The 53,234-nt window shown below is 39.7% G+C and overlaps 2 protein-coding genes across 2 annotated transcripts; one reads left to right on the forward strand and one right to left on the reverse strand.

The window, feature by feature from the left end:
- The first annotated feature begins 6,978 nt into the window (after positions 1-6,978).
- Positions 6,979-10,151, forward strand: DEFB127 (defensin beta 127). Its single transcript, XM_036419827.1, has 2 exons — positions 6,979-7,027; positions 9,898-10,151. The coding sequence occupies exons 1-2, from the start codon at positions 6,979-6,981 to the stop codon at positions 10,149-10,151; spliced, it is 303 nt and encodes a 100-aa protein (XP_036275720.1).
- A 5,347-nt stretch (positions 10,152-15,498) lies between these two features.
- Positions 15,499-17,239, reverse strand: DEFB128 (defensin beta 128). Its single transcript, XM_036419477.2, has 2 exons — positions 17,191-17,239; positions 15,499-15,859 (listed from the first exon to the last, which is right to left on the reverse strand). Exons 1-2 carry the CDS (start codon positions 17,237-17,239, stop codon positions 15,621-15,623), a joined length of 288 nt encoding a protein of 95 aa, XP_036275370.1. The 3' UTR covers positions 15,499-15,620.
- Between the last annotated feature and the right edge of the window lie 35,995 nt (positions 17,240-53,234).

The raw sequence follows: 53,234 nt of genomic DNA on the forward strand, positions 1-53,234 counted from the left end.
TTCTTCCATTCTGTAGATTGCCTTTCATTTAGTTGACTGTTTCTTTTGTTATGTTGGAGCCTTTTAGCTTGACGTAAGCCCACTTGCTGATTTTTCCTTTTGTTGCTTGTGCTTTTGGTGTTATGTCCAAAAAATCATTGCTCAGATCAATGATGAGAAGCTTCTTACCTAAACTATCAGATTTAATAAATGAATTCAGCAAATTAGCAGGATACAAAATTAATATCCAGAAATTAATGGCATCTTTATACACCAATAATAAACTGTCAGGAAGAAAAACTAAAAAATAAAAAACAAAAATCCCATTTACTATTGCAACAACCAAAAAAAGATAAGATACCTAGGAATAAACTTAACCAAGGAGGTAAAAGACCTGTGTTTAAGAAAACTACAGGACATTGAAAAAAGAAACAGAGGAAGTTACAAACAAATGGAAGAATGTACGGTGTTCATGGATTGGAAGAATTAATATCATCCAAATATCCCTACTACCCAAAACAACCTATAAATTCAATGAAATCCCTATAAAAACACCAATGGCACATTTCACAACTCTAGAACGAATAATCCAAAACTTTATAGGGCACCAAAAAAGACCCTGAAAACTGCAGCAATCTTGAGAAAGAAGAACAAAGTAGGAGGGATCACAACAACAGATATCAAATTATACTCAAAGCCATTGTAATCAAAACAGCCTGGTACTGGCACAAGAATAGGCATATAGATCAATGGAACAGAACAGAAAGTGCAGAAATTGACCATTACACTCAATTAATATTTGACAAAGGAGGCAAGAACATATAATGGAGTACAGACAGTCTCTTCAATAAATGGTGTTGGGAAAATTGGAGAGATACATGCAAAAAGTGAAACTACACCAACAACTTACACCATACACAAGAATAAACTCAAAATGGATCAAGTACTTAAACATAAGATGGGAAACCATAAAAATCTTAGAAGAATCCATAGGCAACAAAATTTCAGACATCTCCTTAGCAATATGTTTGTGACACATCTCCTGGAGCAAGGGAAACAAAGGACAAAATAAGCAAATGGGACTACATCAAATTAAAAAGATTCTGCACAGCAAAAGAAACCATCAACAAAACAACAAGAGACCCCACTGCATGGGAGAACATATTTGCCAATGGTACATCTGATAAGGGTTTAAGCTCCAAAATTTATAGGGAACTCATACAACTTAACAAAAGGAAGATAAAAAATCCAATCAAAAATGGGCAACTTACCTAAATAGATACTTTTTGAAAGTGGATATAAAGAAGGCCAAAAGGCACATGAAAACATGCTCAAGTCACTAATCATCTGAAAGATGCAAATCAAAATGACAATGCGGAACCATCTCACACCTGTCAGAATGGCTATCATCAACAAATCAACAAACGACAGCTGCTGGAGAGGATTCGGAGAAAAAGGAACCCTCGTGCACTGCTGGTGGGAATGCAGACTGGTGCAGCCACTCTGGAAGATAGTACGGAGTTTCCACAAAAAACTAAAAATGGAACTCCCATTTAATCCAGTGATCCCATTTCTAGGAATATATCCCAAGAAACTAGAAACACCAATCAGAAAAAATATATACACCCATATGTTCATAGCAACACAATTCAACATAACTAGATTTGGAAACAGCCTAAGTGCCCATCAGCAGATGAATGGATTAAAAAACTGTAGTACATCTACAAGATGGAATACTATGCTTCTGTTAAAAAAAAAAAAAAAAAAAAAAAAAAAAAAAGGAATTCTTACCATTTGCAACAGCATGGATGGAACTGGAGAGCATTATGCTAAATGAAATAAGCCAGTCAGAGAAAGATAAATATCACATGATCTCACTCATGTCCTATCTAATAAAAGAGTAATATGCAGATTAACCATCATTCCAACTCACATGTTGGCTGCCTCCAGGTGGTCAAAGATAGTTGCCCCCATGTGGACACAAGATGGCCACCACAAGATGGCCAGCAGGGAGGGCAGTTGGGAGGGACTAGGCCTGCAAGGGAGGGCAGTTGGGGGCGATCAAACCTACAGAAGAGGGCAGTTAGGGGTGACCAGGCCTGCAGTGGAAGGCAGCTAGGGGCAATCAGGCTGGCAAGGGAGTGGTTAGAGGGTGATCAGGCTGGCCAGCAAAAGCAGTTAGGGGCAATCAGAAGGCAGGCAGGTGAACAGTTGGAAGCCAGCAGTACTGGATTGTGAAAGAGATCCCAGATTGAAGAAGGTGCAGGCTGGGCTGAGGGACACACAGCCCATGCACGAATTTCATGCAGTGGGCCTCTAGTATGGAATATAATGATCAACATAAACTGATTAACAAAAACAGATCCAGAGACAGAGAAGCATCGATCAGATTGTCAAACCTCAGGGGGAAGGTAGGGGAGGGTGGGGGGAAGGTGAGAGATCAACCAACGGGCTTGTATGCATGCATATAAGCCTAACCAATGGACACAGACACCAGGGGGGTGAGGGCATAAGTGGGGGGGTTGGGGGGTGTTATACATATGTAATCTTAATCAATAAAGATTTTTTTTTTTTAAACAAGGCTACAGACAGTTTGGGTATGGATTCTGGGTCCCAGTTACCCAGAGCACAGTCTAGAAAGATGAAGCGGTGAAATCGGTTTCTAGATTAGCATATTCCTTTGGCCACAGTGTCGTTTTGCATTACAGGACGGGATGCAGCCAGATGAAGGCCAGATAGGGCTCTCTAGAGCATAAGGCCCAGGGCAGGGACTCTCATTGCTCAGGCATAAGTATGTGCTTGCCTAAGCTAAGAGAAAATGCATTTATCTGGTGAAAGGAGCAGCACTTATGGTTCTTTGTAATTAGCCCTAATCCATACGAATACCTTACCTAGGTTTGAAAAATCACTCCATTAAATTCATTCGAGTTCTTTTTTTTTTTTTAAAGAATATTCTTTTTTTAATATGTTTTTATTTATTTTAGAGAGAGATGAGGGGAAAGGATAGAGAGAGAGACATCAATCAGCTGCCTCCTACACACCCCCCTATTGGGGATTGAGCCCTCAACCCAGGTATGTGCCCTAACAGCAACCTGAACCAGTCACCTCTTGGTTCACAAGTCAACACTCAACCACTAAGCCTCACCAGCAGGCTCAGTCTAGTTCTTAAAGTTGCTGCCTCAGAACTGGATTGGACGTATGTAAAATTGTTGTTAGGAAAAATCAGTGAGGTTGAGACACACTAATATCCTTTGGCAGGAGGCCTCCTTCTGAATTATCTGAACCAATTTAGCCATTAAAACCTTCCCTAGAAAAGTCTATAGGGAACAGGAAATTATAATGTTGAGTGCTGACAAGAACACATACTCTCCTCAACTACAGATAGATTGTAAAATCTGTACAACCAAATTGACAATATTCACTAAAAGTCTTGGGAAAGTCCTGTCCACTAATCCACCTAATCACCTCTAGGAATTAATGCCAAGGAAATACTCATGTGGCCACAAGATACTAAAAACTATTCCACAATACAGTATATAAAAGAGTTGGGGGCAATTTTTAAAAGAAAGCTTGAGTGAAGGAGATGAAACAGGAAAAAATAATTTTAAAAGCCAGTGAGCGAATGAGAAGCTAATGTCAGGTGAAGCCAAAAGAATTCACCATTACTGGGATGAAGAAATTTCATTTAAGATCACTGAAGTCTTCCTGTCATTTTGAAATTTGATTGTGTTATTCCAAATAATCCTCCTTCCCAAACTCTTGTGTAAATTCTGTTAAACTCCTAAATGCTTTGTATGTGTAATTTTATTTTTGTTGGAAAGTTAGGAGAGGTTTGCACCAGGAATGATAAATATGGTGGAATGATAAATATGGTACAAGTCAGAGTTAGCACCTCAAGACAGAATTCTGAAGACAGGTGGATCCCTGAGAGTGTAAACATCTCTGGAGTTAGCAGAGGGCTGAGGACCCTAGATTTCCAAAAGCCATGCAGTTGGTGGAAGTGTGAGACAGTTTTACTACACTTTCCTACTAATCAGGAAAATTCCATAAGCAAATATTCATTCTATTAAAGAAAAATTTTAGAATGTTTCCCGATGTTTTCTGCTGCTGTTGTTGCCTTTTTTCTCTTTGTTTTTATATTTCCTGGTTCTTCTCAATAAAGCACATTACACAATAAAACTATTTTTAGATATTGTTTTTAATTGACATTAAAAATTAAACAAAATCTTCCAAACAAACACAACTTCCCTGAATGGCTCATTTGAATAATCAAATACCTAGCTGTAGGTGGATTTTCACCTGTGTGGGAGTTGGAGCTCCTAATTTCCACATTGTTCGGCTGTTATTTGATCTCCTACTGTGTCCTTTTATAAGTGGTACATTAAAACAATTTGTACTTTCAAAGTCCCAAATTTTTGAGGTCCTGAGATTTAACAGTAAGTACTGACTGGTGATTTCTTCTTCATTAAGAAACATCCTGTTCTTTATTCATCCCATCTTGCTGTGGAAACACCTATTGTTTAAGCTCTAAAAAAGATTTTTCAAGAAAAGAAGACTCAGCACTAACCGGTTTGGCTCAGTGGATAGAGTGTTGGCCTGCGGACGGCTCAGTGGATAGAGCATCAGCCTGCAGACTCAAGGGTCCCGGGTTTGATTCTGGTCAAGGGCATGTACCTTGGCTGCGGGCACAGCCCCAGTAGGGGATATTCAGGAGGCAGCTGATCAATGTTTCTCTCGTTGATGTTTCTAACTCTCTATCCTTCTCCCTTCCTCTCTGTAAAAATATCAATAAAATATATATTTAGAAAAACAAAAAGATGCAATGGGATTGCAACTCCCTAAAAAAAAAAAAAAAGTAGAAGAAGACAGTGCAGGTTAGATACAGAATGTTCTCTCCATTGCACAAGCAATGTGTTTTGTTAGTATAAATCTTCAAAACCCAAAGACCAATTTGTCAGCCCTTCCCTGTTTATATTTCTCTTCTTATCAAGAATAGAGTCCATGATCTACTTCACTAACTCTCTAGCCAATAACCAGGACTCCTTGTTCCTCTTCTTTAAGTCATTTGATTCCTTGGGCATACCATAGCTGTGTATTAACCCAACTATCTGTTGCATGCATTTCTGCATGTAGATAGGTGAGTGTTGCTATTGGCATTACACAAGAGCATACATTAATACCACTATAAATTCATGGTGATGAATCTCGATTAGTTCACCTACACCAGTGGTCCACAAACCGCAGCTCACGAGTCACCTGCGGCTCTTTGGCCTCTTGAGTATTCTAATGCCACTTCTTCAAAATAGACTCACCCAGGCCAAACACCGACTTCTGCACGTGAGCCACAAAATTTCAATCACAGTGTACTTGTGCGCCCGCACATGATATTTTATGGAAGAGCCACACTCAAGGGGACAAAGGCTATTTTATATATATTGATTTCAGAGAGAAAGGGAGAGGGAGGGAGAGATAGAAACATCAATGATGAGAGAGAATCATTGATTGGCTGCCTCACACCTAGAATCGAGCCCTCAAAGGGCATGTGCCATGTGCCTGACCGGGAATTGAACCTGTGATCTCCTGGTTCATAGGTTGAGGTTCAGCCACTGAGCAACACTAGCCAGGCCGTCCAGAGACTATTGTATTGAACTGCATACAATCAGAGCCTGAGTGAGAGGTTGTTAAGCTAAGAGCTATAGAGATGGTATAATCTCCAAAAGCTTGTTTTATTGATACCAGTGCCCTGGTTGGAATCTAAAATGAATTGTCATGATTCAAAAGAATTTCTGGATGGGTCTTAGACATTAAAATGACTAAGAACAATTCAAAATAAAGTCTACAGATCTTTCTAAAAGAGTTATAATGCCATAGAAATCAGAGTCTGGGTAACAAAATAATTCATACAGTTCCCTAAACCTGCACTAACAGGATACATGTTGCTAAAGTAAATTTCCCAGAAGAATCCCTACACCCGAGTCCCCTCCAAGGGATGGCCACTGAGAAGAAGGGAAACCTTCATAGAGATCAGAACAGAAAAAATACAAAAGAATTCTCTACACTAGTAATTTTCAACTGTGGCAGGCACACTGGTATACCACAAGAATTTTTTAGATATGCAACATCTGACTATTTAGTCAGAGGCACTGACCTCTTGTCCCTTAGATTGTAAAAAAAAGAAAAGAGAAAAAAAGACAAGAGCCAACATAAAAATAGCCATCTGGGTGTGAATGGATCAAAATTATAACTATTTTTTGTCAGATTGGCAAAAAATATAATGTACTTTTTGGTGGGACAAATAATTTTAGTAATTAATTTATGTGTGCCATGAGATGCAAAAGGTTGACAATTGCCATTCCACAATGTCAGGACAAACAAAAACTTTGCTGTTCTTATCCATCGGGACGATGCTTTATGTTGTTATCTCTGACTTTTCTCCCCTTTTTGCTGTTCCTAAGTGAAATTTTTATTATAATCATATGATTATCCTCCATTATATATTGCTTGTCTGTGCATAATTAAATTAATCTAGGATGTAAAAATAAAAGTTGGCTTCCATTTGGATTAATTAAAGTGATAGATACAACACCCTGGGATCCTAGACTTAGGTGAATGCAATAAATGGAATAGGTTTCATTATTTATATTAACTCATTCATTCTTAGAAGTGAGTACATGTCTACTTTGGTCTATCTGGCAGACAAAGTAGAGAAAGCACAGATTCTTCTCCCCAGCAGTCCACAGCCCACAGAATGGCATCAGGGGTGATGAAATAGAACATGCTGCATCTGATTCCATGTAGGGGTAAAGTGGGTGACCTCAAATTTCCGGTGCCTGCCCACATGGTGCAAAATCCATAGATGGGAAGTTTGGGGACACATTTCGTACCATACCATTTATTCTGGTTCAGTGCATAAGAATCCAAGTCGCTGAGGAAGGTGACATGGTGTGCAACTCACTGGACCAAGAACTTTGGCTGCCACCTCCCTTGGGAAGCCTAACTATGAAGCTCTTCCTGATCATTGTAATTCTGCTTTCCCAGAAGCCCACAGGTAATCTAGAGTTTTCCGGGGGTTCACACAAATCAACATGGGATAGAGTATTTCTAAGAACCCAAGATAATTTTATAATTCATAGTATTAGGAAATAGGTACCCTACGGATGACTGAAGTCTACCCAATGTCATTAGAGATTCCCTCTTCCTAAGACCTTCTACCATGGCACTATTCTTAAAAAGGAGTATTCAGAGTTGAAAAGAAGCCCTGGTTTCCTCTGAGAAAGTCTCATTGTAGAAAGTAATGCACCCAATATCTAAGGATGCACTTATTTCTTTGGATATAGTTTTTACTCTGACATCCAATCATATTGTCTTCCATTGTATGAGTGTGAATAGTGGAGAAAGAGTGGAAATAGATATATATATTAGTCTATTTTACTACAGAGGGTGAATATTCACAAACTTTGGAGTCAGGTTTAAGAAACAGGCCTTTGATGTCTACTTCTGGTCTGTCAGTTTTGGATAAATGGTGAAGACTCTCACTGGTGGAGATAATGACACCGGACTCATGTGGACCTTATTAAATGATATAACATTTGTGAAATACCTAGCACAGGGGTTGGCACATACTAAGAACTTGAAATTTCTCTTTCAAAACCATATCTATTACATTTGCCTCTCATTATAGTAATGGTGATGGCATGTCCCTGGGTCCCTAAATTCCTAACAATCAAAGGGGTTCTAAAACCTGAGGTTGGAGGAATCTTTGTTCTCAATCTTCCTCTGGGGCCTATTCTAGAAGGTTGTAACAGCCCAGAAACCAATATTTGAACTTCCAAACCCTTAGATCATAGTAAGTATTTAGGATAACTAAAGGAAAAAATATATCTCAAGGTGAGCAAAGGTCTGGGACTAAATATTGGAGGAATTCTTGCAACTGGAGGTAGAGGAAGAATGAGAAGTCAAATCCAAGATTATTGTAATAACTTAGAAGCCAAAGGAAGATAGGCATTGACAAAAATGGACAATGCTAAAAAAAAAAAAAAAAAAGAAGAAGAAGAAGAAGAAGAAGAAGAAGAAGAAGAAGAAGAAGAAAGAAATGGACAATGCTAAGAATTAACAGGGGAGGGAGGAAGATTATTTAGGGAGAAAAATAACCTGACTGGATAAGAAAGTCATTCTTGACCATGACAGTGAGTATGAACCCAAGAACAGAATTTAACCCAGAAATACACAGTAAAGAATTATTATACTCTGGGTAATAAAGGTGGAGCAGTTATTTAAAAAAAATGAGTGACCTGGGAACATTCAAACAGAGTAAGATTTGCTGTGGTACCCTGATAGAGTATAGTGCCATGCCCTGAAATCAAGGAACCAACTTTTTTGTTTTCCTATATATTAGGTCTAGTAATAATTAATGTCGTTTTCTAATACTTTTTTAAATTGAATTTATTTAAACAATACAACAAAATTTAATCAACAATATAGTTGCTGTTGTTTTCTACTACTTGTGCCCAACACTCAGGAAGCATTTTAATCCCTCTGTTGTAAAATTCTTGTTATTTTGATGCAGAAAATTCGGTCAATGCATTTTTGAGGCATTCTTCATTATTAAATTTTTTTCCAAGAAGAAAGTTTTGCAAAGTATGAAACAAATGGTAATCGGAAGGGGCAATATCAGGAAAATATGCAGGTTGAGGGAGAACTTCCCATTCCAACTGGCGCAGTTTTTCAGCAGTGATTCTTGCAGTATGCGGTCTAGCGTTATCGTGGTGAAGAATTACGCCCTTCCGATTAATCAGCGCGGGTTCTTTTTCTCTTAAAGCTTGGGCTAACCTTTCCAATTGGGCACTATACACTGCACTTGTAATGGTTTGGTTAGATGGTAAAAGTTCATAATGAAGAATTCCTTTAAAATTCCACCAAACACACAACATCACTTTTTTCGCTTGCAAGTCAGGTTTTGGCGTGGGCTGCGGAGCCTCATTTTTGTCCAACCATTGAGGCCGCCTTTTCAAATTAACATACAGCACTTATTGTTCATTTCCGGTAACAATTTGCTCTAAAAACGGCAAACGGTTTTGACGAGAGAGGAGCGAACTGCAAATTGTGACTCTTTGATTACGGTTGTTGTCAGTCAACTCATGAGGAACCCATTTTCCAAACTTTTGGACTTTGCCAAGTGCACGCAATTGATTGGAAATTGTTTTTTGTGAACAATTTAAAGTTGTCGCAAGCTCTTGTTGGGTAATTTGAGGATTTTGCACCAAAAGAGCTTGAAGAGCTTCTTGATCAAAATTGGACACACGGCCTCGACCACTCTTGTCATCTAACGAAAAATTTCCCTCGCGAAATTTCTCAAACCAACGCTGGCATTTTCTGGCGCTAACTGCATCTTGACCAAGAGCACTACACTTGCTTTTCTTCCTAATTGGAACTCGTAAAGCATGCAGTGCCAAATATGCTCTTCATCCGCCATCTTCTTAGCCCTAGTTTTGCAACAAAAACCAAACCAAACACAAACTTTTTCAAGCAAAACTTGTTACTGTAATTGCACTTCACACGTTCTGTAGATACCACGTGTTTGAAGGTTATGTCAATACAGTCAACGCCAAGCAAGATTTTAAATGAATGTTTAAAAACGACATTAATTATTACTAGACCGTATGACCTAATGCTCTTGATGGAGTCCATCAGATGTTGACTGGAAGCCCAAAACCTTAGAGGAACTAAATATGAGTAATCAGATAGATATAAACACTGAGGTTTGCCTTCTTGGGGCATCCTCTGTGGGATATGACGGGCATCTGCCTTGTGAATCTCTCATACACCTAATCCCTACAAATTTCCTCTATACTTTCCATGTCCAAAGTTGCCTTTCAATCTCAAACACTGACCTTGATCAATTGTTTTTTATGTACACAGTAACTGAACAACTTAAGAAATGCTGGGATCAATATATACAAGGAAAGTGCAGAAAAATATGCAAAGTAACTGAAATACGTGAAGTACTATGTGAAAATGGGAGATATTGTTGCCTCAATATCATGGAACTGGAAGCACGTAAAAGAATACCAAAGCCAACTCGTCCAAAGCCAGTGACTTTTGCAATAACTTTACCTCAAGATTATGATGGCTATGAAAGAAATTATATAAGCCACAAGACAAATTCTCCATAAATCAAGTACAATTCTCCAATCATTTATTTCTTAACCTATTCTAATAAACTAAGGTGAAGTAATCCACATCTTTTCCTATCTGGTTCTTTAATTCTCAGTAGACCGTGAAGCAGATTCTAATAAAGTTCATTGCCAGTTTTCTGACTTATTTCTTCTTTAACCAGTAATTGGACACTCAGTATACCAAGTGATAAGAACTCAGAACATCCCCTTGAAAAGGGGATATAACCAGTACACTACAAAAAAAAAAAATCTATGTGGTAAATTGAAACAAGAAGCTCAGGAAAGTAGACATGTAATTCTGGAGAGAGACTGGTGAAGCCAAGTATGCAGGGGAAATTCGCCAGTGAGTTAAAAGTGGTACCATGTGAACTGTGTCAGATATCAACAGGTGACTGATAGTAAAGAAAGTGATTTGAGTAAACAGACTGAAATCAACAAATGGAAGGAAATTAGAAAAGACAGGACAATTCAGAAGGATATACGTGCACTTTGATCTAAGAATAGAACAACCACAGTTGAACTATGGAAAGTCCAATTTCTTCAGTTCCTTTGTAAAATCAGTGAACTGGGGAGAGATGAAGAGGTTCCCACTATGGTGGCACTCACTATATAAGGTGGAGGCAGACATAAATATATAATTCCAAGATGGAGGAGTTTCTTTGTTGTTTATTTTTTTAACTTTATTTTTATTGTTGACACTATTACAGATGTCCCCATCCCTGCCTCTTTGCCCACCTTCACCTGTCCCCCGCTACCCCTTCCCTCTGGCCACCACCACACTGTTGCCTATATCTGTAGGTTATGCATGTATGTTCTTTGGCTAATCCCTTCACCTTCTTTCACCCCGTCACCTCCTCCCCACTCCTCTCTGACAGCTGTCAGTCTCCTCCATGTATCCAGGCCTCTGTTGTTGTTGTGTGTGTTAACCACTAATAACAGCATTCTTTTGGTGCTTGGGGCCCTTTGGAGTTTAGAGAAAATGCAAAGGACCTAGGAATTGGTCCGAATTGCAGTATTAGGCCCAAAATCCAAAACAATGACAACACACAATGCTGGACTGAAACTCTCATTCATTAAAAGATGGGACACGCCACTTTGAAAGATAGTTTGGCAGTTTCTTAAACACTTTTACTATACAATCCAGCAGTTGCAGTCCTTGGTGTTTACCCAAGTGAGTTGAATGTCTACACAAAACCTGCACACCAGTATTTATAGCAGCTTTATTCAGAATTACCAAAACCTAGAAGAAACTGAGATGCCCTGCAGTAAGTGAATAGATAAATAAGCTGTGATACGTTCAGACAATGGAATATTTATTCAGTGCTAAAGAGAAATGAGTTGTCAGGTCATGAAAAGACAGGAAGGAACAGTAAATGCATATTACTAAGTGAAAGAAGCCAATGTAAAAAGGTTACTTTCTGTATGATTCCAACTCTAGGACACTCTGGAAAGGACAAAACTATGGAGACAGTACAAAGATCAGGAGACCGTGCACATATTCAGTGATACACACTCCCACCACAGATCCCTATCCTTCATTTCAGGATCTTCTGAGGTCAATTTTCATTCCTTCACGGTTTTTCTATGGCTTCATACCCAACATCCCCTCCAGACTTGGGATGTAATGTGATTGCCTGCACCTTTAAATCACTCTATATTGAACGCAAAAAAAAATGCATTGAAACTGGGAGTAGATATGAAAAGAGAGATTAAATGGTTATTACAATTGGCCAGGTGAGAGGTGGTTTGGACCAGAGTGAGGGAATAAAGTGGGTAAATTAGAGAATTATTTGGCAGCTATAATTTATAATGGTTATTCGTCAGATGTGGTGGGAATGAGAGTGATGCCCAGGTTTCAGCCTACAGCAACATGAGAAATTGAGTGATGTGATGGTAATGTCACTCAGTGAAGTGTCCCCATGCACAGATTCATGCATATTGAAAGGAAATTAACTAGAAGAAATATTTTAATATTGCTATTCGCCCTTTCTCTATAATAGAAATGTCAACCAAATCCACAATCGACAATGACAGATTGAAACACATGCATGTGATTGGCACCAGCGAGAGCTTTATCTATAAACTTGCTTAATTAGACCTGCTTTCTGATTTAGCTAAATTTTTTCCAGCCCAGTGAAGCACTCCAACTTCTCTTTCAAGTAATTGTCAGCAACACAGCAGTAAATATCAACATGAAGCAGATTATTATTGTATTATAGATCATGCAGGGAGAAAAAAAAAAAGGGTAAAATATTTAACTGTAGCAGTGTTTGACTATATTCTGCACAGTGAGAAAACCTGAAGTCATTTTCAAGTTCCACCGTTTCTTACTTCTTTTCAGTCGGGTCAAGTTTCTAAACTTTCTAAATCTCCATTTTCAGGCTAATGAAAAGAAAATAATATTCTACGAGTTGCCTATCTACCTAGTCCAGGACTTCTGTGAAAATCAAATGAGATGAGGAATGTGAAAATGCTTTACAGACATTTGGTTAAACTGTAAACTATTTACACCTGGCTATAAAACAAGTCATGTTCCCAGACTGAAGAAACTCCAGGCATTGCTAAATGACATCATTCCGAGCTGGGCTGGGCTGTGGGCCGCATTTTGCACCATGGGGGCTTGGAAGCATTGGCTGCGATTAGGTTGGGTATCACTCCAGGGCCTGTGTCCCACTTGGGGGAAGATAAGTGTTGGTTTGTCGGCACCAGGTCCGCGGTGCCATTTCTTTTTAAATGACCAGTGTGTGTCATGGCAGTTCCTGTATTGAGTGTCTGCCCCCTGGTGGTCAGTGTGTTCAACCAATCAAAGCGTAATATGCTAATGATATGCTAAGGCTGTTCAACTGCTCACTATGATGTGCACTGACCACCACGGGGCAGATAGTCGACTGGTTGACCAGTTGCTATGACGTGCACTGGCCCCAATCTTGCACCAGTGGGGTCCCTCTGCCTGACCTGCATCCTCTCCTAATCTGGGACCCCTCAGGGGATTTCGGAGAGCCAGTTTCCGCCTGATCCTGCAGGCTACTCCCCTTGGGAAGGTGCCAGATACAGGGCTCACAGCTGGTGAGTGCTGCTGCAGTGGCACAAGCCTCTTTTGATCAGGACTGATTGGGCGCAGGCCCAGTGGGTCCGGGATGCATGAGAGCAGCAGGTAGGAGCTGCAGGCAGCACTGGACTGCGGATTTCGGCCCTATTCCTGCAGGCCACCCAGAGGGGGCCCACCCATGCACGAATTCATGCACCAGGCCTCTAGTATCTATAATAATAAAAGAGTAATATTCTAATTAGACTGGATGTTCTTCAAGATGTCATTCTGGACGTCCTTCCGGACAAAGTCAGGGCCGAAGGGAAGACCAGGTCCCAGGTGCCAGAGGGAAGCCAGTGCCCGCAGCCGGGGGAAGAAAGGCCTACTCTTGTATGAATTTCATGCATCGGGCCTCTAATATATTACACACACACACACACACACACACACCCTTATCTTGCTTCATAATCACAATTCCAGCTGCTGATTTAAATGCCCTGAATGAATTCTGGGAGCCATGGATTGAACCAGGGTACATTTTTAATAGTTATGGTACATTTTTAATAGTTATAAATAAATCTTCCTTTACCTAAGTGACTGTAGAATGATGCTGATTCTTCCTTCAATATAGTCATCCAAGGTTCTACTCCGTCTTCCCAGATTCCACTGACCTTACTGTCACTTCATGCCCCTATTCACTCTTTCCCCTCACCTAGTCCACTGTCGTTGGAAAGGAGACTGTGTCTTCTCTATGTTTGGGAATATGGTGTGATCCAAGCTGAGGTAGGTCTTTGAACAGATACAATGCCCTGAGAAAATATAGGCTTTTTTCCTCAAACAGTGACCTAAGATAAGGGTCTCCTTTTTTTCCTCTCAAAAAGCAAGCACTATAGGTTGTAGTGCAGTGTCTCCTCACAATAAACCTGAAAGTGCAATCAGAACAAAGCCACAACCATGAATGCTGGTGAAGCAATGCAATAAAAGGGATTCTATATGGGACCAAAGTGTTTTTCTCCAGGTGCCGATTTGTGACCTTGTTTAGTACAAATATAAATTTTAGAAGCAGCTATCCTCAATTTTGACCCAAAGTATTTTACTTTTATCAGAGTGAATGCTGTGTTCCCTCACTATCCTCAACCAGCAGTTTACTCTAACCCCTAGTCCAAATTTCAAAAGAAACCACCTTGATGGTCTCAGCTGAGTAACATTTTCTATATCCGGCCACTATTAGGACAACCTTTGGATAAGCTGCATTGAGTCAGTTGCACACCCTTGTGCAGGGTATAGCCTAATGCTGCGTCCCAGAGGAGAGGGTATGAACAGGGCAGTTACAGCAGCAAGGGCTATTAAGATGACAGGCACTGTATTAGCATGCACACCCTTGAGAATCCCCCATTTCTTGACATAAACAAGCATTCACCCTGTGTCCCAAGACATAAACCTAAGAGGAACACTTAAGCCCTCTCTCTCCCATCCTCTACTTTCAGGTAATCAACAAATTTGGTTAATTCTATCTTCTAATTAGGTAGGAATGGTTTCCATAGGGGAGGGAGTTGTAGGAGTGGGTGAAAAAAGTGAAGGGGAACCTATGTATGGTATCAAATGAGTACTAGCTTTATTGGGGTGATCAAGTCTTAAGTTAGATAAATATCTAACCACTATGTTGTATACCTGAAACTAATATACTATTGTTTGTCTGCTATAATTGAAAAAAAAAATTAATTACTTAAAAAGTAATCCTATATAATAAAACCTTAATATGCAAATTGACCCAACAGTGGAATGACTGGTTGCTATGATGTGCTCTGACCACCAGGGATGCTCGATGGAGGAGCTGCCCCTGGGTGGTCAGTGCATTCCCACAGAGGTAGCACTGCTCAGCCAAAAGCCAAGCTCACAGCTGGTGAGCCCAGCAGTAGGAGTGGGAGCCACAGCACTAAGGATGTCCAGCTGACCACTTAGGAGCAGGCCTAAGCGGGCAGTCAGACTTCCCCCAAGGGTACCATCTCACACCTGTCAGAACGGCCAGCATCAACAAATCAACAAACAACAAGTTGCCGAAACCGGTTTGGCTCAGTGGATAGAGTGTCGGTCTGTGGACTGAAAGGTCCCAGGTTCAATTCCGTTCAATGGCATGTGCATTGGTTGCGGGCACATCCCCGGCAGAGGGGTGTGCAGGAGGCAGCTGGTCAATGTTTCTCTCTCATCGACGTTTCTAGCTCTCTGCCCTCTTCTTTCCTCTCTGTGAAAAATCAATAAAATTTTTTTTAAATAATAGATAGATAAATAGATAGATAGATCCAGGGAAAAGCATAGGACTTTATTATGTGGAGAATCAAGTTTACAGAAAGAAGTAAAAATCTCTTGCCCCAGCCTATTGTATTAGGTGGCATTTTTTATTTTAGAAAGAGGAGAGACCAGTGGAACAAGCGCTTGATTTATAGTTGGATTGTGAAAATTGTGATGGTGGGTAAAATGGAATAGTCCAGCTTCTCATCAGACTGCAGTGCAGATAGAATTAACTCTTGCTCTCTCTGGTATTTTTTGTTTTCAGCTTCATTAATACAACAAACTTTCCTGTTTAGACATGATTGTTCTTGTATTTCTCCCACTCCGCATTTCTTCCTGCAGTAGCCTGCTAAGTTACTACCAAAGCATTTTTGGGGTCGTGCGGCATCTGTGCACAGGAAACAACATTAAACCCGGATTAGATCCTGAGGTAAAGCAGAAGAGGTCTGTGGTTCCCCACAAGCTATGGCCTCTCGGGGTCCCAAAGTGAACCTCAGACTCATACAAGAAATCTCAGAGCCTCCTCCTTGAAAACCATCCCAAATTAAGGACATCCAAAACCCCAATCCAAGCCAATACTCAATTGTCTCTGAGAACATTAGAACTTATGTGACAAAATAGAAGAGAGAACTCAATTTATGGCTCTTAAGTGAGGCTAGTCCCACGCCTAGGACTTTAGCAAATCTTACTCTGTCTTCCTAAGTCAGAGCCTATCCCAATCCAGTGTCTCCAGAGAGTACCCAGCTTGTCACCACGGCACAATTCAGAGCCATATTAACTTTTCAAAGAGTATCAAAAATGGGACTTTCTGTGTTAACAATATAATTGGGTGTCACACTCATTGATGTGGGCAGTAGAAATCGCCCTCTGCCAAGACCACATGGGCCTTAGCAATAAATGCCATTGAAAATGCCTTCCCTTGATTTCTACGGCCTCTCCTTTTCGTCTCAGATAAATGTGTGGCCCAGGGATCAAACTCAATACATGTATTCTAGAAATCCAAATTAGCACCCATTCAGAGCATTGCATTGAGGTCCTAAGTTTCTTGTTTCCAGATCTTTATTTGCCCTTGTACACAACTTTGGACAAACCCATGGAATAAAGGTGGAGAACAAAGAAACAAAAAGTATTTTTAAATATAATTTAAAAATATAATTTTTAAATATTTTTTTAAATACAAAAAGACCATATGCCTTTCTACAGCAGCAAGGGAGAACTTGGTGCTTCACATTTGTAAGAACATGAAATACGATTATCATGAAATTGAGTCATTCTACTCATTTAACAGGTGAGAAAACTAGGTTCAAAGTGAGTATTAGCTCAATGAATACAATAGTCAATGATGAAGACACATTTTAACTCATATCTACATGACTCCAAAGCTTGTCCTGTTCTCTTTACTGTTGTAGTATAGGACAAACATGAATTTGAATTTAAAAAGAGATAGCCAGGCTCCTGGGTGGAAAAGTTTTGTACATGATAAAGGTAATTCTAGATGATGAGCTCATTCCCACCTCTGGAGAGGACTTCTGAGAGCATGGCCTTGACATCCTGTTCCCTGGCCAGATGCTCTCTTCTAAGCACAGACTCAAGTTAGGCACCCAGAACAGTGGGTACTTTTAATTAATTGGCAAGACACCAGTAATTCCAAAGGCCCTGACTCCACTCGTATGGATAGGAGCATCTCCTAGGATTTCATGGTACATTTGGACAAGTTACCTGTGGGTGCTTCAAAGAGCAGAATAATGAGAATCAGAAACGGCTTCATGATTATAGATTTCCCAAGAGAAACAGGCCGCAGGATCTTTTTGTTCAGCAATCTCAGGGTCTTTCAAAATGAGCCAGCGTTTTTGGGTGCTATCAACTTTCTGAGCTCTCGTTTTAACCCACATGGATTAACAGGAAATCCAAGTCCACCTCCACCTACATTCCCAAATATAGAATTCTCGGTCACAGAACGTTCCATCACATGACACCCACTTCTCCTTCCTCAGGATGTGAGCTCCCGGAGAGCAGGAGTAAAGATTTCTTCACCCGGGTCATCAGTCCATTTGGGTCAACGTTAGTTGGTCCTATGTCTGGTTCGTGTGGGACATTCCCTCTTTATTCCTATTAATCCAATGTCCCATCTAGCTACTTCCACCTTTCCCTCACAAAAGTAATCCAGTTTAAGAGATTAATAAAATCATTAGCTAATCAAGGTAGATGCACAAGCACATACAGTAATAATTTTTAATGTATGAAACTTCCAAAAAATCTTCTAGGAGAAAGGTTGCTTTTAGCTTTGGCTAGGTAAATTATCTCAAAATTTCCCCATAAAGTTTTGCCTATTCAGTACAACTCAATTCTACAACTGAAGCCTTTTAGAAGATCACATCTCTTTAGCACAGTGTTCAAGTCATGAACTGGTGGTCCCTGCTCACCTCTCCCAGAGCATTTTATGGAACCACTTAGGTTTCTGCCAAATTAGTATGTGTGCCCCTATTTAACTTGCAACTTACATAACCTGTTTCTTTGCACATTTAAATCCCTCTTCACATATTATATTATGTTCACCTATCCCATCCAGCTAACTGGTCCTGTATCTTGTACATTTTTTGTTGGTAATCACACATGTCATGTTCCAATTATTTGTTTATTTGTGATAATCAATGAGCCCCTCAAGGCAGACCAATGGTTTTGTTCAATTTGGAGTTCTTAATGCATAACAGAAAACTCCTTAGTACATAATTATAAAATGAATGATTGCAAAATACTGAATAAATTATTGCTAAATAAAGTACCCCAAAACAGCAATAAAGTTATTTAAAGCATAGCTTCAAGAATTCTATTTACTGCATTTTACAATTTCTAGACACAGAACCTTGAATTTATAGTAATTAGGGCCCATCCAAATATCTTTCTGTGACAGTACCTAGAAGAAAATAGAATCTGTGGAGGCTGTATAAATATCTGTTGATGATTAAACTCATATCACAGCATAGAGATGGGGTTAGGGTTAGGATTAGAAATGAGTATTGTGCATAAACTATTGTTTTCCCAGTAACTAGACTGAATTAAGTTTGTCAAGGAGAAGGGAATGTGAAATGCTGCTGATTTGCCAAGATGAGGAATAAGTCTTAACCAGTAGCCCCACCAGATATGCACTAGCTCTACCAGTATCCTACTTGGTTACAGCTCATTTCTCATCTTCATGACCTCTTCATGTATGACCACTAGATGACAAATGTATTATATATTTTTATGTTTATATTACTTACTTAAGCCCTCATGAGAGCACTATGAAGTAGAAGTTAATACCACTCTTTTTCAAATTGGAAAACCACAATTTAAGGAACTGGTCATGTGCCCAATGCAAAGAATGAGCTAGGATCACCTGGCTGGTGTGGCTCAGCTGGTTGGGTCGTACCATGCATCAAAAGGTCACAGGTTCAATTCTCAGTCAGGGCACATGGACAGGTTTTGGGCTCTATCTCCAGTAGGGGACAGCTGATGAGGTTTCTCTCTCTCCCTCTCCCTTCCTCTCTAAAATCAATAAAAACATAAAAAAATGTTTAAAGAATGAGCTAGGATCAACAGAGATCTGCATGAATCTAAAAGTAAAGGCCTTAGCCATTGTTCTAATCTGCCTATCTGGCTACGTTCTTTGGGTCAATCGTTGGGACACTGAAGACAAAATAATCAAATACATAATATTGTTTTTTTAATTTTGTTCACAAAATTTATTGGTCATGAACTTGGCTGAACATCTTCCCCCTACCCACCTGCTTACGGCCTACTCTCCACTCAGAGAGCAACCTATATTGAGAGCAGCATGTATTGAGAGAATTCGTATTTCTGATTTCCACAGATGGCATTATTACATCCTGGAAGCAATATTGCCTGCCTACTTCAATAGATTCCTAAGTGTGATTGTTTATCTGTTTATCTGTATCCATTCAGAGAGTCTTTATGCAATCCTGAACAGGTACAAGTAAGCACACAATGTTCTCATTTTCAAAGCTCTCTGACTACGGTTTCCCCTGAGTAGGCTGGGATGGATAATAAAATGTTTCTTTTTAGTCATGGTCAGTTTAAAAAAAATCACCCATGAACATTTGTTACTACAACTCCCACCTGTGGCCCATGATAGTACAAACTGTTTTTAATGGCTTAGTTATAAATGAATTTTAAATGTTTCACTTCTTAGAAATGTCATCTGAATTCTACTTAAGATGTTATCTTTCCAGACTGTTGGACAGACTGAATCTAAGCCAGAGATAGGATTACTAATTCCCTTTTACAAAGATTGAGGAAATCAAGGCAAGATTATTTCATTGTTCTTTGTTCAGGAAATGAGAAATAATTGAATTAATATTTCATGCTAGAAAAAAATCAGACTCATAGATAAACAAAAATGAGAAAATAGAAGCCACCTATAATCTCATTTCTTTCTGGTAACATTTTGCTGTTTAGCCTTCTAAATATTTTGCTCCCAAAGTCATTTATTTTGACAATCAGGTAAGATAAAGCAACAAGAGCTTGCTTGCGTTTCATAAACTCAGTTTAAAATAAAGTATGTTAGTCAACAAATATTCCCTGAGTACACACACACACACACTCATACACACAAAAGTCTACACTCATCCCTCCAATTCAAGAAATAGGCCCATTGGCAAACAGGCATGTGCCAATACAGAGGAGCCCCATATTAGCTGCCTTTATTGACCTACTTTTTATGCCTAAATATACCGGGTATTCCCAAAAAAGTATACCCACTTTAACAGCTGATAGCTCAATTTTGAAAATGAAATGTATTTTAATAAACACTGCCTTTATATTGTTCAAAGTCTACATATGCATTTTTTTGAGAATTTATAATAATAAAAGTATAATATGCAAATCAACCAAAAGCTGAAGAGTGGAACGACCGACCAGTGGAACAACTGTCCGGGCGAGCTTCTGGACGAAGACACAGCTGTGAGGGCCAACACAGCGGGGGCAGTGAAGGCCTACTCTTGCACGAACTGAATTTCATGCATCAAGTCTCTAGTATATATATATATATAAAACCAGATAGTTTTAGGAAAGTAAACAATGTAAAAGAGAACTTAAATGAACAATAAGAAAAAATTACCTCAAAGGAAATAAGCTAATACTGATGACAAACGAGGATTATTAAATTTTACAAAAGTGACAGATTTAACAATATAAAATGCAAAACATCTTCATAAGAAAATTCATTCAGGAGAAGGTGTGAGCCAGTATATAATTAAAAAGACAATCAGAGTAGAATAAAATTTGTAAATGTTTTATATATCATAAAATAATTTATATCCATGATATATAAAGAATGTTTGCAAATCAATAAGAAAATGAAAGATGACCTTATCAGAAAATAGGTAAATGATATCATAACAAAACATGTAAGCACCTCTTTCAGAAGGTCAATATAAATTCAGAAATATAATGTTCCCTCTGAAAGAATCTGCTTTTAATCCAATTAGGGTTGCAATTTACTATATATCACTATTCCTTCTTAATCCATTGCATTCCAGAAACCCAAATATACTAGGAATATGTCTTACATTTTAGGAAACACACAATGAACCTCTATTTAGGTTTAATATATTTTTATTGATTTCAGAGAGGAAGAAAGAGGGAGAGATTAAAACATCAATAACAAGATAGAATCATTGATTGGCTGCCTCCTGCATGTCCCCCATTGGGAATGGAGAAGAAGAGAGAGAGCAAGATATTGAAAATCTATTTGAAGAAATAATGACCCAAAACTTGCCCACCTGGTGAAAGAAATAGACTTACAAGTCCAGGAAGTGCACAGAATCCAAACAAAAGGAATCCAAAGAGGACCACACCAAGACACATCATAATTAAAATGCCAAGAGCAAAAGACAAAAAGAGAATTTTACAAGCAGCAAGAAAAAAACAGTTACCTACAAGGGAGCACCCCATACAACTATCAGCTGATTTCTCAACAGAAACTTTGCAGACCAGGCGGAAATGGCAAGAAATATTCAAAATTATGAATAGCAAGAAACTACAACCAAGATTACTCTACATTTGAAGGTCAGATAAAGAGCTTCACAGATAAAAAAAAGCTAAAGGAGTTCATCACCACCAAACCAGAATTATATGAAATGCTGAAAGATTTTCTTTTTTTTTCTTTTTCTTTTTTTTAATATATTTTATTAATTTTGTACAGAGAGGAAGGGAGAGAGATAGAGAGTTAGAAACATCGATGAGAGATAGTCATCGATCAGCTGCCTCTTGCACACCCCCTACTGGGGATATGCCCACAACCAAGGTACATGCCCTTGACCGGAATCGAACCTGGGACCCTTCAGTCCCCAAGCCAACGCTCTATCCATTGAGCCAAACCGGTTTTGGCTGAAAGGTATTCTTTAAGAAGAAGAAAAAGATAAAGATAAAAATTATGAACAACAAATACATATCTATCAACAAGTGAATCTAAAAACTAAGGGAATAAAAAAATCTGATGAACAGTATTAACTGGTGAATATAATAGAATCAGGGGCATAGAAAGGGAGTGGACTGACAATTCTCGGGAGAAAAGGGGAGTAGGGGGTTCGGGAAGAGACGGGACAAAAAGCGTACAGCTATGGATGAGGACAGTGAGGGGAGGAAGGTAAGGGCAGAGGGTGGGGTAGGAACCTGGTGGAGGGGAGCTATGGGGGGGAAAAAGAAGAACAACTGTAATAATCTGAACAATAAAGCTTATTAAATTTTAAAAAAAGATAAAGGGGAAAGAGCATATGTTAGTAATGAGAAATAAATGGTTAATTCATAATTAGTGAATCTAGTTTCAGCAGATTGGCCTTATCAGTGGTTGGAACAGGTCTCCAGAAATAATTAAAGATTGAAAAAAAGTAAAGTGGTTTTTTTAAAAGTTAAACTCAAAGCATCTTAGGTGACTCAGAGTGACTTAAGGGAAAATCATGTTCGGGTCCATGATGGGTGGACTGTGCTGAGGGCTAGAAGGCAAAGTCTCCTTGTACTTTGGACTCCAGTTAGAAATAACTATGAAGGAACCCCGCTGACAATCAGCAAGTGATATGCCAGAGTGTTTCAGTCTCTGCATATCTAAACCCAAGTTGACCTCAACTAAATATTTCTTTTCTACTCCCTCAACAATAAAAAAAATATATACATCAGTCACAACAAATGTTATATGTACAATGTTGAGCCAGTTCTAAAGGTAGAAAATATAAAGGGTGCTAATAATATTTAGGGTAGACAGAATAATGGGTCTCCTGAAGGTATCCACATTCTAATCCCCAGAGCCTGCTAATGTGTTATATTATATAACAAGGGAGAATCGAGGTGATAGATGGAATTAAAGTTGCTAATCAGATTACCTTAAAATAAGAAGATTGTTTGGGATTATCTGGGTGTGCCCAATGTAACAACATGGATCGTTGTAATGTGTAGGAGAGTCGGTGTCAGAGGAAAATGTGAGAGTGGTACATGGCTAGCTTTAAAGATGGAGGCAAGGGCCATGAACCAAAGAACTCACTCCTCTAGAAGCTGGGAAAAACAAGGAAAGATGTTCCCTCACAGCATGCGGCACCTTTTTAGCCAGTAAAGTCATTCCAGATTTATACACTTCAGAAGTATAAGGTGGTAAACTTGTGTTGTTTTAAGCCACTAAATCTGTTGTCATTTGTAATAGCATCAATAAGAAACTAGTACAGGATTCAGCCTCATGTCAAGAGGCTGTACTCCTTACAGTGATCCAGGACAGTTCTGTGACTGAGCCGCATGATCATAATAAAGCATGTATAGTCAGGGAGGATAGACTTTGCCAATAAGCCTCCCAACCTGAACTGAGGCCTCCTTCACACAGGACAACTGGTATCCTCTAGCCCAGAAAATAAACCCTGTGATGACTCAGCTGCAGGATTTTCCTCTGAGGGTTTTCCAAGGTTTTAAAATCTAAACCAGAGACACATTTCACCTTTAATAGAACATCACAGAAAGATCAGAGGTATCTCTAGGCTAACATACTGAAGCCCGTTACCAAGTGAGGAAAGCTCATGCTCCTGGAAGGACTCCACATACACCTTTAGATATTCAGAAAAATGAAGAAAAAAATTTTTATCATCATAATTTTGGTGTAAAAGTATGAGCTTGAAAACACTTCTATGTATTGAGAGAAAATTGTGTATGAAGCTGAAGGCTAAACAAAATACCAGTTAAGTTACCTCTGATTATTTTAGATCTAAACAATAGTTATATATAACTGTAAAATTGTTGTAGCAATAACACTGATACACCTCAGAAAGTATGGATAAACTTTCAAGTTAGACAAAATTGTCTTCTTAATTCATTCCCTTCCTATCAGACCAAGAGACAACAGAACATGGCAAGAATTGTTTTCTCAGTTGAATATTCTGTTCCAAATTCCTGCAGCCCTTGCAAAACCATTACAGTTATGCTTATTTTCCCTTTTCTTCGATCATAAACCCCTTGAATGGCTAGCCCTAGTTTTCACTGTCTTCCATTCATGTGTCAAATTCAGCTTTTCTGGATTTCAAGCACCACCTAGTGGCCATAGCAACTCCAAACATTCCAAAACTTTAAGCTAGCTCCCCAGAAATTATTAATATCACACTTCTGTAATTGCTCTGCATGGTCCATGGACACCATGGAAACCTAGAGGTTTCAAAATATTCACAAAAGAGTTCTAGAATACAGAGAAACCTTTAAAAATTCACAAGGACTGAGACTATTATAATTTTTATCTTTGTAGGTAACCCAACAAATTATATTCCGAAATTAAAAATCACTTTAATGGATCTGGAAGTTGTACCAACCACATCCTTAGCACATCCATGTCAAGCAAATGTTATATTAAGAGAAAATTCTAAATTGACCAGTCCTGGAATGAATCTTAGTTTGGACAAGCCAATGGTAAAAAAAAAAAAAAAAAAAAAAAAAAAAAAAAAAAAAAAAAAAAAAAAAAGAAAGAAACAACAACAACAAAAAAAAAACACTTTGGGACAATTGATATTTGAAAATGGACTTAGTAATAAATGTTATTTAAAAAATGTTATTAATTTTGCTATGTGATCATGTTGAGTTGGTTATGTTAAAAAATACTCTTTTTTTTTTTTAATAAAAATGCTTACTGGGATATATAGGAATGAAATATCACGATGTTTGTAATTTACCTTAAAATGTTTCAGAAAAAAATATGAGGCAAGTTCCAAAAATAAGGGGGAGAAGGAGAAGGAAAGAAAATATTCCAAATAACTGAATCCTTTTAAAATACTAGAGGCCTGGTGCACGGACTTGTGCAGCAGTGGCGCCCATCGGCCTGGCCTGTGGGGATCAGATCGGGCTGAGACCAGCTCTCCGGCGTCCCCCGAGGGGTCCTGGAGCCAGAGGGCCTCTGTCACTTGGCATCTCCCACACTGAGCATCTGCCCCTTGGTGGTCAGGGCACATTTTAGTTACTGGCCAGTTGGCCGGTCACTTAGGCTTTTATATATATAAATTGGGCCACTGTCCGGCCAGTGTGGCTCAGTGATTTAGCTCTGACCCAGGAACCAGAAGGTCACTGTTCTATTCCCAGTCAGGGAACATGCCTAGGTTGTGGGCTCAGTCCCCAGTAGGGGGTGTGCAGGAGACAGTTGATCAATGATTCCCTCTCTCTTCACTGATGTTTCTATCTCTCTCTCCCTCACCCTTCCTCTTTTAAAAATCAATAAAAACATAATAAATAAATAAATAAATAATAAATAAATAAAATACTGGGCCACCATTTATTAAGAATGCTATTCTTTTACTGAAATTTTATTTAGAAGTGTTACAAATAATAGAATATTTATTGGATATCATGTATGTACCACGAGTTATATTAGACATTATATGTTTATATTAGAAACATTTTACTTGAAAGTAATAAATACATATCTTATAACAAATAAAGCCAAGCAGCTGAAATTCACAACAAAAAAATACTTTAAAAGCACTGGTTGAAATAGAGGACTGGATAAAGAAAATGTGGCATATCCACACAATGAAATACAGACAGTCCTTGGGTTACGTCGGACTCAACATACATCATTTCATGGTTATATCGCCATCTCCCATTTATATATATAAAAAAAAGTTCCATCATTTTGACATATGTACATACGTGCTTTATGTTTTTTGTTATTTATTTACCACAAGTAAAGATCAGGAATTGTTATCTTTATTTCAATTTTTTTTTTCTGTTTCATTTCATTACTGCTGTATATGTGCTCCATGTGAGTGACGTAGATGGGTTCCAACTTACAATGAAAACCGCATTACGTCGAGCCATAGGAATGGATCTCCAATGTAACCCAAGGACCTACTGTACTGCTCAGCCACAAGAAAGGATGAAATAACGCCATTCGCAACAACATGGATGGAACTTGAAAACATAATGCTAGGTGAAATAAGTCAGTCAGAAAAAGCTAAGAACTATATAATTTCACTCATATGTGGGATATAAAACTGAAACTCATGAACACAAAGAGCAGTGTGGTGATTGCCAGAAGGCAAGGGGTCAGGGGGAGAAGAGGATCTTAAAATAAGGTGACAGAAGAAGATTTGACTTTGGATGGTAGGCACATGGTACAATATACAGAATTTATAATCAGAAACCAAAACTTCAAACCTATTATGTTCATGTTGACCAATGTCACCCTAATCAATTTAATAAATAAATATTTTTAAAATAAAAAAGCAAAAAATATAAACATCTACCAGTATATATATAAAAGCCTAAGCGACTGTTCAACCAATTGCTATGACACGCACTGACCACCAGGAGACAGATGCTCAACACACAGGATTGGACTCCCTCATGTCTGGATTGGGCATTCAGGGATTGGGCTCCCTCCTGCCTGGATCGGGCCTGCGGGGATTGGGCTGAAATCAGCGCTCCGACATCCCCTAAGAGGTCCCGAATTGTGAGAGGGTGCAGGCCAGGCCAAGGGACCCACCAGTGCACGTGCACCGGGCCTCTAGTATATATGCCTGAGCGACCAAACAACAGGTCAACCAGTCACTATGACACGCCCTGATCACCAGGGGGCAAACACTCAACGCAGGAGCTGCCCCTTGGTGGTCAGTGTGCTCCCACAGCCAACCTCCTCACCCCCCAGCCCGCCAATCTCCCACGGGCCCTCCCCTCCACTGATCGGCCCAATTGGTCCCAATTGCCAGCCAGGCCAAGGGATCCCACCTGTGCATGAATTCGTGCACCAGACCTCTAGTAAAATATAATAAAAACAAAAGGATTGGTTGGAGGGAAATTAATAAATGGAAACAAAATAAAGAATAAAGTTGACCTGACTGCACAATAATGTAAATCTTTTAAAAAACAAACAAACATTTCGCCGAAACCAGTTTGGCTCAGTGGTAGAGCATTGGTCTGCAGATTGAGGGGTCCCGGGTTCAATTCCGGTCAAGGGCATGTACATTGGTTGCAGGCACATCCCCAGTAGGGGGTATGCAAGAGGCAGCTGGTCAATGTTTCTCTCTCATTGATGTTTCTAGCTCTCTATCCCTCTCTCCTCCTCTCTGTAAAAAATCAATAAAATATTTTTTTAAAAAAAAACAAAAAAAAACACATTGAAATGCCTCTAAGAAAATTTTAGTGCACTCAAATTTTGTTTATTGTTGCTGCTGGTAATGCTAGTAGTCTCTCTCTCTCTCTCTCTCTCTCTCTCTCTCTCTCTCTCTCTCTCTTGTTTAATACTTTGTTAAAATACAACTAACATGCAATAAACTGCACTTATTTGAAATATATAAAGTTACGACACAGGTATACATCCATAAACTATCACCACAATCAAGGTAATGAACATATCTATCATCCTTAAACAATTCCCTCTGCCGCTTTGTAATTCCTCTTTCCTGACCTTCCCCACCTCCCATCACTCATCCATTGATCTTCTTGTCATTGTAGTTTACTTTTTATAGAATTTTATATAAATAAAACTGTACAATATATTTCTTTTTTAGTATGGTTTATTTAACTCTAATGTTTTATTCATCCTTTTTTTTAAACATTTTTTGTTTTTAAATTACTGTTGACATACAAATTGTATTTGTTCCAGGTGTACACCCCAGAGATTAGACATTATATAATTTACTAGATTGTCATCCCGATAATTCTGGTACCCATTTGATATCATACATAGTTATTAGAGTATTATTGACTATATTCCCTATGCTATACTTTTACATCCCCATGACAATTCTGTACACATACCCCACTCTCCACCTTCACCTCTCTAGTTTGTCTTTCATCTCCTCCTCCCTATTTGCAGACCTCTCTTCCCTGGCCTCCCTGTCACCAGTAGTATACTCCAACAACCAGAGTGGTATTTTTTATAGTTTTATGTATAATCTATTTTGTTTTTTAAATAGCAAAGTACTCTATAATTTTATACAAAAAATTAAACTAAACTAATCTAGAAGTATACAACTAGGAAAGTGAAAGCCAAACACGCTGCCCATAGCACTTAGGAAAATAAGATCTATAGTAAAGAGATGGTGGATTTATCCTACAAGAAACAGGGTAAAACAGCCTGTGGCTCCTCTTGACATCCATGTGCTCCCTAATGTGCTGGCAGATTACTGCAAAGCATTATGTTCCTGTAAAATGCATATGCCATTCTATTACCTAATGCAAGAGTCTCTGCTAATCTGTCCTAACAAGGATGATTATCATGTGCAGCAGCACAGGGACTGGGTTCACCTGAGCTACACTGCAGAGAGGCATTTTGAGAATCTCACTTTGAAGAGGCCACCATCATATACATCAAAGCCCTCCTTACCTGGATCCGCATCTCCCAGTGCAAGGAGACCTTAATCCTGATCATTCGACAACTTCACACACGTGCTTTATGTTTTTCTCATAAGCAGATCAATGAGGTTCAGACTATTGGTGCAAATATCTGGAAATGAAAAGAAATCATACCATTATTAAAAGCCTCTTCCTAAAAGTGACAGTCACTTCACTTCACCTCACATTCCATTGGTGAGAATAAATCATATACCACATGTAGACACAAAGGGAATGGGACGTGACAATTGTATGCTATGGAAGGAGAGCATGTGTTTGAGGGGAAAGGTTCCATAGTCGCCACAAGTGCAGAATTCTGAAAACAGAGAGGGAGTTGGAAAGTACGCGGCAGCTAAAAGAAAGTGTCAGTGTCTATTACAGAAGGGAATGGGCACCAAAAGGTATGTGAGAGCACTCCGGCTAGTATGGCTCAATGAGTGACCATTAACACATGAACCAGATCACGGTTCATTTCCCAGTCAGGCACATGCTTGGGCTGTGGGCTTCATCCCCAGCAGGAGGAGCATAGGAGGCAGCCTATCAATGATTCTCTCTCATTCCCATCCTCTCTGAAATCAATAAAAATATTTTATTTTTTATTTTTTTTAAAAACCTGCACAGAAGTTTAAAGCAGGTTTATTTGTAATTGTCAAAATGTGGGAACAACTAAGATGTCCTTCAGCAGGAAGATGAATGACATGGCGGTGGTACATCCAGACAATGGAATATTATTTAGTGCTAGAAGTTAATGAGCTATCAAGCCATTAAAACTGTGGTCGACAAACTGCGGCTTGTGAGCCACATGCGGCTCTTTGGCCCCTTGAGTGTGGCTCTTCCACAAAATACCATTATACGGCCTAGGCAAGTCTATTTTGAAGAAGTGGTGTTAGAAGAAGTTTAAGTTTTAAAAACTTGGCTCTCAAAAGAAATTTCAATAGTTGTACTGTTGATATTATATTTGGCTCTGTTGACTAATGAGTTTGCTGACCACTGCATTAAAAGATGTGAAGAAAATGTAAATGCATATTAGAGTGGAAGAAGCCCATCTCAAAAAAATACAAACTGTATGAAGACAATAAAAATATTAGGGTTGTCTGGGACTGGAGTGCAGGGATGGATGAATATGTGGAGGACAGTGAGTATTTCTATGGTAACATAACAATGGAGCCATGTCATAATACATTTGTCCAAACCCACAGACAGTACAACACCAAAAAGGAACCATTATGCAAACTATGAACTTTGGGCGATTATAATATGTCAATGTAAATTCTTCAATCGTTGCAAGTGAACTACTTTGTGGAGTAAATCAATAAAAGTGAAGGATATGCATGCGTAGGGGCAGGGAGAATATGGCAAATCTTTACATCTCCTCCCATAATTTTGTTGTGAACTTAAAACTTCATTTAAAAAATAAAGTCTTAATTTTTTTAAATGACTAAACTGAAAAATTCAGTACACAGCTTTAACAGCAGATTTTATCAAGAAGAGGAAAGATTTAGCAAACTCAGATACAGATATTTGAAATTATCCACTCAGAGAAATAAAAAAAAATTTTAATCATCCAAAAGATGAAAATCAAAACAACAATGCGGTACCATCTCACACCTGTCAGAATGGCTATCATCAACAAATAAACAAATGACAATCTGGTGAGGATGTAGAGAAAAAGGAACCCTCGTGCACTGCTGGTGGGAATGCAGACTGGTGCAATCACTGTGGAGAACAGTATGGAGTTTCCTCAAAAAACTAAAAATGGAACTCCCATTTGACCCAGTGATCCCACTCCTACGAATATATCCAAAGAAACTAGAAACACCAATCAGAAATATATGCACCCCTAATTCATAAGAGCACAATTTACAATAGCTAGGATTTGGAAACAGCCTAGGTGCCCATCATCAGATGACTGGATCAGAAAATTATGGTACATCTACACAATGGAATACTATGCTGCCATAAAAAAGAAGGAATTCTCATCATTTGCAGCAACCTGGATGGAATTGGAGAACATCATGCTGAGTGAAATAAGCCAGTCAATGAAAGAGAAACACCACATGACCTCACTCATTTATGGATAATAATACATTATAAACTGATGAACCAAAAGATAGATATAGAGACGATAAAGCAACAAGCAGACTGTTAAATTACAGCGGGGAGGGGAGGGAGACCTGAGGGAGATAATAGATCAACCGAAGGACTTATATACATGCAAATAAGTACAACCAATGGACACAAAACTCTGGGGAGGAAGGGCATGTATGGGGCGGGGGGCAATGGTAAGATATATACACAGATAATAATTTAATTAAAAAATTAAAAAGAAAATAAATATAAGGCATTCATTTCAGAAAGGAAGACAGGAATATTTGCAGATAACATGATACTATATGTAGAAAACCCTAAAGACTCTGCCAAAACACTGACAGAACTTATAAATAAATTCAATAAAGTTATAAGACAAAGTCAATATACAAATATTAGTTGCATTTCTATACACTAATAATGAACTGTTGGGAATAGGAATTAAGAAAATAACCCAATTTTAAATTGCATTTCAAAAAGAATTAAATACCCAGGAATAAATTTGATTAAAGAAGTAACCTATACATTCATGACCTATACTGAAAACTATTAGAAACTGATGATTTAATGCAATCCTTATCAAAATTGCAATGCCATTTTTCTTAGAAATAGATAAAACAATCCTAAAACTTGTATGGAAACATAAAAGAAAGACCCCTGAGTAACCAAAGAGATCCTGGAAAAAAATAAAAAAGCTGGAGGCATCATGCTTTCTGATTTTAAACTAATTTACAAAGTTATAGTAAATAAAACAATATAATTTAGGCATAAAAGCAGGCACACAGATTAGTAAAACAGAATAGAGAGCTTAGAAATAAACCCAGGCATAAATGGTCAATTAATGTAAGACAAAAGAGCCAAGGATATACAATGTAGAAAGGACAGTATGCTGGGAAAACTGCACAGCCACATGCAAAAGAATAAAACTGGGTCACTATCTTACGGTGTACACGAAAATCAACTCAAATGGATTAAAGGATTAAACATAAGACCTGAAATCATAAGACTTCTAGAAGAAAACAGGTGGTAAGCACTTTGTCATCTGTGTTGGCAATGATTTTTCTGGATTTGACACCAAAAGCAAAGACAATAAAAATAAATAAACAAGTGGAACTACATCAAACTAAAAAGCTTCTACACAGCAAAGGAAGCCATCAACAAAATGAAAAAGCAACCTATTAAATGAGACAAAATATTTGCAAATCATATATCTGATAAGATGTTAATATCTAAAATTTATAAGGAACTCATATATCTAAGTAGCAAAAAGAATTTCTGATTAAAAATGGGCAGAAGAGCCAGACTCTCGTGGCTCAGTGGTTGGGCAGCGACCAGAAGATGATGGTTCAGTCCCTGGTCATCGCACAAGCCTGGATTCCAGACTCGATCCCCAATAGGGGGTGTGTAAGAGACAATCAATCAACACTTCTCTCTCATCATTGATGTTTCTATCTCTCTCTCCCTTTCCCTTTCTCACTAAAATCAATAGAAATATATTTTTAAAATGAACAGAAGATCTAAATAGACATTTTTTCAAAAAAAGACATACAGATGGCCAAGAGGTACATGAAAATGTGCTCAAAATCACAAATTATCAAGGAAAGGCAAGTCAAAAACACAGTGAAATAGTACCTCACACCTGTTAAAATAGCTGTATTTAAAAAGACAGAAAGTAACAAGTGTTCGTGAGGGTGTGGAGAAAAGGGAACCCCGTGCACTGTTGTTGGGAATGCTATTAGTGCAGCCACTTACAAAATTGTATGGTGGTTCCTCAAAATATTACAAATAAAACTACCATATAATTCAGAAATTCCACTTTTGGGTATTTTTCTGAACAGAACAAAAACACTATGTCAAAAAAATATATGCAATCCCACGTTCATTGCATCATTGCTTACAATAGCCAAACATCAAAGCGGCCTAGTGCCCATTGACAGATGAATGGATAAAGACAATGTGATATATATATTTTTCTCCCAGACATAAAGGAAAGAAATCACATCTTCTGCAACCACAGGGATGGACCTTAAGAGTGTTATGCTAAATTATGTAAGTCAAACAGAGAAAGACAAAAATCGTATGATCTCACTTATATATAGAACCTAAAAACAAAACAGAAAAATTGGTGGTTGCCAGAGGTGAGGGGCAAAGTGGATGAAAGTGGTCAGGAGGCACAAATGGCCAGTTATAAGATGAATAAATTCTGTGAACGTAATGTACAGCAGGGCGGCTGGAATTGATAATTCATATTACTTATTTGAAAGTTGCTAAGAGAGTATATCTTGAAAGTTCTCATCACAGGAAAGAAACAATTGTAACTGAGTGGTGATGGGTGTTAACTGGGCATTGTGATCATTCTATAATTTATACAAATATTGAATCACTGTGTACACTTGAAACTAATATAATGTTAGATGTCAATAATATCACAATAAAAAATAAGTTAAAATTATGCCAAGAGATGCTTCTCACAAATTCATTTAACAAACACATACTGAGTTCTTATGTTGATTTAGTAGCCATACTGGCCATTGGAGACATCAGTACAAAAAAGGCAGTCTCTATCCTCCAGGAGTCCATGCTGATAGCAATTTCTGCTCTTCTGATTCTTACACACTGAGTGCCTTAGGCATAATTACCTGACAAATAGGGAAGCAAATACAATATTCACCCCCTGCTCAAACTTTAAGAAAGAGAGATGCAAAGAGCCTGCACTTCTTTCACATCTTATGCCTTGTATTCCCCCCAGGATCAAGAGCAGGAAATATGTTGCCTGAAGTGTTCAGAGAAGGCTGTTCTCAACCAGAATCAGAGAAAACACAACTTCTGTGAGCTTTGGTGCACTTCACTGCTCATGGCCCAACGCCATGAAGAGGCCGATAAAGACTGGAACTCAACCCAGTGCCAAGCTCCTCTGATACCCAGCCATGAAGCTCCTTTTCCCTATCTTTGCCAGCCTCGTGCTACACTTACAGTGAACACAGGTAACGTGGAATCCCAGGTTTTAAAGGGGTTGGTGTGAGGAAGCAGGGACTTAGCTGTCCATGACAATGGGAACCCCAAGAGATGCTGAAAAATGAGTTGCCCAAAGAGATGGTGCAACAGTTATGTGGCATCCCCCATGCATTCCCTTAGGCTCCAACCCCAGACTGTGTCTAATGGGGACACATCGGGAGCTCCCTAAAGCAAAAGCAGGGTGTGTTTTTTGGGGGTACTCAGATGCTATTCAGCAGCCCAGCTGGTGTGGCTCAGTGGTTGAGTATAAATCTATGAACCAGTAGGTCACTGTTCAATTCCTGGTCAGGGCATATGCCTGGATTGTGAGCTTGATCCCCAGTGTGGGGCGTACAAGAGGCAGCTGATCAATGATTCTCTCTCATCATTGATGTTTCTCTCACTCTCACTCTCCATTTCTCTCTGAATCAACAACAACAACAAAAATTTTTTTTTAAAGAAACTATCCAAAATACAAAGCTGCCTTCCTACCCCCTACAGAGCAATTAACTGGGACTCAGCCCAGTCTCCCTCACCTCTGCTCTATTTCTAATTTAAACCACCTCTTGAAGCAAAGATTCCTATCAATTTGTACTTTGGCATAATAAGGAAGAGACCCTTACCCTTATGCTTAAATAAATAAATAAATAAATAAATAAAATATCCTTTAGGATCCAGTAAATAAATCTATGTTCTCCAGCTCAACTTTTTCAGATTTTCACAGTTTTATCCCTTCTCTCAGTCTTTTTTTGTCTTGGAAACCCATAAGAGCATCTAGGAATACACTGTGGCAAAAGGCTGAAACAGGATTGGCCATTGTCACTTGACAAGAAAAGCAAAGCATTGAGACATGTTTCAAAATACAAGAATCGTCCAGATATCTGGAATGACTGGCAATGGGTCAGGGAAAGGAAAGTAAGAGTCCCAGATGTTTCTGATGTTTTCATCTCAGGATCCTTAGAGAAGGGGGGTAGCACAAGCAAGTACGACTGTGTCATCTTGGGTAACACAGCTTAGCCACTTTGGGCCTCAAATTCCATGTGAGTGTAATTGGGCTAGTCAATGTAGCTGCTTGAAATACACGAATTTTATTGTCTTGTCTTTGATGATAAACAATGTTGGGATGTATGTGAACATTATGAGTTGAATTGTTAAGATGAATGAGAAAGAACTTACTTGATTCATAAATAAAAAGGTGAGACACCGGGATGGAAAAAAAGATCATCCAACAGATGAAGATGAGGTATGAAACTGAGGAGGGAATTTAGAGCTACAGGTAACAATGTGGGAATTATCTTGATAGTGGCGAGGTTATGATAATAACTAATATCTCTGAGGAACAGAGTGTCCAGAGAGGCTGAAAATGGTAGAACTCCATGCCCCAAGAAACACAGGTCAAGCCGTTGTCAAGGAGGGTAAGGTCATAAACCACTGCATTTGGCAAGATGCCAGCACTCCTGAAAGTGCTATTGATTCTTTTTTTAAAATTCTTTCCTGGACTAGTTTTATGACAGATTTTACTCCTGTTGGTATTTCCTAGGGATCATGCGAAGAGATAGTGATGCCCTCCCTACAAGTGTTTATCTAAGATACTAAGTTGGTGGTCCAGAAGCAAATAATTGGATTCCTTTTCTTCTCTCTTGTGTGAGCCCTAGATTTGTATAGTAACTCAGTGAGGGAGACTAGAGAGATTTATTTTGGGTTTCATAGGTGTACAGAGACTCTCTAGGTCTTCCAGGGGCCTTCATCAATGTTCCTAAACACTGTGCTTAAGGCTTAGCATTGACAAACTCCCTCTTCCTCTATTTCTCTCCCTCCAGCAGCTTTAAGATGATCTCTAGTTATTAACTTAACACAGTTTTTTTTTCTTTGTGCAGAACCCTTTGGCTGAAAAAAATGTTTAATGGGTTTGGGGAAATGCACCATGGATGAAAAAGAGGTACAGAAATGCAAGAAGAAAAAATGTTGTATTGGACTAAAAACACTTGAACAGATAAAAAAAAAACTACCTGCAAAATGAAATGGCCCATGGACATAAAGAGGACTCCGCACAACAGCCAAAACCTATCAAGAATTCTAGGGCTATGATACAAACAAAATATATTTTATCTCTCTCTCTCAAACTCAAAAGCCCTTTTGCCAATATTAACACTACCATTATCTCAAACACCAATGCTGTGAACCCTGCCATCATCAATGCCATGATCTCAGGAAAGATTACAGACCCTGTTACTTCTACCAAGAGTGATACCAAAAAAAAAGCAGAGGTTCAGCCATGACTTCTCCCCACCATCACCACCACCATAGACACTGCTGATACCACAAATGGAGCTGGAAGAAACAAATGAGCAAGGGATGTAGGTCTTTCCCTTAAAACACTAAGTTCCTCTCTATCTTTGCTATCTATTAAATAAGACATAGAACGGTTTCCTCTATCATGAGTCATTCAATAGATACTGTTTAAGTACCTATAGTTTACACAATCTTATTCTCGCAGAGCCTCACAGAAGAGACAGAGCTGGAGGGGATGGCATTTTCATTTACATGCCCCGGAGAAAGCAAGCACCCGGAGTGGTGACTACTGCATTGAATTTGGCCCATGGATGACCCAGAGTAGGCCTCCGTAACAAGGATTTATGGTTCTCACATGGTGTTGTTTTCTTAGAACAATGGGAAGGAAACTATCAAGAGACACATTTTCTTTTTTCATACATTTTGGGAGACAAAGGCCCATATGCAAAATGGAATATGGGAGCGTTAGATCTATTCCCACAAAAGACCATAACCTAATTTATGAAGCCATTTAAGATAAGAATATGGAGGAATGGAGGGAAGAAGAGAGGATATGAGAGAAGGCACAGTAGAATAGTGCTTCCAACAGAATGCAGACTATAATGAAAACCAACTTTGCATTTCCTAGTAGTCACATGATAAAAAGTAAAAAGACAGAGGTAGAATTCCTATTAATAATATTTTTTATTTGATGTGATAAATCCAAAACATTGTCATTTCCACACGTACTCAATATAAAAAAATATTTGGGTTTTTTTGCATTCTTTTTTTTTTCTTTTTTTTCACTAAGGCTTTGAAATATCAGTATGTCTACAGCACATTTCAATTCATACTAGCCACATTTCACGGGCTCAATGGTCCCATGTGGCTAGTGGCTACCATATTGGACAGCACCTGGTTGGAGAGTTCTGGGGCACATGTAGCCACAGCACTGGTAGGTAAAGGGGATGATCTAACCCAGAGAAGGCAGCCATATTTCTGAGGGCTGTAGTATAGAATTAAGAATATAGAAATCCTTGCTGAAACCAGTTTGGCTCTGTGGATAGAGCATCAGCCTGCGGACTGAAGGGTCCCAGGTTCCATTCCGATCAAGGGCATGAACCTTGGTCGCGGACACATCCTCAGTGGGGTGAGTGCAGGAGGCAGCTGGTCGATGTATCTCTCTCATCAATGTTTCTAGCTCTCTATCCCTCTCCCTTCTTCTCTGTAAAAAATCAATAAATATATATATTTTTTAAAAAGAATATAGAAATCCAGTCTGATGTGCCTGGGCTAGCATTCTGGTTCTGGTAACTTTTTATCTATGTGGGCCTTGAACATATCACTTATCCATATATGAGCATCCATTTATTCATTTATAAAATAGAAATGTAAAGATATTGTACCCCAGAATCCATTTCCTTATATCTCAGGTCACACTCACTTCCTTTTATTGCCCAAATTATAATGGCATGGGCCCCTATTCCAGTTTTTAACATATTATTCTCTCTACATATTACTTCCATCAATTTAAAGACCATCTTTCCTTAATCTACTGGATCTTAACTATAGCGTCACCCCAAGAAAAGCAAAGATTTTCCCACAATGCCCTACGGTGATATCAGAGTGCAACTTTTTAAATTATGTCCCTGGAAGTTTTTGTACAATAGGAAAAAAGTTGCTATGCAGAGAATAAGTTCAATTCCAGCTACATATGTGTTCCCTGAAGAACCCAAGTATATATTATAGGCATTAGGTTTCCTCCCTGCTATAGCTACTTGCCACACTCCTTTTTTATTTTAATCCTCACTGAGGATATGTTTTTATTGATTTCACACAGAGGGAGAAAAAGGGAGAGAGAGAGAGAGAAGAATATCAATGTGAGAGACAAACATCCATCAGTTGCCTTCCATATGCACCCAAACCAGGGATCGGACCAGCAACTTAGATTTGATGAGAATTGAACCTGCAACCTTTAAGTGCAGGCATGATGCTCCAACCAACTGAGCCAAACTCTTGAAAGTCCAGCCTACCTTCCCAGAGTTGGAGTGCTTTCTTCATGGTCTACCTACAGAAAGAAGAGAAAGTGCCATTCTCACCTAAGTTTAAGGCCTCCTTTTGAATCCTCATTTCCTGTCAGAGAACTCACCCACCATCTCTTCTCAGGATGACTGATACTGAAGAATATCCTTTTCCTTCAGGGAAATTTCACATAACAAATATGATAAGGCTCCAATATCTGTTCTCTCCTTTCAGTACAGTAGTAGAATCCTCCTAATGTCAGCTTGGACCAAGACCAGCCAGTAATACATTTGTCAGATGGAACAGTCATACTTTTATGCAGAGAGTCCAGAACTGGCCACTCTCAAAATTATCCTATCTAATAAAGAGGGAATATGCTAATTGACTGCCCCACCCGCAAAGATGGCGGCATGCACAGCCACAAGATGGTGGCACCCAGTCACTTCAGCCCTGCTGGGGTGGCAGGCAGGCAGGCACACACAGCAAGGCCGGGCCCACGGGGGCAGCCGCTCCATGCGCCTGCCTCCAGAGTCCCCCAGTCCTCTCAGTCCCCAGCTGCCCAGGGCCAGCCCAAAGCATAGGCAAGCCCAGGGCCACAAAAGCTCAGGTAACCAGAGCCAGCCAAGGCTTACACTGCCAGCAGTGGCAGCAGCAGAGGTGTGATGGGTCAACTCCTGCCCTTGAGGGCTCCCGGACTGTGAGAGGGGACAGGCCAGGCTGAGAGAATTTTCATGCACCAGGCCTCTAGTGCATTAATATTGGTGAACACAAAGTTTCCTCTTTTTTTTTTCCCAAAGAGTCTTATTTTATTTTATTCTTAATGTTTATTTTTGAAAGTATTACATATGTCCACTTATTTTCCTCACTGGCCCTTTTAGCCAGCCCTCACCCCTCACCCCAGGCCTTCACCACCCTATTGTCTGTGTCCATGGGTTATGTATATATGCATACAAGGTCTTAAGTTGATCTCTTCCCACCCACCACTCACTCCTGCCTTCCCTCTGAGGGACAAAGAGGGGCCTTTTTCTAAGTGTTGAGAGCCCCACAGTGACTGTAAGTTCTCACTTGGGATTCTCCCTAGCACATCCTAGTGCAACCCCCAGACTCTGCTGCTCAGGGTCTATGAGATTGGGATTCACGCTGGCACATGCAGTGTTGCCCCCACACAGCACCATTCAAAACCTTAGTGACTCTGAATTTTTCAAATTTCAGAGCCAATATTCGAAACCAGAATAATAAAATTACATACCCATGAACATCTCACTATCACTGCCTCTACAGCAAGCATGTCAAACTGAACTGAAAGGCTAATAGGCGCCAAATAAACAAGATTTAAGTTTATGTAGGCTGCAAAAAAACAAAAGCTTCAATTTTCATAGAAATGTGTGCTTATTTTGATAGAGACATGCTGAATACAAAGGGCTGAAATAAAAGAGTCATTGTTAACATAAAATAATAGAACATTTTAATAAAAATTAATATTATTTGAGCATTAACTTACCAGACACTGAATAACTACACAAATTAATAAACAAAATGCAAATAAACCTCTTTTTCTTCTTCTCCAAAAGTGAAGTATTTCCTGTTGCATACACCAAACAAGTCAGTACAAGACTAATGACATGGTAATCAGCTGCTAAAATATTCTATGTTAGTATTAGTGGAGAGAAGTGGTGCACCTGTGTGTAAGGTGTGTAAGGAAAATGAATGCAACACAATTATAGTAATCAGGCAATAGTGAACATTGTAGTTCCTTATTAAAAACTAGAGGCAGCCGGGACCGGTTTGGCTCAATGGATAGAGCGTCGGCTTGGGGACTGAAGGGTCCCGGGTTCGATTCTGGTCAAGGGCATGTACCTTGGTTGCGGGCATATACGCAGTAGGGGGTGTGCAAGAGGCAGCTGATCAATGACTCTTTCTCATCGATGTTTCTAACTCTCTCTCTCTATCTCTCTTCCTTCCCCTCTGTATAAAAATCAATAAAATATATTTAAAAAATAAAAACTAGAGTCAAAAATAAAAAATAAAAAATCTTTGCCTGAAGATTCGTGCAAGAATAGGCTTTCCTTCCCCTGGCTTCATTCCTGGCTGCCTGGGAGCCGCCAAGTCCTCACTCCCGGCTGGAGCACCATTCCTACAGCTCCCTCCGCCTCCCCTCCCCCTCATAGCAAATATCCCGCCCCACCTGGCTGCTCCGTGCCTGCATATGCAAATTAACCCTCCATCTTTGTTGGGTTAAATTGCATACTCACTCTTGGTTGGCTGTGAATGTAGTGGAGGTATGGTCAATTTACATGTTTGTCTATTATTAAGTAATATTACATAATATTATGTATAGTAATATTATGTATAACAGGATATTGTAAAAATTAAGTTACAAAATTTTTATTAAAACATTTCTTGGAGGAGGAAAAAGATGGCGGCTGGCAGGATGGAGCTGAGAGAGAGGAAGTGAGTGAGTGAGGGTATGAAAGGAGTGTGTGGATGTGCGTGGGGTGTGTGTAAGTGAGTGAGGAAAAGTTAAATCTCGCAGGGGCTGGCAGAAAGCCTCTTCTTGATAAAGAGAGACTACCACTGCCGCGGGCACTCTCCGGACAGTGGGACTCCAGCACGGACAGAGCCCAGGCCATCTTGGGCAGAGAATGGCATTTTTTAGAAACTCATCAACACAACCATCAAGACAGGCCTTGGAACTGTCTTGTTCCAATATAGGAACCATTCTAATACTGCTTATAGAAGTATGGACAGTTCCAATTTGTAGCAAACAATCTGCTACCACTTAGTCAAATTCTTTAGATACTTATCTTTATGACCCAAGAACTCTACTCCTAAATATATCCCAGATATTCTTATCCAATTGGTAAGACCAATATCAATCTAAGGCAATTTGGAGAGTCATTCTGGAATACTGGATTAGTAAAAGTATATGGATGCACATTTTAGAATACCACGCATAAGTTAGGAGCAACGGATTCAACTATGTGAGTAGATTTTAACTACTACAGCTCTGAGTGAAAAAGAAAAAGCAGACCTACAATGCCACTTATATAACTAAAAATCTATACAGAAAGTATACATGTAAAATAAAGTCATTAAACTCTTTAGAACAAGAAGGAGGGAAGCCCTAGCTGGTTTGTCTCAAATGGGGGAGAATGATCAATTCAATAGCTCAGATCAAAAACATAGTGGGAGTGAGAGAGTGGGTAGCTTGGACTGTGGCCTGGACCAGCTGAAAAGCTTTTGCCTGCTCTTGGCCCCAGTAAAATCTTGAAGGAACAGGCCAGAGAACACTCTCATATGCCTCAAAAATTCAAAAAGACACAGCTGACATCTAAGTGTAGAGGATGAGGCAATTGTTTCTCTTGGAACCCCATACTATGGATCTACAACTCTGCTGAAATGAAAGGTTCCACTATTTTCCTGGAGCTTTTTGCGGCATCCTCAGGCTTACAATTAGCAGTCACTAGGGTACAACTTTCTCTTCACCAGGTCTTCACTGAAAACCTGTGTAACATTCTATGGGCAGATAAAACTGTCAAGCTCCCTGTGGATCCAAATTATGGAAACAACATCAGACAAGATGATGAGAGTATACTGCAGTGTCTACTATGCGAAAACAATTTGCTTAAGAACTACTTGATGGGTAATTGATACCGGGGGCTGCTGCTTCCTCTCTTAAGTGAGTCTGGGCAAAGAAAGGAAACAAGACTCACTGTGCTTTCTGCCCTCTGTCCTCCACCTCAGATTTCAACTTTTGAGCACAATCCCAAAACTAACAAATAATCATAATGAAAGTACCATCTGATGCTAATCGGAAAATGACCTTGGCTCTAGAGATTCTATGCATCTATGACAAAGAACCTCTTAATAACTCTGGATTTCACGTATCCAAGGCTTACCACTGATGCCTTCTAACTCTCAGAAAACCTGAGAATTGAAAATTGATCCTGGTGAACAAGCTCAGTATATAGAAGTTCAATTCAAAAGCAACCCAATGAACTAATAAGTGATGCATGACAATACTAAGAGATATTAAAGAAAAAATAGCAACATGGATGAGGATCTATATAAAAGCAATATTAATAATGCAAAAAATTTAAGAGTGATAGAGCACTTTTTAAGTGCTAAGTACAGTACTCAGCTCTTTAAATATTTTATCTCATTTAGTCCTTATAATAACCCGATACACATTGTATAACTAATACAACTGAAGTTTAAGTGAACTCCTGAAGGTCACAGATAAGTAGAACCAGGACTTAAATCCATGGCTAATACCAGAGCCACCTTGACTCCCAGTGGCAACAGCTTTGGAGCAACAGCTTTGCCCAGTGCCAGATATAAAATAAGGCCATTTACGTGGATAACCTCATTTTATAATCTTAGCCATGGCTTGGAAGAAGTTCTGGAAGACTGATTATTGCATCTGCTGGTGACCCAATGTAAGCAGGAGGAGGAGTGAGCATGCCTAGGCTTCCACAACTCCCGCAATTGCCAAAGTTAAATGACCTGGTTATTCACATTCGAATTTTGCCTTTGCTTCTGACCACCGCATTGCAAAAGGAATTTAGGACAGATGGAAATAGAGTACAGAGTAAGAGCCATGATAATGAAAATACTAAAAAACAAAACAACAACAAAAAAAAAACTCCAATTAAAACACACACACACACTCTGATGCACACACCCTGGCTGTGTGGCTCAGTTGGTTGGGCATTGTCCCGTGTACAGAGAGGTTGTTGGTTTGATTCCTGGTCCCAGGATACAGGCTCAGTCCTCAGCAGAGTGTGCAGAAGCGGTCGATCAATGTTTTTCTTTCCCGCTACCTTCTCTCTCTAAAGTCAAAAACACATTTAAAAAGGAGAAAACACACACTCTTTATAAGTCATCAATTCAGTGGTAATACCTCTCAATGCTTTCATTTGAAGGGAAGAAAAGGTTGACAGCAGTCCCTATAGTTAATTTTCTCCCTTTACCAGCATTGCTTCTAAAAGGGAAGAAAAGGACAAAGCTGACTCCATCAGATCCCCTTTATAAACATAGTGAGCTGGAGAACTCACTGTCACTAGCATCACAGCCTTTTTCTAGCAGGAGGCATCTGCACCCTCCAGAACTGTTTCTGACAAACGAACCTAGAAACTACGGATCTCCAGGCCATGCTTCCTTGGGAAATGTCATGTATTTATCAAGCTATGCAATTTTCAGAGAATGAAATAGGTGACTTTCTCACTGAAATAGGTTGTAAGTGATGTGCGCATCACTGAGACATTACTTAGGGATCTAACACGAATTACAACCCACAGCTCATTCTGATGAGATAAGGAAGGACTGAGGAAGTGGTGTGGACACCCACACAGGTGCATGTTTTACCTGTGCTTCATTATTACTTAAAGCTTTGAAATTATTACTGAAGCTAAATATGGGACAGATATCTGATTCCTGTGAACCTGAGCAATCTTTTGTGTTCATCAGAAAAAGAAATCAAATATAGGCATCTCAAAACTTTTAAACAAGATGTTTTCCTTACATGATAGCTTAATTGACTTTCTTTTATTATGAAGTTACATATGGTCATTTTATAACATTGAGATTAAACAAAATTATTATAGATAAAATAAAAATTACAGTCCTGGCCCAGTGGCTCAGTTGGTTGGAGCGTCGTCCCTTACACTAAAAGGTTGCAGGTTCAATTTCCAGTCAGGGTGACATCGGACATTAAATGGGTCAGAGGCTGCCTGACACTCCTCAAGTCAAATGAAGCAGAGACAGGATTGAGTCATATATGAATGTTTATTCCAATAATGCTGGCAGCATGGGGAGAGCCTCAGATTATCCTGAAAATTCTGCTCTGCCTTTTTCTGCCAGCTGGCTGATTACTTAGGGAAGATAGCTACATGCAGCTGCAAGCTGCAAGTGCAACAGGGAAAGGGGAGGGAAGGTCTGCAGTCTGGCATCCAGGAGCTCGAAGTCCGAAGTCCGAAGTCCGATAACAAGGTGCTAATCTTCTATGATGTTACAAAGAGCTCAGCCGGATCCTGGGGCTGGAGAACCGTCAGCATTCCTGAGGCAAACTCCCGGAGGGGGTCAGAGTCCAGGCACAGCAATCCAGTCAAAGCATGTCCCATCCTTGGTCTACCTTTAAAACATGGGTTTTTTTCTCCTGAGTAATAAACCCATCTGGGCTTCAAGGCATCTAATCTTTTTACAGTCCTGTTTTTCTTCTTGCAGCACATCCTTCCGTTTCCAAGGGTCTGTGAGAAAACCTGTTATCTATGGTTAGTAAGGTAAAGAATTAAACAGCTGTGGTTCAGCCATAGCTGGTTTGGCTCAGTAGATAAAGCATTGGCCTATGACTGCAGGGCACATGCCCAGTTTCAGGCTTAATACCCAGCAGGGGGCATGCAGGAGGCAGCCGATCAATGATTCTCTCTCATCGTTGATGTTTCTATCTCTCTCTCCCTCTCCTTTCCTCTCTGAAATCAATAAAAATATATTTAAAAAAAAATACCTGTGGTTAAATTCTTATTATATGCCCTTCCGCTATCAAGGGCATGTACTTAGGATGCCAGTTCAATCCCTGGTCAGGGCGTGTACAGGAGGAAAACAATCAATGTTTCTCTCTCACATCGATCTCTCCCTCTCAAAAAGATAAAAATAAGTAAAACATATCCTTAGGTGAGAATAAAAAAATGTATTATATATATATAATTTTTTAAATCACAAGTAATCTTTCCCAAAGATAAAAACCCTTAAAATTTTTGGTATCTATCCTACCAAATTTTTAAAAAATTTTATACATATATATATATATGCGTGTGTGTGTGTAACAAAGACTAAATCATACAATGCATACTTCCTCTCCTTTTACACTTAATACATCGTTGATGGCTTTTTATGTCATTTATCATTTAAAGCTACATGAAATTCTAATTAATGTACCATAAATTAGCAAAGTATTGATGAACACTGAGATTTTCAAACCCTTGTTATAAGTAATGCTAAGAAGGGAATATAGTTCTTATATCCTTGTGAACTTATCCATTTATTCTATATGTTAATTCTGGGTCAAAGGACAAGCATAGTTTTGTTTTGTTTAATTCTGTTTTAGATTTTGAATATGTATTGACAAAATATATTGTACCAAAATACTAAAATCACAAGTACAGCCCTAGCTGGTTTGGCTCAGTGGACAGAACGCAGGCCTGCAGACTGAAGGGTCCCACGTTTGAATCTGGCCAAGGGCCATACCCAGGTTTCGGGCTTGATCCCCAGTGGGAGAGCGAGCTGGAGACAGCTGTTGGATGATTCACTCTTAACATTGATGTTCTATCTCTCCCTCTCCCTTCCTTTCTTTCTGATATCAATAAAGAAATATATGTTTTAAAAATAAATAAAAATAAAATCACAAGCACAGTTGTTCCTGTTTTGCCTCTCCCTTGCCAATAGTAGCTAGAAAGCTTATTTTCAAAGAATGGGTGCTAGACTCTCAGGTATTCTGTAAGTTCTCAGTAAATTTGTGCAATAACCAATTAGATGCTCTGACCAAATCTGTTCGCCTGATGGTAGGAATTTCTGCTTCATCACTGGCTCACTGCCCAACTTTTGATTTCATTTAAAGTCTAAGTTAGAGCTCCAGGCAGTGACACAAATAGCTCTGTCCCATCCACCCACTGCATTCTCCCCAGGCACGTCCCTGTCCTTGAGGCATGAATTGCTTGCCTCTGGCTTTTGCTGCTCTCCTATTCCTGGCTTCAGTGACCTTAAGTAACTTGAAATTCTCCATATTGAGAAGAGAGTGATGGAGGAGAGGGGAGACAGAAACAAAAGCATTAGATACATCTATTTTAAAATGAAAATGAAAAATTTATGGACATCTATAGGAGGGGGAGAATTATAAACAACCATTTAAAGTCTCTGGAAACTGACCTAAGTATATTCAGCAAATACAAGAAGCATTTATTTAAGAAAATATACTGTATCTCATTGAGATTGTGGGAGTCTATGGCATCAGGGCCAGAACTTGACCCCAATGTTTGAGTGACAACACAAGGATGGGAACGGTGGGAGACATGATTCAGTGGAGACCATCCAACAGTCTACATTCTTTCTTCTAGCCCAAATAATTCATATCTTTCTCTCATACAAAATATACCCCCTCCCTCCCATGACTCCCAACTCTTATATCATGACCTTGGGTTTAGGTTTGAAGACTAAGGTCCCATCACTTAAATTGGGTCCAAATATAGATGAAACTCCTTCAACTTGACATCCAGAGGCCTATGAACTAAAAAAGTAAGTTATCTGCCACCCCCCACACACATCTCACCCAAAGTACAATGGAGACACAGGTACGGAATAGCAACAATTAACACTCCTGTTCAAAAGGGGAAGGTGGGGGACTGAAGGGGACATACATAACAATCACTGGTCCAAAATAATTCTTAAATCCAGTCAGGCATGCACTGACAGTTCCTTGTGCTCCGGGGACAGAGAATGTCCTCTGATTAGTAAGCACTTCCATGCCCTAGGAATGATTCCCTAATTCATTTTTTCACTTCTGCTCTTGGATTTACCCAGGCATTTGACGCCACCCCATGAGATATAAGAAGGGCCAGTGTTTGCAGCTGCTTATCTTGCTTTCTGCCTATAGGGCGTTGGAGTGCTAGAGGAATCTTTTCATGTTGCACTGTCTCCTCTCTTTTACTCCTCCTTGGTGTTTTTTGTTTGTACAATTACCTTTAAAACTTGGTGGACCTTGCATGAATCTGACTAGCACTGATATCATGATCCAAAATGCATGTCTGTAATGCTTTCTAAGACAGACCTCTCTTCTTTATGACTCAAAAATTTTCTTCTAAGTCTAGTTTGGAAACTCCTGGGGGTTCCAAAAATACACTCAAGGGGCCCATGAAAGTAAAACTATTTTCATAAGAATACTAAAACATTATTTGTCATTTTCACTCTCATCCTTCTCTCCCTGTGAGTTTTCCAGAGACTGCATAGCATTTGATGTTACAACCAATTATAATGCAGAAGTGGATATGAGAATCCAGATGTCTTTTATTTAGCCAGGTTGTTGTTGTTTTTTTGTTTGTTTGTTTGTGTGTGTGTGTGTGTGTGTGTGTGTGTGTGGGTTTTTTTTAACCCTCACCTGAGGATATGTTTTTATTGATTTTAGAGAGAGAAAGGGAAAGAGATAAATAGAGAAATATCTATGTGAAAGAGAAATATTGATGGGTTACACCCCGCCTACATCTCAGGGATTGAATCTGCAACCTGGTTATGTACCCTGACTGAGAATCAAACCCACCTTTTAGTGTATGGGACAACACTCCAACCAACTGAGCCAGGGCTATTTAGCCTGGTTTTTTAAGAGATTAGAGAAAGTAAAATAATGCCACTATTCTCACTAACTTTCCTGTTTTGAAAAATAGCTATTTTCATTAAAATTATGTTTTTGATCTTACCCACGTAATGGTCTCATATATTTTTTTTAATTCTGGACAATTTTAATCTTTCTTTAGAAGTTTCTTCTTTAAGTGAGAAATTTCTTTCCCTGCTTAAATTCAAATTCTAATATTTTGTGCAATAAGCTTACAATTGCTATTTAATGGCTGCATATTGGGTTGAGTTTGTATTGTTCTGAATTTGTAAATAAACAGTGATCATGTCTCATGCTTGGTCTAAGAAATAGATGGTACACATTGTAATTTTTCAATTGTTTTCTTAAATCTTTATTGTTGAGAGTATCACAGATATCCCGCTAAGGCCAGCCACCATTGGCCCCCTCCACTCACTTCCCACCTTGCCCCAGGCCTTACCACCCTATTGTTTGTGTCCATAGGTAATGCATATTTGCATATAGGATCTTTGGTTAATCTCTTCCCAACCCCTTCCCCTATGAGATTTGTCAGTCTGTTCCATGCTTCCATGCCTCTGGTTTTATTTATTTTTAATATATTATTATTGATTTCAGAGAGGAAGGGAGAGGAAGAGATAGAACATCAATGATGAGAGAAAATCATTGATCAATCAGCTGCCTCCTGCACGTCCCACCCTAGGGACTGAGCCCGCAACCAAGGCATATGCCCTGATGAATTGGAACTGGAACCTCCTGGTCCATAGGTAGATGCTCAGGTCAGTCTGCAGACCGACGCTCTACCACTGAGCCGAACCGGCTTCGGCGGGATGAGGAGCCTTTGATTCCTGGGGGGGCCATGTGGTCCCCCGTGGTATGGAGCAGCAGCTGAGTTGCAATCAGTCAAGGTAAAAGTTGTCAATGGAAGTTAGAGATGATTCCAACTCCTGGGAAGTTGGTCCCACTGGATGCATAAAGAAATTCAAACAAATAATAAATAAGCAAAATATTCAGTCCCTTGGTTATCGTTATCTGTAATAGCTAAACTGGAAGTGAAAAACCCTGGCTAGGTGGCTCAGTTAGTTGGAGCATCATCACGTATACCAAAAGGTTACTGGGTTCAATTCCCAGCCAGGGCTTATCCCCAGGTTGCAGGTTTGATCCCTGGTCAGGGTGCACACAGAAGGCAACCAGTTGATGTTTCTCTCTCACCTCTCTCTCTCTCAAAAAAAAAAAAAAAGTTGCATCAGACCTTCATGGTAGACCAAGCTCAGATTTCCGTGAGTCTGACCTTCCACCACTAATCTCAAAACTGACTCCAGAGCCCTAGCCAGTTTGGCTCAGTGAATAGAGCGTCGGCCTACAGACTGAAGGGTCCAGGGTTTGATTCCAGTCAGGGGCATGTAATCAGGCAGCTAATCGATGTTTCTCTCTCATCAATGTTTCTTTTCTTTTTTCTTTTTTTTTAATATATTTTATTGATTTTGTACAGAGAGGAAGGAAGAGAGATAGAGAGTTAGAAACATCGGTGAGAGAGTCATCGATCAGCTGCCTCTTGCACACCCCCTACTGAGGATATGCCCGCAACCAAGGTACATGCCCTTGACCGGAATCGAACCCGGGACCTTTCAGTCCCCAAGCCGACGCTCTATCCATTGAGACAAACCGGTTTCGGCATCGATGTTTCTAACTCTCTATCCTTCTCCCTTCCTCTCTGTAAAAAAAATCAATAAGATATATATATATATTTTTTTTTTAACTGACTCCCGATTATGCAGAAACAAGAAGGTAATCAACATGTGGAAAGAGGGGGGGAAACTGGTATTAGTGTGAGAGAGTTGTTTCATTTTGGATTAGTATCGTGAGCTTCCTGAAGAACCTTTACTAAAATGGATTGTGGGAATAACTAATTTGGGGGCTGTCTTTGGTCTTGAATGCTGCAGAGTGGAAAAGCATGTTGGGTTTGTACAAGGCCCACAGCTCGCTATGGAACAATCACAGATGGCTATATATGCTTCAAATGCACAGGAGGTTATTCCTGATGGAACAGCCAGCCTAACGCACTGGACAAAAATAAGGCACGTTTACTCTGAGAATGTGGACTAGTCCTCTCCCCTGTGAATGCCATATGGAACACCCAGCTGCTACGCTTTGTATGCAAGCCATGTGGGAGTAGCTTTATGATAACCAGGATAGTCACTTGCTGAATATGCCCTTTATCCAGGTCATGGTAAATGCTGTTAAGAGGGCCCCTTTCATATGGACACCCCATATAACCTTATTGTTGCAAAATTAAAAAACTAAAAATCAAATTTGTGGTCACAACTTCCCCTCTGGAGTCTTACATCCTATATAATAAAAGGCTAATATGCAAATAGACCAATCAGTGGAACAACTGGAACAGAACAACCAGTCCTATAATGTGCACTGACCACCAGGGGGCGTGTGCCAAACATGGTGGGTGTCAGCCATGATAGGATAGTGGAGCAGGTGAGCGGGGATGCCAGACCAAGTTGGGGCACAGTCGCTATGATTACTGTAAATTCTTTGCTCCCACACACCGCAGTCCCTCCCAGCACTCGCAACTGCCACCAGTGCCAGCCCCACTCACACTTGCTGCCAGCACCAGAACCACCACTTGCACCCACTGCTGGCACCCGGCACCAGCCCCAATAGCTCAGCACCATTAATGGGTGAGAGCAGCAGCTGCCAGCCCTGATCACCCCTTAGGGTTTCTCCCCCTCCCCCTGCTCCTGAGGAGAGATCAGGACTAGCAGGAACCTCTCACACCCGCTGCCAGCAATGGTCCCACTGGAATCCACACCCATAGAGGGAGGTGACCGGAGGTGGCAGCGGTGGATGGGACTGGCTGGTGAGCAGATCACTGCCACCCCCTCCCGCAATCACTCCACCGTTCACCTCCAAGGTGGGTGCCAGCAGGGTCCCCCCATCACCCCACCAGTCTCCCCACAGATTGGCCCTGATTGCTGGCCAGGCTAGGGACCCTTACCTGTGCATAAATTTCATGCACTGGGCCTCTAATAAGTTATATAAATGTCTAATCACTATGATATACACCTAAAACTAATATAATATTGTATGTCAACTATAATTGAAAAATTAAAAAATTATTAAATAAAAATAATAGCAAACCCTCAACAACAACAAAAAGACAACCACAATAGCAATTTTCTCTATTTAAAAGAGGGGGACAGGGCTCCTTGGCTTCACCTCTTGTTTTGCACAAAAATGGGTAAAATGGTTAAGAGGTAGAGAAATTTCCAGAACTCCTTGATACAGAAATCCCATTAAATATAGTACCAAAAATACATTGGTGAAGCCCTAACTCAGGCTACAATTAGATCAAAAGAATGTAAAAGTGTAATGGTTAATAGGATTGTGAAAATTGGAATGTTTAAGCAAGTATTATGTTAAAAAGCTGTTTTTGCTTTACCTGTTACATCTTGCTGCTTTTAAAATTCTTTGTCTTTAACCTTTGGCATTTTTTTTAACCTTTGCCATTTTAATTATGATGTGTCCTGGTGTGGGCCTCTTTGGGTTCATCTTTTTGGGACTCTCTGTACTTCCTGGACTTGTATGATTACATCTTTCACCAGGTTAGGAAAGTTTCTAGTCATTACTTTTTCAAATAAGTTTTCAATTTCTTGCGCTCTCTCTTCTCCTGGCACCCCCATGATGTGAATGTTGGTAGGCTTGAAACTGCCCCAAAGGTTCCTTAAACTATCCTCATTTTCTTTTTTTTTTCTTTTTTTTTTTTAACATTTTTTTAATTAAATTATTACCTGTGTACATATTTTAACATTGCCCCCCCATCCTCATTTTCTATTCTTTTTTCTTTTTGTTGTTCTGATTGGGTGTTTTCTGCTTCCTTTATCTTCCAAATCTCTGATTTAATCCTCTGGTTTATCTACTCTACTGTTGAGCCCATGCAATGTAGTCTTCATTTTAATTAATGTACTCTTCTGACTGGTTCTTTTTTATGTTTTCTATCACCATTTCTTGTTTCCTATATCTTTTTTGAAGTTCTAAGCTCATCCACTCCTCCCTTAAGTTCATAGAGCATCTTTATAACCAGTGTTTTGAACTCTGTATCTGGTATATTGCTTGCCTCCATTTCATTCAGTTCTTTTTCCGGGATTTGTTCTGTTCTTTCCTTTGTATGTGTTTCTTTGTCTCCGTATTTTGACTGCTTTCCTGTGTTCCTTTATATGTGTTGGGTAGAGTTCTAATGCCCTCTGAGGTCACGCCCTGAATGTGTCGCTTGTAGAAGTGGTTGAGTGGCGCCTTACAGCGGTCTGAAGCTGGCCAGCAGGTACATTGCCTCTGGGGCCTCCCAGGAGCTGCAGATCAAGTTCAGCAACCACCTGTGCCATGCCCAGGGCCACCCAGCATGGGCTATAGAGCAATCTGAAAATGGCTGATACTTGTAATAGGCTTACAGGTGCCCCAGAGAAGCCAAGCTGCAAAACAAGACTGGCTTCCGCCAGTCGTGGGGCCACTTAGCAAGTGGTACAGGGCACACCGAGGCCAGATGCTGTTTGTTTCAGAAATTTTAGGAAAAGTCCACAGCTTGAGCCAAGATAAGCCACTTGTATGAAAAACCCACCGGAAAGGCTTCAGTGGCCTGTAAGTTTGGTGAGGTGGAGGTTTCAGGGAATCACCAGGATGGGGCAAGTGGTGTTAGCCAGGTTGATGAAGACTCAGATATGGTGCCTGCCAGCTGGTTCTGTAAGGGGAGAGCTCAGCAAAGGAATAATGGCCTCTACCAGCACTTCTGCCTGGGAGAAAGCTACCCCTCAAGCCCTCACCCTGCTGCCAGATAATCCAGTCTCTCCCCATATGTCCCTGGTGCCTTTTGAGCTGCTACCCTATTACTGAGGCTCAGAGCAAGTAAGTCCTTGCATGGTCTCTTTAAGGGGAAAGCCTGGGACTCCACAGCCCTCTCTCTCACTCAGCCACACTCTCCCTGGTTTTCACTGCCAACATTATGGGGGCTTCTCTTCTCAGCATTGGAACCCTGGGCTGGGGGACCTGGTGTGTGGCTGGGACTCCTCACTCCTCAGGTGGGTGGAGGGGCCTTTGTAGCTGAGAAATCCCTCCTGATTTTTAATAGCCACATGTGGGTGTGTGACCAGCCCATTCCAAGTCTCCACCTCTTACTAGTCTCTATGTAGCTTCTTATATTCTTGTTATAGAAATTCTGTTAAGCTAGACTTCAGGGGTTCTGAATGATGGTTGTTTTATAATTTGGTTGTAATTTTTATGTGGTCATGGAAGGATGAAAGGACCACATTTTTCTACTCCACCATTATGATCAGAGGCACAAATGTTTTTTTTTTCAGATATTAAATCATGCTAGATGTATATCTTATAGCCTGTATTTTTACTTTTTGATAGTCTTTAATGATTGTATAGTGTTCTGTTATAGTTTACTGTATCTATGTTATACCATCATTTAGGTAGCTTTGGTTTTCTGCTAGTGCAAGCAATGTTGAGATAATCCTTTGTGTACTTGTTCAATTATTTCCATTAGACAAGTCCAAGGAATAAAGTTTCTGAATAAAAAGGCAGGCACTTTTTACTTCTGATGTATATTGTCAAATTGCTCTCCAGAATTAAAACTGTTACCAATTAACACTCCCAGCTCCAGTGCAAGAGAACACCAGTTTCCCCACAAGAACACCAGCACTGGCTGGGAAGCATAGTTTTAAAGATGGGCGCTATGAACTGATGTCTTTGTTCTGCCTCTCTCTCTCTTCTAACAGCCTAGAGTACAAGTGCCCAATAAATCAATCCAGGCTGCAGCCTAGCAGACATTCTGATCTAACCTGACTGATCTGGGTGGCAGAGACCTCTCCCTCTGGTTCACTGCCAAGTATCCTGGCATCATGTGGATCCTATAAAGGCAGCAGCTCCAAGCACATTACACAAAGGTCCCTGGATCCATTAAAACTCCACCTGCTCTCCCAGCCATCCATCCCCTCAGCCATGAAGCTCCTGATCCTGGTCTTGGCAGCCCTCGGATTCCTGGTGACTCCAGGTAAACTGGATGGAGGAGGGAAAAGGAGATCTGGGAGCCAGAAACACTAGATGTGGTCGCTCTGGTAACAGACAAGTGAGGGTGGAAAGAGGCAGGGCTCACCCCACTCAGTTCTAACTTAAGCTA

Source organism: Pipistrellus kuhlii, unplaced genomic scaffold (genome assembly GCF_014108245.1).
Source record: "Pipistrellus kuhlii isolate mPipKuh1 unplaced genomic scaffold, mPipKuh1.p scaffold_m20_p_6, whole genome shotgun sequence".
NCBI lineage: Eukaryota > Metazoa > Chordata > Mammalia > Chiroptera > Vespertilionidae > Pipistrellus > Pipistrellus kuhlii.

What these genes read in the sequence shown, in the direction of transcription:
- DEFB127 (XM_036419827.1), top strand. Translation starts at nt 6,979, where the DNA reads ATGAAGCTCTTCCTGATCATTGTAATTCTGCTTTCCCAGAAGCCCACA. An exon ending in GCTTTCCCAGAAGCCCACAG is followed by an intron (nt 7,028 to 9,897) that starts GTAATCTAGAGT and finishes TTATGTACACAG; the next exon opens with TAACTGAACAACTTAAGAAA.
- DEFB128 (XM_036419477.2), bottom strand. Translation starts at nt 17,239, where the DNA reads ATGAAGCCGTTTCTGATTCTCATTATTCTGCTCTTTGAAGCACCCACA. An exon ending in GCTCTTTGAAGCACCCACAG is followed by an intron (nt 15,860 to 17,190) that starts GTAACTTGTCCA and finishes TCCTGTGCACAG; the next exon opens with ATGCCGCACGACCCCAAAAA.